The 72089-nt window shown below is 41.2% G+C and overlaps 1 protein-coding gene and 2 long non-coding RNA genes across 18 annotated transcripts in view; 1 reads left to right on the top strand and 2 right to left on the bottom strand.

The window, feature by feature from the left end:
* LOC144586516 (uncharacterized) overlaps window positions 1-4647 on the bottom strand; it is a 28354-nt gene extending 23707 nt beyond the window's left edge. Inside the window, exon 1 of the long non-coding RNA XR_013541381.1 lies at window positions 4591-4647. This is a non-coding gene — a long non-coding RNA (uncharacterized LOC144586516). The remainder of the gene's footprint in view (window positions 1-4590) is intronic.
* The window catches only part of NRG1 (neuregulin 1), a 746295-nt gene extending 737593 nt beyond the window's left edge, over window positions 1-8702 (top strand). For 14 of the 16 annotated variants that reach the window (XM_020801406.3, XM_072991959.2, XM_020801402.3 and 11 more), the window contains one exon: window positions 1073-8702. In XM_020801406.3, coding sequence (XP_020657065.3) covers window positions 1073-1727 — 655 coding nt within the window. In that variant the 3' untranslated portion in view covers window positions 1728-8702. The remainder of the gene's footprint in view (window positions 1-1072) is intronic. The other 2 variants (XM_078384832.1, XM_072991960.2) reach the window with 1 other exon arrangement.
* A 15640-nt stretch (window positions 8703-24342) lies between these two features.
* Window positions 24343-65398, bottom strand: LOC110083172 (uncharacterized). The gene is made up of 2 exons (XR_002301243.3): window positions 63500-65398; window positions 24343-36149 (listed from the first exon to the last, which is right to left on the bottom strand). It is a non-coding gene; the product is annotated as an uncharacterized LOC110083172 (long non-coding RNA).
* Between the last annotated feature and the right edge of the window lie 6691 nt (window positions 65399-72089).

Raw genomic sequence — 72089 nt, 5'->3', positions numbered from 1 at the left:
TTACATTCCTTTTGTCCTGCAGTACTAAAATTCAGCCTTGGATACATTTTAATTCATATGTAAATGAACAATGTTTGGTAATTCCTTTGGCATTGAAAAAACCAATTTGCATTCCCTGGCCTTGAATGCTATCAACAAAGTTTTCACTTTTAAAAGAAAATGGATAGATCACAACTTCAGCAACTTTGATGACTGTATATAGTTCACCATTAGGGAAACGACCCTGCTTTATACAAGTTGTTAAATATATGGAAGCCTTCAAGCAAATTTATGCAGCTGTCAGAGTTGCCCTGTTTGAATGAAGTCCCTGCTACTGAGACGCCAAGGCATGTCTGCTCTTGTACCTTGAAATGCCCTTAGAAAGTGATCTGCCCACCCCATGCTTGTTTTGTGTGTGGGGGGGGTGTTCCTCCACAGCAAAGGAGAAGAGCAGTCCCTATAACACATTGCCTCCAGCTACTCTCTAGAACGTCAGACCATATTCACTGAAAATCTGTGTACTGGTTTAAAAAAATCATTGAGTTAATTGAAGTTACTACTGTTGGCGTTAAACATACACCGGCATTAGAATTAATTCATATTAATTAATGTTTTTGAAAAAGAAATAACCCCAGGTAAATATCCAAGGTCTCATTAATATGCATGCCAAGTTGGAGATTTCATGGTCTGGACCAAGGGCACACATAGACATTCTGTTTTATTAATACTGATAGACTATTGCTAACAATTGTCAAAAATAGAAGACTTGGAATTTAGGGCACTGAAACTATTTAAATATAATTTTAATCAGTTATATCTTTTGGTACCTCAAGCATTGATCTAACAGGTTTAGAGTTCAGAGGTACAAGTTTGTCTTTAAGAAAATGAACAATGGAGAACTGGATAAAAATTCAGCTAAATCACTACATATAGGCTGATACATTTAATTCAACAGTGCTAATAATAATGGTTCATCAAAATCCAAATGGCTTGGGGAATACTGAAGAAAGACATTTTCTGTTACTGTTTTTCAAGTATTGCCAAGTTTTGTTCCTTCATATAATTGGCCTAATTTTTATCTCCACTCCTTTAGGTATGTCTCTGCTATGACCACGCCAGCGCGCATGTCACCGGTCGATTATCACACTCCAAGTTCTCCCAAGTCACCTGCTTTGGAAATGTCACCTCAAGTCTCCAGCCTAACCATGTCTGTCCCTTCTGTGGCAGTCAGCCCGTTTATCGAAGAGGAGAGGCCTCTCCTTCTGGTGACACCGCCCCGATTGCGAGAAAAATACGAACATCACCTGCAACAGTTCAACTCCTCTTACCATCACAATCCTGCCCATGAAAGCAACAGCCTACCACCAAGTCCACTGAGGATAGTGGAGGATGAGGAATATGAAACCACCCAGGAATATGAACCGACCCAAGAGCCCCCAAAGAAACTAGTCAACAGTCGGAGGGCAAAAAGAACAAAGCCCAATGGCCACATTTCCAATAGAATGGAAATGGACACTGACACAAGCTGTGAGAACAGTAGCTCAGAGAGTGAAACAGAAGATGAGAGGATAGGTGAAGATACGCCTTTTTTGAGCATACAAAACCCAATGGCAGCAGACCTAGAATCAGCTTCTGCATATCGACTGGCTGACACTAGGACTAACCAAACTGCCCGGTTCTCAACGCAGGAAGAATTGCAAGCAAGATTGTCTGGTGTAATAGCTAACCAAGATCCCATCGCTGTATAAAGAAAAACTTTTAAAACCCCACATAGATTCACATGTAAAACTTTATTTTATATAACGAAGTACTCCACCTTTAAATTAAAATTATTTTATTTTAGCAGTTCTGCTATTAGGATTAAAAAAAAACCACAGGAAAAAAAACTTTTATAAATTAAATATATAATGTATATACAAAAGTGTTATGTGCCATATGTAGCAATTTTTTACAGTATTTCAAAAATGAGAACGATATCAATGGTGCCTTTATGTTATGTTACGTTGAGAGCAAGTTTTGTAAAAGTTACAAGTGACTGCTGTTCTACAGTATTTCGCCGAAGACTCTTAACATTCTGGGTTATTGCCTCCTAACCCTCTACCACCAGTCCATCTCCCTGTCCCTGGCTCTTCTCTTTTTCGTGCATTGCATTAACAGTGACTGGCTGTACAGTTTGCAAGGATTGCAACAGTCCCTGTGTCTGCTTACTGTGGCCACCAGTCCAAAAAAATTGCTTATCCTGTCTGAGTTGCCCTCTACTCTGACAGAAGTAAGGTTTGCTTTGGAAACTTGGAAGAAACGGTAGATCCCAAAGCATGCTATTATCAACTAGCTGTCTTCAATGTCTTTATGATCAAACGATGGGCTATAAACTAAGTAAATGAAAGAAATTAACAAGGCAATGCATATATAAATTTTTTTAAAAGATGCTGTTAACTATATTAAATATTTGACCATAAAAATAACTGTTATTTTAAATTTAATATAATCAGCTCATGAATCTGCTGGAACATAAATAGAAAACATTATTCTTCTCCCTCCCTCCCTCCCACAGATATGTGGTGTTTAAATGCATGTAATCATGTTTCTTAGAGACACATGGTTATGATTCCTTGAGTGCAGAAAGAAATGTGACACAATCTTGCAGACAGATTGCTTTTGAAATGAATGGGATCTGCACAAGAGGACAAAAGTCCTTTTGTCCAGCTGTCATTTATATTGACACATAGGAAAGTAGCATGTTATTTCAGCATGCAGGAAAGCTTCCTGTTCAGTTATGTTCAGGTTACGTTAGTTCCAAGGTTTTAAAACAGACATGTGTAAGCAACCAAAGTAAAAACAAATAGTTGGGGAAATTAAAATGACATTGATTGAAAACATAGTCATTCTGAATTTCTGTTTTGAAGTGGATACATTGTTCTTATTCAGTCTGGGGGCAGGGGAAGCAAACAAGTCTACATCAGTGGGTTATCTATCCCATTGTGCCAGCCAAGATTATTTGTAAAGTGAAGCCAGGGTTTGCAAAAATGAGATCTAGGGAGAAAGGCTAAATTTTTAGTATGCAACTGTTTTGATTTTTATTTAACTGTCTGTATGACAAGCATGTTATATCTGTTAGGATCCCATTCATGCATGGGTTTTTGCTAGGCATGTGCATGTGACCACTGACTGACAGAATGCCTTTCTTACAAGAAGGCCAAACTTGGTGAGACCATAATAGTTCTATTCGTTTACACTCAGGTCTTCCCCAGTTACATGGAACATAGATTCTTTTAGAGATAGAAGAAGAGTTGAGGTGAATCTTGTCTCCTCTCTACTCTTCCCCCATCCAGAAGTCTCCCTCCGCCATTTTTTCTCCTAGCCAAACTTCTCAGAGCTCATTTGAGGGCAATTAGGGCAGAGGAAGACAAACACAAGACTATGAGAATGTACGCTTTCATTTCTCACTTTGCTTTATGCATATTTGGAGCCAACAAATTTAAACAAATTGATCTGCCCATCTAAGTTTGGTCTTTAGCCACCACCAGCAGGACTATTGCAGCTTCTCATTCACAAGCCAGTAACTTCACTTTTGGACATAATCTGGATCCAATAAAGAAGCTTGGCTTTCATCTATTTATCGTACTGTATGCAGCACAGCCAGGGGACTGGAGATGATATATCATACTGACAGACTTTTTATGAATGAAAAATATAAGGTTATTTGTACTGCTATTGCTGATTCTCAGGAGAATCTGTTGGGAAACCTATCTGTTTTTAGTTCATGGCTAAATACTTTGAGCTGAGTTGACAATGATGCATAGTACATCAAGGCTCAGATTCACAAGACTCCCAGAGGGCCTAATCTGGAGAATGTAATCTGAGCACTGTGGGTGCAGTCCTAATCCTTTTGTATCAAGAAAAAGTACTCAGTAGGATTTACTTTGGCATAACCTGCTCAGGATCATGGTATAGGTGTTGATGAAATTGCATTACAGAATCACCATTGAAACTACTCTCCTATTCACATGTACACAAGCTTCAAGTTTCCATTTCATCATACGAACTTCCTGAGCATGTTTAACTTATTTGAATATTGGCTACTCATTCAAAGCCAAATACTGAATATGTTGCAGCATTAGGTTCCTGGCATCCTGAGAGTCAAAGCTATGTTCTTCCTTTACTAGTGAAAATCTGTTTTGCAAAGGCAAGAAGGTATTCCTGCATTTCTCTGTAAATCCAGAAACCCTCCCATGGCTTTTGCTCCTTAACTTGCTTTAAATATTCTACATGGCTTTGGAAGTTCTGTTTTATAACAAATGTTTTATTTGTGCAGCAAGAGGAAAAAGCAGAGAACATTTTTTTCTGCATAAGCTGCATAAGTCAGAGCAGAATACTACTCACACTGCATATCAGGTGGAAGTGAACCAAACAAACATAAACTTCAGAGGAGGTGGGCCTAAGGGATTGCTATAGAGACAACTAGTAGTTCAGCATCAGAAGATCAGATCAGGCTTTAAGATGGCTGTTCATAGTTGATGCACCAAAATACTATGGATGTCTTGCGGTTAAAAAGTATATGAAAAAATGCAAACTAAAGAATGCAAACTAAAATATTTTTAGTAATATTACCATTACTCCCCATACTCTTCTCGACATATTCCTTCATTTTACATCTCCTTGTTTTCTGTAGAGAGCAGAAAGGGAAATTAATCAATGACTGAAATCCTGTAGCTCAGCACAGTAAGTTGCATTAGAGGAGGCCCACTGAATTGGTGATGCTTTGGTGAGTAAACCCCTCCGTAAGTTCCACTGATTCAAATTATTCCTCTAGTTGCAACTTTTAACACCAAAGCAAGCTGCAAATAGACAAAGTCTATCTGAATGAGTAGAACATACTGTGGAGTTGACTCACCCAATCCCCACTGATTTAGTGGACCTTTCTAATGGTATACATCCTCCCCAAGTTCCCCAATCTATGCTGTAATGTTCTACTAGAAGTTTAGAAAATGACAGCAATATACAAGTATTACCTCCCCTGTCCCAGAAGAGATACACTTTCATTCATGTTAAACCTCATAATTCTCCAGGCCTGCTCTATGGGCTACTGCAGGATGCTGAGTGAATATGCTAAATTGGTCTCTCCAGGAACCAATGTTAGGGAAACATGCATTTAGCTGCATTTCTGCTGTATACTGCTAAATATTCCACAGCTCTGTTGATCTCCAGGCAAGAAACTTACTCTCTCTTTTTATTTTTTTATTTCTTATTTTTGCTTTTATCACATTTCCATGACAGATGAGTCACCACTAGAAAGTTTCTGTTAAAAAGATAACACGGGGATATATTAAATACTTAATTTTTGTACTGTAATTATATCTCAGTGGTTCAAACTATCTGAATATCCACAATATTTAACATATTTTTGGCCATTCTTAATTACAGATAGCATGAAACGTTTTAGTTAAGTGCTAGCTGTGACTCCTCCCCTGACAAGGGGTTAAGTACAAAAGTGCTGACTAAAATTGACAACTATTCAGAAAAGTAATTAAATTTCTTAAGCTGACATTGATGTGAAAAGAGGAGTAGTTTCTTAACAGGAATTACATTTCTCGTGTCAGTTTTAATGTAGTATGTGCTATAGTGGATCAGAGCAACCATCATAATACAGTAGAGGAATTTACAGTCATATGAATATAAAATGTCAGTACAAATGCTTTGATTTATGTACTTAACATGCTCTTTATATCTGTATTTATAGTACAGGAAAGGGTCTGTGTAAATCCCCATGTTTACGTGCCACTGCTGTTATCTTTTCGGTGTTAACCCTATTTCCTCAAAACTTGCTCGAGGCTCTGCCACTATAATAGCTGCTGTGCAATACTCTCATGAATGAAAGTGACTAAAGGATTACTGGATATACAAATTCCAAAATGAACAAATTATTGAGGGAAACGAACTAAAGACACGGGGAAAAGCAGTACCTAAAGTTATGCACATTTAGGTGGCCTTTTCCACTGATTCTGATGTTACCTTGGGGACTGATCAGAGTTAGCTAATGAGAGATCAAACACATTAGAATGAATAAAATGTTTGTGAAGTGCATCAAATGGTTGTAAAGAGTTTGCAGGTGTTGAGATGGCTTTTCGTACATCTCTTAAAGCCCTGCTGGAAATTGCCTTGAGTGCTGTACCTGAGTCAAGGAGAAAGACAGCAGTGAGTGGTATGTCAGTATTTCTGTGAAAATGGTTTGCCTAGTCATCCCTTCATTTTGTTGCTTACAAAATGGCAGGTATTTGCTGTGCCTCCGCCACAGTGTTCTAAATGGCATTTGTCTAATAGACAGCTCTGTTCTTTGAAGTAAATATGGTCATGAAAGAGAAACAGACATTTCTAACATAAGTGGTTGGTGAGAGTCTGATGCAAATCTGTTTTATCCCTGTATTTCTGCTTACATTCTCATCTAGGACAACTCCAAAATGCCACAACTACTGATCTCTCAACAGAATATAGGGATGGGGAACACTCCATGTTGAACCTTGGAAGGCTTAACTTGTTTAAATTATCTAGGATTTTGAGCTAGATTTTTTGCAAGAGCTCAAGTTCAGTGAGAAACTGCTGTCCAATTAAATGCAATTTAACATTCCCCACCCCACCCCCCCAAAAAAGCCCTCACAACCCCAAACAGATAAATACCAAGAAAATATATAGTTCACTTTGAATCAATGTAACCAAAAGTGAATTCTAGTCTTCATGGAGTTAGAGTCTGCCTTTAGAATAAAAATCCTATTAAATTTTATGTTGGCAACAGATAGCATACATCCACATTATAAACCATGTTTATTGCTAAAACCATGCAGCTTAATATTTTCTTCCTCGCAATAGCCCTATCTAGCTGTATGAGCAAGCCTTTAAGAATACAGGGCATAAACAAGAATAACAAAGCATTCTCATTATAGTTAGTTATTATATGCGTGAGTATTGCTTGATCTCTCATGGCTAGCTGGCTCACAGTGAGTGTGAGCCACTGTGTGAATTTTAGATGACAGAAACATTCTGTTTGGACTATAAAGCTAGAGTGGTTCATTTACTAATATAAACCAGTGCTATGTTGAGTTATATCAGCAAATGCATTAATAAACTAACTGATACAACTCTGCAAAGGACAGCCATGGTTACGAGCAAGGCCACTGGAGCCATATCTCAGAGTAGAGTCCTCCTCCACTCCTCACCTACTAAAAAAAAGTTGTAGAGAACATAGTTCATATTATTAAGAAAAATGAACAAAGAGCAGCACAGCTCTCAGGACAGTCTTACTTTATGCATTCAGACATATACTAAGTTTACTAAATGTAGCCTCCATTCTTTTTTCAATTCAATATTTGCTAAAAAGGTATCCTAAGTGAAATAGCAGTCAGAATAAAGAACTGTTATTTTGACTATAGTCTGTGCTCTCCTGTGGCAATGTACCAGTGATGGTACCATATCTCATATTAAATGATTTGGCAGTGAAAAGAAATCCATACTACCAAAAACTCCAAAGGGAGGCTGTGTGCGTATAATGTTTCATTACAATGGGTCAGCGTTCCCTAAACAAGTAAATATCCAACAGGTAACTATGTTCTGCATTTTTATCCTTGTGTATCTCATCACTCTCTTCACCCAGTATTAACTGTTGCCGGACACCCAATACCACGTTCTTCTTTTTATTTTGTGATCCCAAAGCACCATGCCCATATTTTCTTCCAATTTTTTTCATCTTAATGTGAACATTCAGCAGGCCCAATTGATGCCTTGTGAAAAGTCTACATCTTTTTAATGGGAAATCCAAGCAACATCTGCTCTCACACTGGCTGAATTTCTCCCAGCCTTGGTAATTGACATCCAACATATAGACCACAGATGAAATGCTGCATAGAAATGCAGATAATGACATGGCCACATCTCATTTTAAGTATATACTCCTTTTGTAAATACATCTTGTACATACTTGGATGTTTCCCCACAATCATTTACTGTCTTTATGAGTTACATATCAGTTATAACACTGTAAATAACATAATGTTCTTTATTATTTATATTCAGACGTTTAAGAGAGAGCAAGAGAAAGTCCTCATCTGATTTTAAAATATATGTCAAAAATGTTTGATTATACCGTCCTCGTCCCCCTTCAAAATTGTAATGTACCCCCTTTTCCCTCCTTTTTAAAATTATAATTTATTGGTCTAGAGAGAATGTATCTATAATGGAAAATGTATGAAGAACGCACATTGGAAGGCCATAAGGTACTGACAAACTAAAGAATCTATAATCCTAAATATTAAGCAATAAGCAATTGTTGATTTATTTAAGGTTTTGTTGTTCATTTTCAGTAAAAGAGGTGCTGGAATAAATTGCTACTGTGTAGTATCAGCACAGTTGCCCCACAGACTGTTTCAGTCGATTAGATTCTCTCCCTGCCATCTACCTCCCCCCTCAACCTTGTTCCTGGTGTCCATGTCCGAAGACTCAGTTCTCATGTCATCTATGTTCAGACTTCTGTTGGATCACCCAGCTGATTCTCTGTTATCAACTCCCCACTTCCTTCCAGGTTTATCTGTTCATATTTCTGAAGTTGGCCATCCAGTCTGCTATCTGTTGCTTGTGTTTGTAGAAGTCACATGTCTAATTGCTGCTAAGCAGTTTGACACTAACCAGAGTTAAATGATAATCTTAATAATAATAAATCATCCAGTGACATGTTACATGTCCCAAATGTTGCTAATGGAAACGTAGTATTGAAACAGTACACATATGAACTATAGTGATGGTGTGAATTTGGAAGTCCAAACAGGTTCATCATACATTCCTCAATAAGCACTATGCCTGCCCATCAAATGAATGAAGAGAAACAAAATTAACATAAACTCCAGCATTCCTATACTTCCCACATTTACCATTTCCTCCATCACACAGCAAGAAATAGAAATGGGTTTACTGTTGAGTGTAGAGTCAGCAGGAAGGTGTAACTCCTGTCTTTAAAATAAGTATGTACTATGAGAATTTCCAAATATTTGCTTGTCACATTTACACACACATGATGCATCAAAAAGTAACTTGTGATGAAACCAACAGGAAAATAATAACAGTCATTGTCAGGAAAATCAACTGGATTTAGAACACACTTGGTAGCAAACCAACAAAGAGTCTTGTGGTACCTCAAAGACAAGGTACATCTGAAGAAGTGAGCTGAAGTCCATGAAAATGCCAATTAAACAATCAAGAACTTGTTCATCTTCAAGATGTCACAAGACATCCTTTATGCCCTGCTGGTTTTTTACCCAGACACACATTTTCTCTCATGACACTTAATCCAGCATAAGTACACCATCTTACCTGCCACTGTTCCTCTGTAAGCCCCACACCCATTACTTTACATCTCATCTGTGATCATCTGTATCTCCATTGCCCCATGATCTTATCCAGAGTGCCTCCCTCTGCCCCACGTAGTGCTTTGCCAGAGAACATGAGTGTCCTAAAATATTCAGTTATTTGCCCTTCTTAGGAAAAATATCTTGAAAGACATACTAAGTGATCCTTCAAAAGGAAGGATCATTTAAAGGAATGAGTTTTTTCACATCCCGTAATTCTGAACACACTTGCTTTGTATTATGAAGGGCTGTTCACCATAAGCAAGTGTGTGCTTTGCAAGTCTGGTTTCTCAGACACAAAAGCCTAGCTCAGTCACATAACCTGAACAGTAACAGGATTTAATCTGTAACAGAGTTAGAGAGTCAAATTGAGTAGGGTCAGGTTGGTTATATATTTTTGCTGAAACAGACAAAGAGAGGAATAGAAGACGCCAAGACAGACTAGACTGAGGGACAGGCAGTTTCTAGTCATGCATTTGTTCTGCTCTTCTTAGCTACAGCAAAGAAATGTGCTGCAGCAGTCTTGACATTTCATGTGTGTCAATGCTGGTTTTCAGATGCTTCCCATTTGACGGCATTTCAAATTAATACAGACAACTTTCAATAAGATTTTTTAAAGTCTCCAAATTTGGAGAACAGTTAATTACATTTTTCCTATTAGGAGCAATCAGGAGGGTTTTCTGCTATGCTTTGGTTGAATATAAATAAGAAAACTCTACTGCTGCACAGGAATCTGTGTGCGCAGCCCATCCTGTGCCTGCAAGGAATGGAACCTGCACTGTTCATCTTGGATCATAGGTTGCCAGAACAGAATACACTAAGCATAACCAGCACTAGATGCAGAATCATGTTGGAAGTGCCTCTTGAAACAGAGTTTTCAGTAAATTATCCATAAACTCCATTAGCCAGATTGTCCAGAGGAAAACACAAAAAAGACAGTTGTTAACTCCCTTGTTTCCTAGAGATAGATGTTGCACACACAAATATACTGTATAAATATTGGTATACAGATGCTTTTATCCTCACTCATTCACTTCAGTATACAGTACACAGCCAGCCATGGATGCCTCTGCACAGATAAACACTAGTACTGCCCCTACAATACTCTACATGCGAGAAAGTATGAACTTGCAGCTCTGAAGGAGTACAGGCAAAATACAGTACAGTTATTGGGCTTCATCTCCCAGCATTTCTCATGACCAGTGATCTTGGTGATGGCTAATGAGATTTGCAGTCAAATAACACCTGGAGGTCCACAGCTGGACACCCCAGCCTAGTGAATGGGCCATCCACCAGCCCTCTGTCAGAAAGCTGACCCTTTCAAAAGGCAGAGGAAGCAATCAAAGATCGAAAGGGGTGGCTGGCAAAAGCAGTGGCACTGTAAGCCTCTTCCTGAAATGGTAGTCTAAGGATGTAAAGGCGCATCCACTACATCAAGAAAGCATGAGAATTACACTTAAGCACTGTGGTTTCTGACATAGGACAACCCAGGTGTTCTTGGACTGTGATTCCCAGAAGCCTTCACCACCAGCTGTGCTGCCTGAGCTTCTGGGAGTTGCAGTCCAAGAACACCGGGGTTACCCACGGTTGGGAACCACTTCTTTAGTAGGATGTAAATCCTTGCTTGTCTCATCCTCACACATGAAGACAAATCCTTTGTCATGATGGCAAGACTGGTTTAAAAACAAATGCTAGTCCTCTTGATAGCACCTCACATCACAAAGGTGATGCTTTGTGGGGGGGGGAATGCCAATTCTTCGCTGCAAAATCATACCTTTTGTACAAAGCTGCATAATTATGTAAATTGCCCAAACTAAGGTAACTACTGTGTTAACTGAAGCACCCAATGGGCTCGTTTTACCTTTTGAAATAATTACCCTGTCCTTCTGTCTCAACACACATCTGCAACAAGTGGTACAACACAAAGAGACCTCTGCAGGCCAGTCCTGAAAACAATATACATCTGCCAAAAAGATACATTTATTTAACCCATGGAAGCAGGATACAGACTGATTTGAAAAATCACCAGATTGATCACTGGTAGAAAACATGTAAGCAATGAGGCCACACACACATGGGCAACAAATATAAAAGCAGCTACCAGAGTTACAGTTACCTGACAAAAGTAGAGAAGTTCTCTCTCACTACATCATGTTGTAAGATAACATAGTTATAAAGAAATGGACTCCATCACAAGTTATTCATTATCTGTAGATTTAGGAAAGGTAGTCATGTTAGTCTGTGCAAGCATAACGGGCAAAACCCAAGGGGGGAACAATTAAAAAGACAAAAAGACAGAAACAGTGGCACTAAAAGGTGTAAAACAAATGCATACATATATTTTTTAAAAAAAATCTGAGAAAGCAAGCATAAAGGGTGAAGCATCCCACTTCACTACTCCACATGTGCTGTAAAGGAACATAAGAGAACCCTATGCATTTGCAAATTGTACATGCCTAGGCTGTTTTACCCAATGTCCAGGAGAAGTAGAGCATGTAGATACAAGCCTCCTGCTGATGTGACTATGCACTCTCTAGATGTTTGGCTGCACAACCCTGCATTCCTCACTATTGACTATGCTGGCTAAGGCTGCAGCATGTCAACAGCTGGAGGGCTGAACTTGCTATGACATGTGTGCCCATCCTTTTCCCACAACACTGTAGGCTACAGGCCACAAGCAGCTCTTCAGGGGTTCCTAATGAGACCCCTGAACACCTTCTGCCCATCCCAAACTCTGGAACTGTGAAAAATGTCCCCCAAACGACATATCACACCACAGAATCTTCAGAGTGGCATTGTTTGCTATTTACACACCTCTCCCAGAGCCTGTTTTGAAACTGACTCTTAAAAAAAAAAAAACTTTTCAAAGCCTCAACGAAGCTCAAGGTGAGAAAGAATTCTGCTTAAATGGCAAACTACACTTCCTCAGAGGCTTCTAGGGAGTGCAGTTTATGATTTTTATGAGCAAAAAAATTGAGGTGGGTGTTGGCCCTTTAAGATGTAAGCGAGGGCAAAAATGGCATCTAGACTCCCAGATGTCATTCAACCTGGCACTCAAAAGTGGCCATGGGTTAACAAGACAACAAGACTGCAATCTGACTGTCAGTAATATGGCGTGATAGTTTGCAAAAACTGAATAGGACTGTTAAGGAAAGTGCTGGAGTTTTTATTTGCAACCTCTCATGCCGTCTGTAGTTTGTGTGACTTGGAGGGATTTTTCTGGGCTGAGGCGATCGTCTATCCAGCACAAACCAATTATTTCTTTCAGTCTCTGCTCAATGTTTCTTTCCCTCTCTTTTTTCAGTTGGTTACATGTTAGTTTGCTGTTTATCTGTTCAGTTGGTTGCAAGTATGTATGCAGTAAAGAAAGCAGCATACACAACCCTGTAATTTTAAGCAACTATAAGTAAAGAACAGGTAGCTGAGGCAGGAGGTGAGCTGTGATTGGGAGGACATTTTATTTGGTGAGGTGTTTTCTTCAAGGCTGACCTTCGTTCTCCCTGACCGCATGGTCTGAGGGGGTGGGGTTTTGGCTTTAAATGTGGGCTGGCGGAAGCTCTAAGCCCCTTTCCTGAAGAGGAAGCTGAGGCAGGAGGTGAGCTGTGTTTGGGAGGACATTTTATTTGGTGAGGTATTTTCTCTAGGATGACCTTTGTTTTCCCTGACCACATTGTCTGAGGGGGTGGGGTTTTGGCTTTAAATGTGGGCTGGCAGAACCGTGCGCCTAAATTATCTGATTCTATTTTTGCCTCTAATTTGGTAAATAAAGCCAAATATCATTGTATACACCAGTGGGGCAGGAAAGTTTTAAAGATAGGATCAGACATCTTCCCTTTTTTAATTCATTGACCAGTCAGTCGAGATGGAGAGTGCAGAATCTGTTGCACTTGGAACACATGTGGTATGTTTGTTTTCTTGCCAATGAGGTGCCTGGGTAGAAATGCTCTAAGTATTAGTTGGTGGTCCTCTTGGAAGACAAGGTCCAGCAGCTGGAGGCCTGTGTTCTAATCTCCACACTCTTAGGGAGCAGGCCGGGTAGGTGGGGCTCGTCAGCCTTGGAAGGCAGCCCATCTAGGAGAAGGAAAACTCCAAATTCAAACCTCCACTGCCTTGTGGCTATATCCACTGATGGAAAAGGCTTCAGGAGTTAACCTCGAGGCAAAATCCAGAGCCAGAGACCCAGAGGCAGTTCGTGTCATTCTGGCAACTCCTGCGACATCGCTGGAACCAGTTGTATTGGCTCTTGCCTTTCCATTGGACTATTTCAGTGATGTGGAGAGGGGGGATTTGCTGCTTGGGTAACAGCCTATCCTCCATATTATTTTACCCAGGCATTGTGCTCTGGAGAGGACACTCCAGCTTCGCATACAGCATTGAAACAACACGGGAATTGGCAGCCACCAGTTATAAGTCTTTGCTCGATTGGAGTAGAGCATGATGCCAGGGGCTACTTCTGACAGCGGGACAGGTCATTGCACCTCACTAGGTAGCTACCGCCCACCTTAAGCTGGGCAGTCCCCAGCCAATAAGGTGCTACCTTGCCACGGTCTGTTAACCTCATGGAGTGCATGGGGTTTAGGGTGAAAGCTGACAAGCAGATCAATAACCCTGCACCATGCAACAATCATAAGAAAACTTCTGCCCTAAAGTTGGGCACCTTGAATGTTCGGACAATGACCCCTGGCTTTTCTGATGACCTGCAGGAAAGAGATAAGGTGCACAAGACAGCTGTCATTGACATGGAACTGAGTAGACTGCAGAAGGACATTGTTGCCCTGCAAGAGACGAGATTGCCAGACATGGGATCTGTCAAAGAAAGAAATTTCTCATTCTTCTGGCAGGGAAAACCACTGAATGAGACCAGGGAACATGGTGTTGGCTTTCTGGTCAGAAATACTCTGCTGAGATCCATTGTTCCACCTACTGTGGGGAGTGAAACAATCCTGTTTCTGTAGCTCCACTCATCAGCAGGACCGATCACTCTCATTAGTGCATATGGGCCAACACTGTCATCTACAACAGAAGTCAAAGACAAATTCTACAACGATCTGGCAGCTACTATCAGCTACTATCAAAAAAATCTCAGAGAGAGCCACTGTTCATTCTCAGAGACTTGAATGCTAGAGTTGGTGCTGATCACAATTCTTGGCTCATTTGTCTAGGTCGTTTGGCATTGGGAAGATGAACAAAAATGGCCAACGCTTGCTGGAGTTTTGCTGTCATTATGGTCTTTGTATCAGCAATACATTCTTTAATATGAAGCTTCAACACAGTGTTTCCAGGAGACATCCAAGATCCAAGCACTGGCATCAGCTCAATCTGATCCTCACTAGATATTTCAGCCGTCCTAATATTGTGATCACACGTAGTTACCAGACTGCTGATTGCAATACTGAACACTCCCTGGTGTGTAGTAGAGTAAAACTGAGAGCAAAGAGATTGTATCACATGAAAAAGGAAGGAAGACCACATATTGACATCAGCAGGAATTGCAATCAAAAAAAGTGGAGGAATTTTCCCAAGCCTTTGAGGAAACCCTTCCAGGCCCGGCTGATCCAAATGCACCTGAACGATGGGAACCTTTTTAAGAACACTGTTTATAACACTGCTTTCTCCACATTTGGTAAGACCAAAAAGATGGCTGACTGGTTCAAAGCCCATTCGGAGGAGTTGATGCCAGCTCTAGCAGCATACAAAGCCTGTCCTAGTGAGTACAACTTGCAGGCTCTTCGACTTGCTCATAGGAAAGTCCAACAGGCTGCCAGGAGATGTTCCAACAATTATTGGCTTCAGCTCTGCTCTCAGATAGAGATAGCAATGGAAACAGGTAACATAAAGGGAATGTATGACAGTATCAATACAGAAGAAATCTGCTCCCTTAAAGTCTGCTACAGGTGTGATCATCCAGGACTGAGCACAGCAGATGGAATGCTGGATGCAGCACTACTCTGAGCTATATTCCAGAGAGAATGTAGTAACTGAAGAGGCATTAAATAACATTGAGTGCCTGCCTGTCTTGGAAGAGTTGGACAGCGAACCAACTTCAGCAGAAATAAAAGCGGCCTTGGATTCCCTCACCTCTCGCAAGGCACCTGGGAAGGATAACATCCCTGCTGAAGTGCTATAAAGAGATTATCACCACCAAGCTGTATGAAGTCTTTTGTCTTTGCTGGAGGGAAGGTGAAGTACCACAGGACATGAAGGATGCAAACATCGTCATATTGTATAGGAACAAAGGAGACAGGGGCAACTGCAATAACTATTGTGGCATCTCTTTTCTCAGTGACGTGTGTCCTCACGCTGACCCTGTTTTGGATCTTTTTGCTGTCATGCTAAAGCATGCCTTTGGAACTGCAACAGAAGGTGTCTATCTCCGGACTAGATCAGATGGAAAGCTCTTCAATCTCTTTGGATTGAGAGTGAAGACAAAAGTCCAACTGAAATGCATGCAGGACTTTCTCCTCGCCAATGATGCAGCTTTTGTTGCCCAGTCTGCTAAAGACCTTCAAGAACTCATGAATCGCTTTAGCAAGGCCTGCCAAGACTTTGGATTAACAATTAAACTGAAGAAAACACAAGTCATGGGCTAGGGCGTGGACTTACCTCCCTTTATTACCATCTCCACACAAGAATTGGAGGTTGTTCATGACTTTGTGTACCTTGGCTCAATGATCTCTTACACTCCCTAGATGTTGAGATGGGTAAACGCATTGGCAAAGCAGCTACCGCATTCTCAAGACTCACAAAGAGAGTATGGCTTAATAAGAAACTGACGGCACACACCAAGATTCAGGTCTATAGAGCCTGTGTCCTGAGCACATTCCTGTATTACAATGAGTCCTGGACCCTTCGTGCATGGCAGGAGAGGAAGCTGAAAATGTTCCATATGCGTTGTCTCCAACGCATTTTTGGTATCACCTGACAGGACAAAGTTCCAAATAGAGTAGTCCTAGAATGAGCTGGAATTTTTAGCATGTATACATTCCTGAAACAGCAACGTCTACATTGACTCGACCATGTCGTGAGAATGGCTGATGGTTGGATTCCAAAATATCTCCTGTAGTGCAGGGAAATCGCCCCCGAGGGAGACCACAGCTGTGATAGAAGGATATCTGCAAGCGGGATCTGAAGGCCTTAAGAATGGACCTCAACAGATGGGAAAACTTAACATCTGAGCATTCAGCCTGGAGGCAGGCGGTGCATCATGGCCTCTCCCATTTTGAAGAGACACTTGTCTAGTAGGCCGAGGCAAAGAGGCAGTCCCGAAACCAGCAAAATCAGAGAGCTGGACAGGGGACAGATTGTATTTGTCTTCAGTGTGGAAAGGATTCTCACCCTTGAATTGGCCTTCACAGCCACACTAGACACTGTTCCAAGTCCTCCATACAGAGCACGTTACCATAGTCTCTTGAAACTGAAGGATGCCTAATCTAATCTAAAGATTTTTTTATTTTTTTCCCCCTAAATATCCCTTGGAGCAGACCTGGGCAAACTGGTGTCCGACCCACCAGTCATCACTCCAGTCGAGTGTTCAAGCACTTGTTCAAGCCCAAGACAGACTGGATTTCTCTCACTGAACAAGTTGAACATCGAAACCATTTATAGCTTTTTGTCTAAAGTTGATCAGTTGCTTCTCTTTTATTATTAAATAATTTCTTTTGGTTTGGCCCCTGAACACAGTTCAGATTTTTCATGTGGCCCCCTATAGAGAGTGATTTACTGAGATATCAAATGCCACTTAATGAGAAAGAGGTGGACTCTGGGAAACTTGTTGGTATTATCTTCTGTAGATCTCTACTTATGCTGTATAACAAAAAGGAATTTTACTAGAAATTCAAAACTGCAACAGAATCCACATTTTGGAGGGCACCCATTCATAGCATTGCCTCAAGTCAGAAGCAACTGATACACATAACAACAACAATGTGGAGTTAGCTCTCTCTTCTTTGGATTACAGACATCTAGTCAAATACAACTAGAGATATGGCATGTGATCAAAAGAAAGGTTGGGACAGTATGGTAAGACTATTGTTTTTCTCATTAAGAGCATTACCAAGTGTCTTTTTTATTATCTCAGCCTAATACTACTAATTGTCATCAACATAAATGGATCTGTAAATGTCATCTGCAGACCTTGCAGCTTGCTTGACTAGAGAAATGCCTCTTATCTTCTTAGAACACAAAATGTTAATCTGCCTAACTAATTGTGTTTACTCAGAGGCCAATTATCACATGCAAATGGAAGATACGCTAATTGTAAAATGTTGGTTGCTGTAGGGCAGATTTGTTTTCTGACCTTTATGAAAGAATGGTGGGTAGGCTTTTAAGACAGACAAGCTGAAAAGTGGAAGCTAAGCTTTGGAGTTGAAGAAGACATCCCATCAAAGGGCTACTGCAGCTCATGGTCTGAGGCTGTCACCCATTTCCTGGCATAGCTACTGTGCCTTTAAACTTTCGGCAGGGAATGCATGTGGAGAGAAGCTTCGTTTGCAGAATATTTGTTGGAAGGCTCACCTCGAAGCAAACATGCTTAAAGGTTGCACTATTTGTCTTGTCAGAAGCATTAAATGGCAGAAGCTGCTCTGACTCTGATAAGATGCTTAGACATAATGCACGAAAATATGGTGTTACTTTTGGGTCAGGAGGACCAAAAACCCCTTGCTTAAAAGTACCTCCAGGAGGAGCCTGGAATCCTCCCATGTCTAGGCCTTTCCTTGTGCTTCTGAGTTTGGTGTTTCACAGAAAGCAGCTGCAGTTTAAAAAAAAAAAAAACCCACTGCCATTTCCCCTCCTTCTCCATCTGTTTAAGGAGGGCAGCTGCCTGGGAAACCATTTCAATTACCAGGCAGAAATAAAGGGAGGCAAGGGTGGGCCAGTGGGGGAACTGCGCTACATCTCTAATTTCCCTCAATCAATAAGGGAACCGAGTGAAGCTGGAAAAAGCCAAACTGTATTTACTCTTCCATTTCAGGCAAATCTGTGGGGCTGCTCGAAATGTACTTATTGAGAAATTAGCCCAGTATGAGATGGATTGAAGGACAAAGCGGCATGAAATAGATGGTGACCTCCAGTGGCACTCAATCCAAGCAAGAGCCTGCTGAATACGAGATGAGATGTCACTGCAATTCTGATGGCACTTCATTAGAACAAGAGGAGGAGGATTATTTTCTTGGTGGCAGTCTCTGGTTTCCCTTCGGCAACAGGGAAATGACTATACAAAGGGCTGTTTAAGAAACGTGCATTCCTTTTACAGAGGTGTGTTGTCTCCTACAGCACTGTGCTCTCCAGAAGGAATAATGGGACAGGCAAGGACAGGACCATAAAGGAACTCGGAAGAATTGTTCCCCACTTCTCCCCCAAACAAAACTGAGTCCTATTGGGGTTCCATCCCTAATCAACCACTGCATATGCACTCTGCATAATTTAGGGTGGGGTTACATTACTGAAGTGAATCCCATGCCAGATTGGGGTATTTGAAGTCAGTTTCAAGTCACGCGGTAGTCATGTGGTCTTTGTGTCGGTGTGTGCATCCCAGTGGAACAGCTTATAATCCCATTTTAAACTGAGGACCTATATGCGATTTCAAATCACTGTGTTGGTGAGGTGGGTATTTTTGATATTTATATTTTCAGCTGACTGTCCCCATCATGTAGAGATTCATCATTTCAAGGGGAGTGGGAACGTTAGGCTGATCTGCTCGCCCACCCTTTGTCAGTGGAATCCCTTCCCTTCTGTTCCCCCCACCCCATCTCCCTTTCCCCGTGGCTATGTGTGTCCACCCTCAGCCTCACCTGCTCTGTACCACGGCCCCTGGCAACCTCCCTTTGTGGAGGGGAAAAAGAGAAGATGGGCCCGGCCACCTGGCTGGCTGAGGAGGGCAAGCAAAGTGGTCACCTTCTGTCCCCCTCCCCCCCACAATACAGAAATTAAGGGTCCTTGGGTGTATGGCATTGCAATGGTGCAAAAACGTGGATCCAAGGTATGAATCATGGATCCAGATTATATGCTGCTGCTACCATCCGGCTTGGTGCTGGCACATGAATCCCTGCTTCTGAGGCCAGCAGCATCCTCAGAATACAGAGGGGCAGAAATTGTTAGAGACCATTACCGGGAGCAGACCAAGGGGGGGGATGAAGAGAAAGGACAGAAGGAAGAATCTGCTTCCCCCGTCTCTCGCTATAGTTCTTCCCCTTGTGCCAAACCAATTCACCTTCCATTCTTTGAAATGGATCTTGGTAAAAGGTGGCTAAAGAATATCTCCAAACCACAGTCAGATCTGTGGGCAGATATGGAGCCTATGACTGGAAAGTGGTTTGGGGATGATCCTACATAAAAATAATCTGGATCCATGATTCATATCTTGGATCCACGTTTTTGCACCATTGCAATGCCATACACCCAAGGATCCTTAATTTCTGTGTTCTATTCTGTGGGTACAAATCAGACCTATGATTTGACAGTGGGTTTGTCATGGATTCCACACAAAAACCACATGAAATCATGGGGATACTTTTTTAATTTCATGGATCCATGTTTTACTTTCTTCAAAAATGCTGCAACTAGCTAAGGCACCAGTTCTTCAATCCTCACTTAGGTTACCGCATCACACCCACTTCTTGTGCCCAATTCTGCACCTCAGGCATTCCCATTGGCCTCCCTCACACTTTGCTAAACCATCTGTTTGTCTATTCTTGTCTTTCAGGCCAGGATATTGCTATGTCAAGTTAACAAATACAAAATAAGGAACTATGTAGCCACTCTCTTATTCTGCTTTTACTAACCAGAGGAGCTGAGGTTTTAATGACAGAAATCCTATCCTGTCTTTCTCTGACTTTTCTGGTTACACCAGGCACTGGCTCTTCTTTTAAGCTTACTTCTTAAGCCATAATGGCTAGAAATCTGATTTTTCTTCTTTTTAATTTTTTTTACAAAGGATGAAGTCCTCAAAATGGCATTTATTACATTTTTATCAGTCATTCTACCTTTTTTATTCTTCTCAGTTCCATTTCTTTTAACCACAAGGCAAGAGCACTGAGGCACTCTCCTCTGTTCACTGGAAATCTTAGCCAGTCACCTTTCTTGCTTTTGGTATTTTCCTAACCCTAACCCCTACCTTTTCAAACAGAACTGATGGTAGCATAGGATTTATCATGACAAATATATACACACCGGGCTCTTAGTATCATGATGCTGTGGTAGAAAATTTCCATGTGTGGGGGTGGTTAAGGGTTTCCTGCACCTTCCCCCATCATGCCCTATGCCCATTCTTTCTCTGCATTTTCTTTCTTATCTGCATCCTGCTTCCCTCTCAATGGGCTCTTTTTGGGGTGCATCTTTCCATTTGCAGCTGGACTGGTAATTTATTTCTTATGGTTGTTGTGGGTTTTTCGGGCTCTTTGGCCATGTTCTGAAGGTTGTTCTTCCTGACATTTTGCCAGTCTCTGTGGCCGGCATCTTCAGAGGACTGGAGTAGGAACGCTGTCCATGCTCTGTTGCTGTTTGTTGAATAGTTGAGTATTTATAGCTGTGAGAACAGCTTTTGTCCTTTTCAGGAGATAGGGTGATCAGCGTGTTTTTTGTTGTGATAAGGGGGAGAGAGATTATCTGTCACTGTGATTGATGGGTGTTGTTAGCTGGTCTTTTTTGTGCAATGATCCCTGGTCCTTGTGGCTGGGTAGATTTCGTTGACCTTTTGCAGGCTGTATTATTTCTTACTTTTCTCTTTTTCCACACATGTGTAGGCTACCTTTTAAATAAGACTCTCTAACAGAATAACATTAAACAGCTTCAGCAGTCTACCATTTCCCTTCTACCATATAAGTAGACATGTGATTCCTTTCCTTTCCCCTTTCCCCTTTCCCCCCTTTTTCCCCTTCCTTCCTTCCTTCCTTCCTTCCTTCCTTCCTTCCTTCCTTCCTTCCTTCCTTCCTTCCTTCCTTCCTTCCTTCCTTCCTTCCTTCCTTCCTTCCTTCCTTCCTTCCCTCCCTCCCTCCCTCCCTCCCTCCCTCCCTCCCTCCCTCCTTTCTTTCTTTCTTTCTTTCTTTCTTTCTTTCTTTCTTTCTTTCTTTAGTCTTATCTTCCTGCATTCTTCTTGGCTACCTTTAAAAGAAATATCTTATCTAGTGCTAAATTAATTTTGCAGCTTGAAGAGAAAGGAGGAGGAGGAGGGTAGGCAAAAGGGAAGGTGTGGGGAAAAGTGTGAAACAAGGACACCACCCCCCACAGCACACATCACTGCCTACTTCCCTGAAGATCAAGCCAGCCGTAACACGCAACCATCTGCAAAGGAACTGCACACCAGCAAAAGGTGGCATGGAATTTATCAGGGCAAAATGGAACCAACCAACCAAAAAATACACAATTATTGAAGGAATAGCAAGGGGTGTAGTGTTGTGAGGAGAGGATCTATACTAAAAATGTATTATGTAGCAAGACAAAAGGAACAACATTTTAATCCTGAGGAAAATTCAGATAAGATCAGTTCACAACCAGAATGTTAACGTGGAAAATGATGTGTCTGGAAGATACATGAGATAAATGTTAAAGATTTTGAACTTCTGAATTCTCAGTTAGGGGCATCTTTTTCGTGGCACTTCTTCCAGCTTTGCATGTTTTGCTGCTTAAAACAATACAAAGAAAGAGCTTTAAAAATGTCTCCAGGGGACTTTTGTAACTCTGAGAGGGTAGCTGGGACATGGGGAACAGAAGTGATGTTCAGTATAGGTGAGCCTCACCTGCTATGGCAAGGAGGCCCTCCTTGCTTAGCCCACAACAAAACAGTCTATCTTGCCGAGGGCAGGAAAAGAACCATTCCCCCCCCTTTTTTTCTTCTTCTTATCCTTGAGAGGCCTGACTTGGCTGTGGTGACCCACATACCTTTGGTACTTCCTGTTTGGATTACTGCAACACACTCTTTGTCGGGCTGCCTCTGAAAACAGTTTGGAAACTTCAACTGGTGCAAATGCTGAAGCAAGATTGTTGACTAGGCCTGGTTACTAGGATTGCATTCCCCCCCCACACACACACACACACACGCACACACACACTTTAACAACAGCTTCACTGGCTGACAGTTCATTTCCAGGCCCTCTTAAAAGTACTGGTGGTCATCATCATGACCTTTAAGGCTCTTTACAGCTGAGGCATCGGCTATCTGAAAGTGCTTCCACATGGATTACAGTTCTCAGGGGAGGGCCTTCTCCTAGTCCCCTCACTTTCACACACACATTTAATGGAAACCTAAGAGAGGACTTTGCCTGTAGACATTCCCTGATTATAGGACTCCCTTCCTCAGGAGAGGTGGTTGGCCTCCTCCCTCCTTTCCTTCTGCTCTCTTTAGAGAGCCTTATGGGATGTCAGCAGGTCTTATAAAATTCAACCTATTGTCCTGAGTTCTCCTTATGGGAGAATTTTGATTATAATATGTATTCTCATAACATCAGCAGAGTAAGGAGATATTGTATTCACGAAGACTTGTATTCCCTGCTGCTCACGCTCTCTCAACTTAAAATACTCAACTCCCAAACAAAGTGCACCACAGCACAGAGTGCTACTCCAGTCCTCTGAAGATGCCGGCCACAGAGACTGGCAAAATGTTAGGAAGAACAACCTTCAGAACATGGCCAAAGAGCCCAAAAAACCCACAACCATAAGGAGATATTGGTTTGCAGAGATACGTATGACACTATGACACTGAGAGAGTAAAACCAACAACTTAGTCTATTTACATATATACATAGAGAACAGACATTCCTCTCGCAGCATGACATGACATGAAGCAACACTCAGCATAGGAAAAAGGGATCTGGCTTACAGCAGATAAAGACGTTCATTTTACACATGACTTATGTACAGTTCTGTGACCAATCAGAAAATACCGTATTTTTCACTCCATAAGACGCACCTTTCCATAAGACGCACCAATTTTTTAGGAGAAGAAAACAGGAAAATATAATCTGTTTTCTTCGCTCCATAAGACGCACAGACTTTCCACTCCCCTGTTTTGTGGGGGGAAAGTGTGTCTTATGGTGCGAAAAATACGGTACATTACTTCATTTTCTGTTACAAAAAGTTTCATCATGTACCACAGCTGTACAACATTATTCCTTGATACCCACACCTGAATACAATCAGTACAGTGACTCAGGTAAAATCAGCCATATTACATTTAACTATACAACATTAATATTTAATACATTTTCATATCAAAATCTCAACAGAAAGATAGCATGAAAATGATGTTTTCAAAATATTTGTAAGAGTTTCAAATTTTATAGTTTCACATTTAATTGGTATGCTTTTAATTATTTACAGAGTATAAATATTTTTGTATACCACATTGGATCCTCACTAGAGTAGAAAGATTGGAATGAAATTAAACAAACAAAATAATAGTCAAACATTACACGTTTATAGCATTTGTCTCTATTCTATGACAATATTTAAATATTAATTGTGTGCCATCAAAACAATTCTGATTGATGGCAGCTTTTTTCGGGGTTTTCAACGTAGGGAGTACTCAGATGTGGTTTCCCATTCCCTTCTTCTGGGGGTGTTCTCAGACTATGCAGCTTGCTCTAGGCTGCAGAGGCTAACTATTCTGGAATGGACAATGGGGATTGAACTCCCAACTCACTGAGCAAGCTATAGCATGATTAGCCTATTTATTTTGAGAGTCCACGTCTTGAAAAAGCCATAAAAGTAAGCCTGAATTTGCTTTCCTTGCCATTTGGCAATACTATATGGATTAAATATTATTTACTTGGGGAACGGATGTTGACATTATAACAATCTTGCATGCACTAACACTGGGTGTCAGTAGACAGGGGCTTCACAACCTAAGGTGATTGTCTTTTACCACTAACCTGTTAGTAATGGTTTTTTTTCCTGCCTCTGGCATTTGAGGTAAGCCCACACACCCTTTCCTGTTCTGTTTGCTTACTTCTATTGATAGATCTCTATTTTTTCCTTTGACCTCCAATGATGCAGCAGACATGGATGGATATCTCAGCCATATGGCAAAGACTCCATATTTTTTCCTTTTTATGTCTATGATTGTAACTGCATGTTGTAACTGTAAGTAAAGATAGATTTTTCTACTTAAAATGCTTCTAAAATGATTTATTATTACATAAACTGCTGGTCACTGTGAAAGGGGGGTGTAGTGCTGAAATCTGGGTTGTCCTCTCACATTTCCCTGCTGCTGCTACTCTCTCTCTCTCTCTTTTAACCTCATACTCTGCTGACTAAATGAGAAATAATCATAATGCTCCAACAAAGGATGGGACAGGAGAATTTGACAGAATTTTCAAGCTCTGTGGATACTGAATATAAAAAAATGGATTGGCTTGCTCATTCTGTTTGTCTCTTTGTTTGTTCTTTGTCTCTCTCACACACACACCTGCAACCTTAGGCCTATATCTAATTGCTGGTCCCACCCTGAGAAGATCCATTAAATCAGTTGGTGGATGGCGAAAAAACCTTTATGTGAAACACATTTGTTCAATGGGCCTATCCTGGTTGGGACTACCAACTGGTTCCAGGCCATAAAATGTATCTGAATTCAATATATTTGCTGCCATGTAATTTCACATAGGTTTGTGGCTGTGAGCGGATGTTTCATACATGTTTATCTGGGCATAGTTCCATTTTGGCTCAGCAAAACTTGCAGCACAATCCTATATACTTTACTCCCAAGTGACTGTCTACTAGACTGCAATCTTACTCAGGTAAACCTACATAAGCTCATAGAACTGAGAATCCTGGTGAGCCGGAACCCAAAAGATGATGTCATTCCTGCATGTCAATCAAGGGATAGAGCAGGAGGGGCGGAGTCAGAATGACAGTTAGACAGCTGGAAGAGACAGTTAGAAGTCAATTGGAGTAAGATAGGGATAGAGAGAAGTAGGGACAAGAAGATGTGGAGAGAGTGCTAGGGTTTAGGAATAGATAAGAAGGGGTTAAGAAAGGGAATTGAAAGATTGAAACATGTGGAACAAGCAGGAATGAATCTATAAACATAATATGAGAAACACCAGTGAATGAATACATGAAAAAGTTATATATTTAATTCTCCTTATGATTTTGTTCATTAATCAAAGAATGTTTGATCAAACCCTTTGATTCCTAAATTATATGATCAGCTCCTATGTGTGTGGGATTTGAATTGGTATTAAGAGAATACCTGGTGGCAGCAAAAAGGGCGTATTTACCTTTGTAGAGCCCACAGATATAAAGGGCACAAGGGGGATCGCCACACCTAGCATTCTTTTCAACTTTTTATAGAAGAGAGCTGCAGAAAGAGGAATCTCTGTGCCATGGTAGAACAACCCTCACTCCACGTGTCTCTTGAATCACACAGCTTGTTCATGTATCCAGCAAAGGCAGCTGAACACCTCACAAGATTCACAAGAGTCTTGTTTGTTTGTTGTCCTGAATACTTTATTAATGAGGGAGTGGAAATGGTTGCATGCATGAACCATGAAAAAAAAAAGCTAATGGCAAAACTATGAAATGAGTTCATAAACAGCGTAATGTAGTTGGAAATCAAGCTGTGCCCTAAAACAGTTGTGTTCCTTCAATCAAACAGAGCAGCAAGAGCCCGGCGAAAACACTCACTCTTTCCCAGCAGTAGCTAATAGTTCCCAAGTAAATCCTATTCATAACATTTAGGGTGGGGACAGTGTAGAAACATATCTGAGAGGACTTTATAAGAAATAGAGGGTAGTCTGGAGAGAAGAGCAGTACGACAGTGGAATCAACTACCCCCAAAGGTGGTGCTCCAACACTGGAGGCATTCAAGAGAAACTTAGACAACCACCTGGCAGGTATCCTTTGATTTGTATTCCTGCATCGAGCAGAGGGTTGGACTTGATGACCTTATAGGCCCCTTCCAACTTCACTATTCTGTGATTCTAAGAAACCATTTTTAAAAATTCTGAACAGCTCCCTATCACATGGATTAAGCCACCACTGCTGCTGGTTTGCAAATGACTGGTATACTGTTAATCTCTTAACTGTGCAGGCCCCAGATCTGACTCTAATAGGCTCAATTTATGATCCCTACATGAGGCTAGCCTTCTCAGTGGCTACATAACCTTTAACAACAAGCAAAAGAGCTTTCTTTTGTTGAACTGAAACAGAACCATTGGAGTGTGATTAGCATATTCAAAAGAAAAAAAATCCTGTGTGACGGATTGAGGTTCTCTTTGTTCTTTTCTTCTACAGAGCTGTTTAAGTTTAACTAGAATGTATTCCAGCATCCACCCTCATGTAATTTTCATGAGGAGCAACATAAGAGAGGGCAGCGTTATATCATTAATAGTGGCACAGGACTGAGCATGTCACAGAGCAGTGGGACTCTGAGAAATGGTGTCTGCCCAAATTGCCTTGTCTGTATTTATTAATGGTACAGAACCTCCTGCCAACAGCTACATCTTCCCACCTGCCTCTTCTGCAGTATTGAAAATGGATCTTGTGCTGGCAGAGCAAATCAACATTCAATAAGTCAACTCTAAAAATGGGGGTAGCCGAAACAAAAAATTATAAATTTTATTTTGGGCTCTGGATCAGCAGTAAATCTGGCAGAGGTGTAGCAGACAGTCTGCTTTTGCTCTGTGCCAAATCTGGGGAAGTTTGAACAATGGGTTTTCATGTGTTGTGTTGTGCTTCAGTGTTTTCAGTAAACATTCTCTAAGATTTTTGAGACTGGGCTCCTGACACAAGTCTTCAAAGGGGAAAATCAATTCTAGGTCTGGGGCAATCTGAACTTTTGAGCCTGTCAATCAGGAACCAGTTGAATTGTTAACTCCTTCCTGGTCAAACAGGGATATGTGCTTGCAGAGGGATTCTGTACCTGGTTGTAAAAATATTTCACAAGATAATTTTGAAATAACGTGTTCTGTGTCGTCAAGTCACAACCAACTTATAATGACCCTAGTAGGACTTTCCAGGTAAATAAGATATAATTAAGGATTTGTTTCATCAGTTCCACTCCCACAGGGAGTTTCCATGGCTGAATAGGAATTCAAACTCTGTTCTCCAGAGTTCTGGTTCATCACTCTACCTGCTACATCACACTAGAAATTGTTAAATAAAGAATAGAGAAGAAATATTCAGAAGCTCACTTATTTAAGCTGTGAACTTCCTGTTATTTGCTTTATGGTTGAGCATGGTCTTACTCAATGTTAGTAGAACTTTGGTGACTATATTCTGTCACAGGGCCTATCCAAGCCAAAAGGAGTTCAGAGACATCCGGAATGGAACAGGCCAGAGATGGCACTTTATTTTAAAAACAAAAGAAAAACAGGGACACAGCAAAAAAGAGGCATAATCAAAACACTGGTAGACCGTGCAAATCGGAACTGTGAAGCTCAGTTTCTCAGCACTGAACTCAACCATCTGAATTGGGCCCTACAGGCAAATGGCTACTCCAAAAATGAAATCACAAGAGCCATCAAACCAAGAAAACAACACCGAACTGAAGAAGAAAAACAGCCACCCACAAATAAAGTATTTCTGCCATACATCAAAGGGGTCACGGACCGCATGGGGAAACTTTTTTAAAAAACACAACCTACAAACAGTATTCAAGCCCACCACAAAAATACAACAAATATTATGGTCAGCAAAGGACAGAAGGGACCCCCTCACCACCGCAGGAGTATACCGGATACCTTGCAGTTGTGGCCTGGTATATATTGGAACCACAAAACGAAGCATCCACACCAGAATCAAAGAACATGAGAGACACTGCAGACTAAAACAACCAGAAAAATCTGCAGTAGCTGAACATGTCCTAAAACAAACTGGACATGAAATTCTATTTCAAAATACTGAAATACTGGACAACACCATCAATCATTATGTCAGACTGCACAGGGAAGCCATTGAAATCCACAAGCACCAGCAGAACCTCAACAAAAAAGAGGAAAGTTTGAAACTCAACAAAACTTGGCTCCCAGCTCTCAAAAATACAGCGTGCAAAAAAGGTCAACGAACTAAGCCACAAGGACCGGGGATCACTACACACAAAAGACCAGCTAATGATGCCCATCAACCACAGTGACAGATAATCTCTCCTTCTTATCACAACAATGCAACCACAACAAGACACACTAATCACCCATCTACAGAAAAAGACAAAAGCCCATCTCACAGCCATAAATACTCCACTCCCAAGCCAACTACACCAGAGCACAGAGTGCTGTCCTCTGAAGATGCCAGCCACAGAGACTGGCGAAATGTTAGGAAGAACAACCTTCAGAACACGGCCAAAGAGCCCTAAAAACCCACAACAACCATATAGATATAATGTCTAATTGTGATGACATCAGCATACAACAGTTTAAAGTAACATATACACATGTAATGCAAACTATCTTACTTTTTTTATAAAGAATGTTCTCTTTTTTGCTGTTCCTTACCCTTTCTTTGGTGAGGGAGCAGGGGCCACTCTGAGACCTAAAGATACAACTGGAGCCTTTCTGCTGCCATCTGCTGATTGGAATCTATTTTAATGCACCCAGTTTGCTGCTCCAGCTTGCTGTTGGTCAGGGACCCACCAAAATGCACACCCTCACAAAATATATTTCCTTCATTTTAAAAAAGATGGAAGTGACACAAAATTCATGTTGATGGCAAAAGCGAGGGTTCATTCCTTCTTTTTGAGGAGGACTATGGTTCAGGGAAGTATCCAATAGACAGGAGTTCCATGATATGGGAGCAGCCACTGAAAAGACCCTGTCTTGAGTCCTCATCAGATGTACCTAGTCTAGTGGGGACAAAGGAAGAGCCTTAGCTGATGATCTTAACAGTCAAGAAGTTGCAGAAACAGGAACACAAATTGCTATAGGCAATATGTTGCTCAGGCCTGTAGTTATAACCCCTGTATTCAGACATTGTCAATTGTCAGCATATTTTTGGATCATGTGAATGTTCAGGGAAGCTGTTCACTGAGAACTTCCTTGAATTAGCTGTAGGGCCAACAGGCATAGATTTGCTTTGGTACATCTAGATCTTCAGAAGGATTGGAGAGCTTTGCCTTTAGCAATGTCTCCATGAAAGAGTGTCAGCTGAAGATCTGAGGTTCACACAGACAGATGTGGTCCTTCAAATACCCTGCACCTAAATTGTAGAGGTTTTTCTAAGTTATAAGCAGTACTTTAAAGTGGACCTAGAAATGGATGGGTAGCCAATAAAGTGATATACCACAAGATTTAAGTTCCTTTACCTGGCCCTACTCAATAGTTTGACCATAGTATTTTGAACTGGCAGAAGTTTCCGAAGAATGTTCAAAAAATCCCCTGTGCATTGCAGTCGTCCAAATGGGGTGAAATTCAGGTATGTGCCACAACGGCCAGATAAGAAATTTCAAGCAATGGTCCCAGCTGGTGCACTAGCGTTAACTGTGCAAATGCCCTTCCGGACACTGCTAAAACCCGGCTGTCCAGACTCAGAGAAGAATCCAGGAGAACACAAACTGTGCAGCTGAGTTGTCAGTGGAAACGGCAAAGAACATTTCTGTCTTTTCTGGATTAAGCTTCAGCTTGTTTGTCCAAGTGTCATCAGCCTTTTGGTGACCCCAAACTTCAAAACTATTGGTATCCCCTCCCAGTAGCGTCTGTATGTGTTAAAGAGACAACCCCAGAGGGACCCCACAGGCCATCAGCCAGGCATCAAACAGCAATATCCAGTACCATATTAAGACGATCCCTCTAGGAAAGACTGGAGCCACTGTAAAACATTGCCCATGAGTTCTATCACAAAAAGGCAACTCAGAAGAATACCATGGTATCAGTGGTATCAAAAGCTGTTGAAAGGTGCAGCAGAACCAACAAGGACACACTTCCTCTGTCTAGTTGGCCAAACAGATCATCCACCCACACCAAAGGGTGTTAACCAGGTCTGAAGCAAAACTGAGATGGATCTAGATTTATTTTATCCAGGAATTCCTAGAGCTGCGAAGATACTATGGAACCTAGCCCAAGAATGGAATATTAGAGACTGGTTGATAAATATACAGTACTGTATAGTATAGTTCAGGGAAGGTTTTTAAAATAAAGACTCTACCATTGCCCTTTTTTACAAATGGTTGTAGCCTGGAAAGATCACCTGTCACACACCCCCAGTTCCTCTGTTTGTTCTCTCTACAACCCTGGTTCCCTTTCGGACATGACATTTAATTTTCACCTTTTTCGCTGTCACCAGTGGATTTCTTTTATCCACAATGTAATTTTATTTCACTCAAACACTGGCTGCCAACCATTGAAAGTTTTTATTAAAGTTACAGATGTTCTTTATTTATTTACTCAGAATCACAATCACTGAAATGTCCTCTTTTGTTTACTTATTTGCCATTTAACCAACTTGTGTATTTACATGTTACTATTCTCACTTCTAACTTTGACTATCTAGCTCTTTCTCCAACTCCTGACTAACTGAAATCCTAACTCTAACTGAAACTCCAACTGAACTTTAACTGTCCTCCATTCTCCTCTTATATTTCCTTGGTCCTGCCCCTTCTGTTCAACCATTGGTTGCTAAATCAGGTTTCCATTGTGATGGACAGGTGTGGTTTCTGGCTTGTCCATCACACCACCTGCTTTCCCAGCTCAGCCATAGCCCTCCCCCTGCTGTTGTCAGGAGCCTGGAAAGGTAAGTATCTATGTGGCAGCTCTCGTGCTCCAAGGATCCCAGCCATGTTTTCAAGTCTGCGCAAGCTGAAGCCTATCTATTATCACGGAACAAGCAGTAGACAAATTCACATCCCCAAAGGCACCTGTCAGTTTATGGCAGGGGGAGGCTTTCGGCAAGCAATGTTCTCTCAGCCTAATCTATTTCACTGAGTTTTTCAGAGGACAAAATAGGAGGGATATCAAGCATGCCAACATGAGCTCTTCAGAGAAGATGAAATGAGTCTGTTATGATTTGAATGATCCAATAAGTATTTGGCCTGCTTATGGTCACTTCAGATCCATCCACAATGCCTTCCAACAGTCATTCCCTAAGAATGCAGATCTTACCATTTTTTGGCATTAGGTTCCACTGAATGGAATTTGTTGCCTAGATAAGACTCTCAAATAACAGAAAGCCCTGACTCCGAGGACATTTCCTCTGATAACAAACAGTCAATGTAGGGGAAAAATATATAAATTATCCACTGATTTGTCTGAGGTCAATGATTTAGAAAAACAATGTTTAGACACTCCAGACAAGCCCCGTGCAAAGAATGGTTTTTCAGCTGATTAAGATTACAGTTGTAAACACACACTTGCTGAGCAGTAAATCCCACTGAACTTGATAGGGTTTCCTTCTCAGTAAACATGCCTAGGCAGTTCCAGTAAGGCTGTTGTTGAAAACATAGGAATTGAAGGGTAAAGTATTCTTTACTCAGTAAAGCTTCTTTAGGTGCATGGGTAGAGTTATTTAATCCAGTCTGGTTAAGTGTAGCCGGGGTTCTTTCTGGTAGCAGAAAGTGACAGAGGGCTCAGGGCACAAAACACTAGAGAACTGTAGCCTACAGTGCTGTGGGACAGGGTGGGGACTTGGCTTTGCCTCACTTTGGAACCAAGAAGCACAGAGAAAGGGCATCCTAGCACTGCAGCCAAGACCAAAAAGAGAGAAAAGAACTCCTGGAAACAGGAGTTTTCTATAGGAAGGTTTCAAACTAAAATTGAAGTGCTAAGCAAAATGCAAAATTTCAAGTAACCATAAATGCAAAGGTGAGGGCAAACAAACTGATATGGGATCTTTTCAGGAAACATAAAATTCTTCTTTGTGGCCTATGTGAAATCACACATGTCGGTTCGTTCTGTGCCTGTGCAAACATCCTCGGAATATTCTAAAGCCTCAAAAAAAGGGCTAAGAGGCCCTGTTCACTATGCATGCTCCCTACCTAAAGGACCGCCCTCTATTCCCTTCCTACCAGTGCTGAGACAACACTTCAGGAGTTTTCTTACAGTCCGATGCTATTTGTCTATAGTAAATATTGTCAGTATAGTTTTCCCCCTTACTTCTCACACCTTCCCTCCATTTGCTATTGTTCTTTTCAAAATGTAGATTAATCGTTTGTGTGCTAGTTCACTGTTTCGTGGTTAATGACCATTCTCATGTTTTTATGTAGTAATAATATTCCTGCCACATGTTAATATTGCCTGGGTGAGAGGCATCTACCACAAAATTGTCAGTGTTGTAAATATATATATATATATTCCTCCACTAAAACCGTTGAGTGGCAGATTATCCAAGTAGACCCCAGCTAGCCTATTTCATCCAAAAATGTCCTGGAAGAGGGTGTCATCACCAGCTTTCAGTCATTCACCCAAGTGGAACCAACTTGCCCAGAAGGATTTGAGCAAGCTTTCACTGCCCTAGCCCAGGTTCTGCTCTGGCACAGGTATTGTTTATATTTCCACAGTGCTTCCACAAGTCCTCCTCAGCATTGGGCTTGACTCTCAAAAACAAGAGGTCTTCAACAAAGCTCTCTCCTGAGTCCATCACTCAATCCACTACACTACACTGGTGATCTTACGGCTATGTTTAAAACCTCAAATGGCCTGGGCCCCAGGGATCTTATATTTTTCCATTTCCCTAAAGACGTGGCCTTGCACTGAACACATTTGTAGAACTAAAATTAATGGGAGTGTATTTCACCACCACCATCACCCTAGTAGTGCCCAATCCTTTTGACAAAGTACTCTGTCTGGGGACATCTGCTAACTCACTTTCTCTCTGTAGATGAACAACAAGTTTCTCTGATCATTGCTTCAGCTGTTTGCCAGTTCCTTAATTTTAATGTTCAAATGTTTTTTAAGTAAAACTATTTTAACACTATGTTGTCTTGTTGTATTATTATAGCATATGCCACTATTTAGGTAGAAAGCCAGTCTAATAAATCTTAATAACAAAGTAAGTATTAAAATTAGTAACTATTAATAAAGAATAATGGTTAATCATCATGGTGTGCCTTTCAGCTGCCAGACGCAGGGTCTATGTGGGCACAATATGGACCGGAAACGAAATCTAAATTGGATTTTGAGTTGATACTTCAGCACTGAAATATGAATGAGCTTCTAGATCTTCTCTGCTCAAATTCTCCATTCTCTAGATATATAGTAAAGAAACTGAAGGAGAGTCACTTAACAGTTTCTTACATATCTGGAAACCCCCTCTCAACTCCACATTTAGAGGGGTTAATCTGATGACAAGCATAGGGGATTATTAATTGCATTGGCTTTAGACAAGCACAGTCCAGGGAGGTGCTCTTTGCCAGTACACCTGCAGCCCTTTCCCCGCCCCCTTAATTGTGCCCCCACACCTGCTATTACTAGACATCCCCCCAAGGAGGGACTTGCAATCCTGCCAAGTCATACAGTTCATTTTGTGAGGGGGATTAATATCCACCAGGGTTTGGAATGAGATCACCACATTCAGTTTCGTCCATGATAGGATTTCAAACCTTTGCTGAGTGAGAGAGAGAGAAAAACCTATTTTTAAAAAAGCTTTAGACTTAACACAGTACTTTTATGTACTCTGCATCTTTCTTAATATATGACATCTAAGGAAAAACATGGCATTAGTATTGCAATAAAGGGCAAAAGCCCAAACCTTCATGAAAAACAGCTCCAATCAGTAAAGCAGAGAGAGAGAGAAAGAGCAATGGAAGAACATTGCCTGAGAGCTTATAATATTGGGAAATGACATATTACCAAATATTGAATTCATTCAGGAGCGCCGAATGCAAGTTCCTTAAACTCCTGCACGGGGTCATGAGGAGGAGGGGAGAACAAGACCTCCTGGCTAAGGAGAAATGTTTCTTCTCCTTTCATAATACTAAAATTTAGGTTCTCTCAGTGAAATTGTTTGTATGTTAGTGGCCAACAAAAAGAAGCACATCTTTTCACAGCTTTGTTCAGAAACTTCTGTTCAAACAGAATGCAGCAATGAGGAGACTTTGAGAGGCTGAGCATCCTGATCGGATCACATCAGTACTGTGAGTCTTGTGCACCGGTTCCCTCTTTGATTCTAAACTCAGACAAAAGTGCTGTTTTTTTGTCCTTCCAGAGCCTCAACCAGTTTGGGACTAGGGCATTTGAAGGACAGCCAACACTGAGAAGCGTTTCAACCCTGAAATTAGCCAGGGAGGCTCTGCTTCGTGGCTTGCCATCAAATGCCATCAGCATGGAAGGGACAGCAGACAGGGCCTTTTCAGTAGTAGTCCCACTCCTGCTGAAGGAAAACATATGCCCTCATCAATATTCACTTTTAGGTAGGGCACACAACCAACAGCTCCCTCAAGTATGCCTCTCAAAGTGTGCCCTGTTCCTCCCACTGCCATCACCAAATCTCCTGCCATCCTCCTGGTTTCACACAAACTGGACATTCCTCACTACCGATAAAAGCAAAGAGATTCTGTAGCAGAATCACTAAGGGACAAGATACAGAGAGGGCTCCCCGTTCAATTCCTTAGAGATCGATACTGTTCTTTCCAGCAATCCCTGACCAGTCCCAATCCCTGGTAGCTCCCAACCTTCAAACAGCCTCTGACACACAAGCCCCACGTGCAGTCCTTTGGGGTGAAGGGCAATGGAGCAGTCCTGTTTCCCTCCCCCCTCCATTCCACTGACCACGCATCTCATTTGTCCCATTTCTCTGTGCACAGTCACAGTAAGTGGAAGTCCACGTAAGCTGCTTTGCTTTGCTACTCGAAGATTATGCATCCATGTGTAACTCCAAATAAAAAAAAAAGAATCTGTTGATCAGCCTATCTCTTCTTGCTGATGGAGAGCAGAATCTACGGATGTATGGGAGCCTTGAGTACTTCACTAAACCCACAGGCAAAAAAAACCAAACAAACCGGAAATGAAGGCTTGGAGAAAAGCCATGGAAAGCCAAGAATTATGGGGTTTTAGAAAGAAAAGTGAGACAGGTGTGAGTTGCAGAATCTCAAGTGTCTGCTCATGGCACCTAATTAACTAGAGCTATTCCTAGATGGAATGTGAACCCTTACAGACAAAAGTTTTGTTTGTTTATTTGGAAATCCCTGCAGTTCTTGTTACGCTTCATCAAGTCAACCCCAATTTATGGCAACCCTGATAGGGTTTGTCCAGGTATCTAAAACATTTGAGGAGCGGTTTACTGCTGCCATCTGTGAGTTTCAATAGCTTAGTGGGGATTTGAACCCAGGCCGCTCAATTCCATGTGTGTTATTCCATTTGCTGCACCACATTGCACCTGACAGTATTATTATTCCTTACCATGCTTGGTCCTCTCTGCTGATCCAGGTATAAAACTAGAGGCACATTTGTCTCTAAAAACAGTTGACAATTGCCTTCCTTGCACTAGCTAGATGAAACCTTGTAGTTGTTGGGTGTTATACAGTATAACATTGAGAGTGAGCATAATTCAGCTGTCATTCTTCCTTGTCCACCATATTGCAAACAGATGGCTATGTGACATTCCCGAGCCAGAACTGGTTGTACACCCGCCTATTGTTTTCCCATCTACATGAGCTAGCCGGCTGGAAGATGCCACTGATGGATGAGAGGGCAGAAATTCCCATCTTCCCTTAACAATAATCAAGCGGAAGAAGCATGCTTACCTTGGCCTCTGCAGGAGAATTTTAACCATGCCTCTGTCAACAGCTGCAGGAGAAAGTTGTTCAAAGTAGGGCAGTTCGGCCTCTTTCTCTGTCCCACACGCCTTTGACATTAAGGTTGATTCATGAGATCCACACTCCTTTTGTAACCTGCCAATGCCTTTTGGGCAGGGCAAGCTATAAACCTAAAACAAACAAATAACAAATGTAATTCCTCCCTGCATTTTTTAAAAGCATATCAGTGCTTAGATTTTCATAAATGTTTCTCCGTGTACATTCCACTTACACATTAATTCTGATGCAAATATACTTCTATGCACACTGTTCTGCACATTAAAGAGTTCCTGCTGCTATTTTTAGCTCAACATGGACTGTTTCAAGAGAAGGACGGAGTTCTTGAATTGGGTGATTACACGGAGTCCTCAATCCATAGAAGTAGTTCTGTTCTTCTCCCCCTGCTTACAAAGAGATTTGTTCTACAGCCACCAAAGCCTGGAAAAGTTACTTTTGGGGGATTGAATGCCAGAATTGCTCAATTACCATGGCCACTGGCCATATTGACTGGGGGATTCTGAGACATATGGTCTAGAACAGTAACATTTCCAAAATTCTGATTACTACACATGATCTGTGTTCACCATGGTTAGAACCATTAGTCACAGCAAACCAGTTTCTCACCGTTCAAAATCCCATGTACCAATTACTGCAACTAATTTCAATCACATACTATCCATCCTCTGTAGTTTCAAACTGGATCCATGAAAACCCTGGGGTTTCTTGGAAGTGTATCAGGATTTAGGGCTTTTCAGGTAGAAGCCGTGTAACAGCAGATTACACCAGAGCACAGAGTGCTGTCCTCTGAAGATGCCGACCACAAAGACTGGCAAAACATTAGGAAAAACAACCTTCAGAACACAGCCAAAGAGCCCGAAAAGCCCACAACAACCAACAACAGATTAGCTTTACTAAGAGCAACCGTCTGCCCACAGTTACCAACCTCCCCATAAAAAACACAGACATAGGGAAATGATGGATATGTTCCAGGTGATGGGTGGTGACTGTGATGCCCAGCCAACCTGGACAGTTTATTGCACAGACTCTATGTATGTTGCAGAATATATCCCAGAATCCTTTGCTGACCACAGGAGTTTCATTGTCATCAGAATGAGATGGAAAGTGGACCTGTTGTGGCTGATGGCAGAAAACTCAGTAGTCAGCCTGAGTCAGAAATTGACTCTTTTAAAATGTGCCTTAACCAAGAATTGCTGTAACATAAAAGTATGTGATCGTATTTCTAAAATAAAGCATATATTTTAGAATATTAAATACAACTTTGACAAATATCTATAAACAAAAGTCTCCTATGAGCATTGCAAACTGTTTGAGAGCTAAATGTGGAGATAGACATGAGGCCTTTGCCATACCCCTGCCTCCATCATCCCCATACATCCTGAGGTTCTGCTCACATTCAGCCAAGTGCAAGTAGGAGACCAGACATTTTGGGCCCCTATAAAACGGGACCCCTGATCATGAAAGTGCGCAGAAAATCCAGATATTGCTCAAAGGGCCAGGACCCCCAGTAGCAACAGCACCAGGGACTTTGCGAAAGGAGCCAGCAAGCCCTGCCCCCTACTTAAGGCTCATATATTCTTTATATTTTCTGAAGAGAGTTAAAGCACAACAGCTTTCTGAATATGTACCAGGCATTTGGTACACTTTCCATCTGGCTCTCAATGCAAAACAGTCTTTTTGGCTTAAGCATTCATGGCTTCTGGATACAGAATCAGTGTCTTGTCTGGTGAAGCCCTCTCCTAGTGCTTGCTTTCTTCTTTTCATTTCTTGGTTTGCTTATACAGTACGTTGCATTCTCAGCCCAGCACAGAAAAAATAAGCTCTGGCAATGACTACACTACAGTGTCTTGATTCTCAGCCTATGTTGTATTTCTTTTCGAATTGGGTGATCACACTGAGTCCATGGGTTATTTTGGCGCCAGTGTGCACACTGGCACCTCAGTCCAATGTGATTTCATCCACTCTGCAGTCCATCGCCCCCTTCTTTTGAGTTTGTTCTCTGGTGATCACTGGCTCTCCTTGTATGGTTTACTGTGAAGCTGGTAGGTTGTTTAAAGTGTTTCACAGTGTTAGGGATAAGGGAGAGTTTCCTAAAGTACAGATACATACACACATGCTGCAGAAACACAGTAGTCTGCTGTAGTTTGTTGGAGTTCTTTCTACTTCATATTTTTATCCCTTTTTTGTACTTTCAGAATCTGTCATTAAAATAATGTATCAATGCAGTGATAAGGTGGTGGTTTAAAAAATTAAAAATAACCTTCAGGACAACAAGAGAGAAAGATTGTAGAGGTGGGTGTTCCCACTGTCCAAAACAACACATCCAGCTTAGTATGTCATCAGAATACCACTCTCACTCGTGTGCCCCCCCCAAAAAAATCCTTTTGGGGAATGAAACAACTGATTAAATGGGGGGAAAACACTGTTTGAATCATTCCGGCTTGAAAAAAGTAGGAACCCTCCACTTGGGAAGCAAAAGGACTGGCTTGATTCACCTCAGTCTTTGTGTTGGGTGATCATCAGTTAAAAATAATAATAACAATAATAATGCATCCATTTTACTTCCACAGCAAATCCCATACTATTTAGCCATGTAGTTGCAGCTCTGTCTTGGAGACTCGAAAGCTTAGATCATAGGCTTCCCTCCTTCCTCTCTTTTCTTTCACTTCCTTTAAGAGTCCTTGGGTAGGACAATAGTTTGTAGTGGTAACCTGGAAGAGAATTTATGGCTGTAGAACACGATCCGTGTTTTTCTTTTAAGTCTGCTGTGATACAAATACGTAGATGAAAAATAAGAGACAATAAACAGAATAGGTTATATTTTGTTGCCCCTGAATTTGTTTTTGTAATGCTTTTACCAAACATTTTAAATATGTTATTAATCCTTCTTTAATATTGCAATAATTTACTATGTTTATCTTTTAATATTGTGTTTTTAATGATGTAACCTGCTTTGGGGCCTTTTATTAGGAGAAAGGCAAGGTAAAATATTTTAAATATACTAAATACAGGAAAGGAGAAAAGGGAAATAGACAAGGATTACAAGGCAGCCTCAAGAGAAAGAGTATGTGCACATAATCTACTGCTCATAAATGCTGCCTATAAACTTTTTACAGACTTTTGCAGCCAGTCTGGATAAGATGCTAACCTGACAAGCCCAGAATTTACAACTTTGTCTTGCTCAGCTTCATCTGAATAGAAGCTTCCTCCAATGACATTTTCATGTTTAAAACCCTGATGTGCAGTGCATGCTCTGGTATCACTATATTTTATGGTCTATCAGTAGACCTGTATGTGGAAATTTGCATGGAGATGTTATATGGGTTTTTCGGCAGGGAATGCTTTCAATAGAGTTGCTATCACACATCCAGCTGTTCTGCTTCAGAATCCACAAGGCGACCTTACAGCCAACTGAACAAGGGCTCTCCTGTCTTGAAAAGCATTTCCATCAAAATACGATGAGCACAGAATGACAAAATTGCCATTGTTTGCACTTCTGATCCACGTATCAAGCTTTCGAGTCTTCTGATGGCAAAGCTATTAAAGGATTGCACATATTCAGAGTTCTGGTTCTTAAATGAGCAAAGCTGCTGCCCTAGAAGTGCAGTGCCATAGCATCCCCCCCCCCGTTCCACCCCACAACAACCTTTAGTCCCTTTTCCACCTTTGTATTACAGAAAGCAAAGAGACACTCTATTCTATATTGCAGGAAGGCACCTTGCCTTCAGTATAGAGAGCTGCTGCACATTGCCACCCAGTGTAAATAGCAACCGCAGCAGCAGTAGCTGCTAGTTTTGCTGGGAGGAAAGATGTCATCCACTATCAGGGCCCTATGTAAAGGTAAAGGTTCCCCTTGACAATTTTTGTCCAGTCGTGTTTGACTCTAGGGGGCGGTGCTCATCCCCGTTTCCAAGCCATAGAGCCAGCGTTTTGTCCAAAGAAAATCTTCCGTGGTCACATGGCCAGTGCAACTTAGACATGGAACGCTGTTACCTTCCCACCGAGGTGGTCCCTATTAATCTACTCGCATTTGCATGCTTTCGAACCGCTAGGTTGGCGGGAGCTGGGACAAGTGACGGGCGCTCACTCCGTCACGTGGATTCGATCTTACGACTGCTTGGTCTTCTGACCCTGCAGCACAGGCTTCTGCGGTTTAGCCCACAGCGCCACCACGTCCCTAGGGCCCTATGTGCCTAGCCATAAAACTGAGCAGGGACAATGATGTCTGACTTTCATGGTCTACTACCTATGGGCTACTTTTAGACGTGTTACTCTATCTCAAGAGTACACAAGGTGCTTTGAGTTTTGCTGGATTGCAACTCTCAGCATCCCACACCATTCCCTAGACTGGTTAGGGGTGGGTAAATGTTAGACTTCCCAATGTATACCAACATTGGGAAGTCTAACCTTTACTCACTCTTGAGATACAGCAACAAATCTGAAAGGGTACATAGGCAGTAGACCATGGCTTTCAAGAGATCAAAGCACAATCTTTAGTATCTGAAGCCCAGACACTCAAAATTCTAGGAAAACAGGACACTTGAACATGAGACTCTCAACACAGAGAGTAACTGCGCTGAGGTGAAGACTGATGCCACCTTTTTAAAATAGTGGAGCCACCTTGGATTCACAGTTGCTTTACTAAATCCAAACATGTTTTTCTTCTCCAGGTCAAATTTTTGGGTTAGATGGAAAGGAAGGATTCTGAAAGTCTGTTGAAAACACCCAGCTGTTATAAGACTGATAGACTGGCACCTCTTCGATATCATTGACCACAGTATCCTTCTAAGTCAGCTGTCACATTTAGGACATGGGGGCTCCATTTTTCAATGGTTCCAGTCCTTCCTTGAGGGCCAGTCCCAGATGATACAGCCTGAAGAGGCAATGTCCATTCCTTAGAACTTCTGTTATGGGGTCCTTCAGGGATCAGCCATCTCCATAATACTTTTTTAATATCAATATGAAGCTGCTGGAAGAAGTCATACAGAGATTTGGAGCTTGTTGTCATCAATCTGAGGATGGCACACAGCTGAATCTCTCCTTTTCTTCATCTGCAGGTAATGATGTACAGGTCCTTGAGCGCTGCTCGGAGTCGATAATGGACTGGATAAGGATCGATAAAGTAAAACTGAATCCAGATAAGACAGAGATTCTACTGTTGGGACCGGTTAGAGGGATTTTTATCTGCATTCAATAGGCTTTCATTCCCCCTGAAGGATTGGGTTCACAACTTGGTCTCAGCTCTCTCTATGGAGGCACAAATATTTCCTATGGCTAAGAGTACCTTTTATCAACTTCTGCTGATTAACCAGCTGCAACCCTACCTGGGGTTAAGAAATGCCTAAGGACTGTGGTTCATGCATTGGTAATTTCTAAAATAGACTGTGGTGACACTCTCCACAGGGCTGCCCTTAATGTCAGTATGGAAACTTCAGCAGATCCAAAATGCAGCTACCAGCAGATCTAAACGCATATCCCAGTCTTGGCATAAAATAATATTTGATGGCTCCCTGTTAGTTTCCCATGCTCTATTCAAGGTGCTGGTCATGACCTATAAAGCCCATAACAGTTTAGGACCTCAATAGCTAGTGGAACGCCTCTCCCACAAAATAGCTACCCATCCCATCCGCTTCTCACAGTCCTTGATGCTAAAACTTGGGATACCCAAGGAGGCCAAAAGAGCTGGCACCAGGAACCGAGCTTTCTTTATTGTAGCTCCTCCTGTCTGGAATAAGCTTCCTAAGAGGTTCACTAGGTACCATCTCTGTTTCCAGGAAGCTAGCTGCCTAGTGTTGAACTATTGACCTAAGATGTTTAAATGTGTTTTGATTTTTGTAATTCTGTTTAAAGATAGGTTCACTGGTTTAGGTAGCAACCCGGCTTCTACTCTATTTTTAATGTATTTATTGTACAGTGTGTGGGGGGTTGGTTGGTATGATTTTACTGTATGTGTGAATCACCCAGAGAGCATTTGCACTAATGGGGCAGTATGGAAATGGAAATGACAGACAGAGAGCTGTCCTGGGGCTAGCAGACTACAGATTTCATAAATGCAAAGCCATCAGCTTGTGATACTGGTTGCTGTGGGCTGTAGGTAACACCGGCAAGTTCATAAGTCTTTGATCACCGAAAGGAAAGGAAATACAATGTTCTCTTGCTCCTGGCCCTTTGCAAAAACAAATAAAGGCCAACAACCCATTTACGCCTCTACATACAGCACCAAGAGACATCTAGTGGATGAGTAATTTATAGCAAGTAGTTGTGCTTCCCCTTAGTAGGCTGTTGCCAATACAGTATATGTTTAATTGGAAGTTAGAATGTTCCAGTAGTCTTGTTTTTTTAACATGTGTGTGGCTTTTTGGTTAGAATTTTTTTTTAGCCAGTAGTAAAAATCTGAAAAGGAACTGAAATAAATAACTTTTTCTCTCCAAGTTAATTTAAAAATCCACTCCAAAGCAGTCTAACCTCCCCTTTTGCAGGACAATATATGCTTTCTTCTTTAGCATTAATAGATATGTTATCTCTGGCCCATCATTTTTGCCATCCACTCAGATCACTCCTTTTGAAGAAAACACTTTAATACATTCTTGCCATCAAGCGCAGCTCTATTTCCATGCTACTAAAGCTGTGACACCTGCTTTGATGCCATTAGGATATATCTGAGCCATTTATAGTGATTGAGAAGCTCAACATTCAGCTTATAGGTGGTAAATCTTTGGGCTACAAATGATTTAGACTACAACTCCCAGAAGCCCCAAGCAACATGGGCAATATAAAGAATTATGGATCTATAGCCCAAAATAGCTGAAGAGGCAAAGGTTTCCCATCCCTTTATTAGTTTGAAAGTAAGCAAAACAACTTCCCCTCCTCATGGAGAAACAGCTTGGCTTATTTTCTCCATAAAGACTTCCACTTTTTAACCCCCACAATCCACTGATTTTCACTGTCTCACTTTCTTTACTGCTTCATGGTCTGCTATAGCGGGATCTGTCCAATACCTGCAAGCAAGCTACGGAAAGAGAATGACATTGGTCTTTTTCCCTTCTCCTCTGGCTGTTGAAATTGTAGTCATTGTGGGCAACTTCCCGTTCCACAGGGCCTCCTTGTAACTGAATATGTAGGAAATTTGGAACTTGAATGGTGCTGGCTGAAATGGAATCGTACATAAGCAAAGAATTTCCCTCTATGAATAACCAGCATTCGTAAACTTTTGTTTTAGTGGGAAAAGGTTTAAAAGAATTCCAGATGAGCAAGACAAGCTGAACTAGTGGCTTTTCTAAAGATACAAAAATAGATGGGTTCTTTTTCCCTTTATGTGATTACAACAGTCTTTCTGGCAGTCCAGAGTATATACAAATTTCTCTTCTAGTAGCATTTGTTGTTTAGTCATTAAGTTGTGTCTGACTCTCCGTGATCCCATGGACCAGAGCACGCCCGGCCCTCCTGTCTTCCACGGCCTCCCAATTCATGTTGGAAGCTTCAATGACACTGTCCATCCATCTCATTCTCTGTCATCCCCTTCTCCTCTTGCCTTCAGTCTTTCCCAACATCAGGGTCTTTTCCAGGGAGTCTTCTCTTCTCATGAGATGGCCAAACTATTGGAGCCTCAGCTTCAGGATTTTTCCTTCCAGTCAGCACTCAGGGTTGATTTCCTTCAGAATGGATAGGTTTGTTCTCTTTGCAAGAGTCTCCTCCAGTGCCACAATTCAAAAGCATCAATTCTTTGGCGGTCAGCTTTCTTAATGGTCCAACTCTCACTTCACTCCCATACATCACTACAGGAAAAACCATAGCTTTGACTATGTAGACTTTTGTCAGCAAGATGATATCGCTGCTTTTTAAGATGCTGTCAAGGTTTGTCATCGTTTTCCTCACAAGAAGTAGGCGTCTTTTAATTTCATGGCTGCTGTCACCATCTGCAGTGATCATGGAGCCCAAGAAAGTAAAAACTGTCACTCCCTCCATATCTTCCCCTTCTATTTGCCAGGAGGAGTGGCCATGATCTTAGTTTTTTTGATGTTGAGCTACAGACCATTTTTTGCACTCTCCTCTTTCATCTTCATTAAGAGGTTCTTTAATTCCTCCTCACTTTCTGCTATCAGAGTGGTATCATCTGCATATCTGAGGTTGTTATTTCTTCCGGCAATCTTAATTCCAGCTTGGGATTCATCCAGTCCAGCCTTTCGCATGACGTATTCTGCATATAAGTTAAATAAGCAGGGAGACAATATACAGCCTTGTTGTGCTCCTTTCCCAATTTTGAACCTATCAGTTGTTCCATATCCAGTTTTAACTGTTGCTTCCTGTCCCACATAGAGATTTCTCAGGAGATAGATAAGGTGCCCAGGCACTCCCATTTCTTTAAGAACTTGCCATAGTTTGCTGTGGTGCACACAGTCAAAGGCTTTTGCATAGTCAATGAAGCAGAAGTAGACGTTTTTCTGGAACTCTATGGCTTTCTGCATAATCCAGCGCATATTAGCAATTTGGTCTCTAATTCCTCCTCCCCTTCGAAATCCAGCTTGTACTTCTGGGAGTTCTCGGTCCACATACTGCTGAAGCCTACCTTGTAGGATTTTGAGCATAACCTTGCTAGAATGTGAAATGAGTGCAATTGTACAGTAGTTGGACCATTCTTTGGCACTGTTCTTTGGGATTGGGATGTAGACTGATCTTTTCCAATCTTCTGGTCACTGCTGAGTTTTCCAAACTTGCTGGCATATTGAATGTAGCACCTTAACAGTATCATCTTTTAAGATTTTAAATAGTTCAACTGGAATGCCATCACCTCCACTGGCCTTGTTGTTAGCCATGCTTTCTCAGGCCCACTTGACTTCACTCTCCAGGATGTCTGTCCGAGACATCCAGATCTTTCTGATATAATTCTTCTGTGTATTCGTGCCACCTCTCTTGATGTCTTCTGCTTCTGTTAGGCCCATACCATTTTTGTCCTTTATCATGCCCATCTTCGCACAAAATGTTCCTTTATTAACTCAAATTTTCTTGAACAGATCTCTGGTTTTTCCCCTTCTATTATTTTCCTCTATATCTTTGCATTGTTCACTTAAGAAGGCCCTCTTGTCTCTCCTTGCTATTCTTTGGAAGTCTGCTTTCAATTTTCTGTAACTTTCCCTATCTTCCTTGCATTTTGTTTCCCTTCTCTTCTCTGCTATTTGTAAGGCCTCGTTGGACAGCTACTTTGCTTTCTTGCATTTCCTTTTCTTTGGGATGATTTTCGTTGCTGCTTTCTGTACAATGTTACGAGCCTCCATCCATAGTTCTTCAGGCACTCTATCCACCAAATCTAGTTCCATAAATCTGTTCTTCACTTCCACTGTGTATTCATAAGGGACTTGGTTTAGATACCTAGCACTATAGGTAAAGGTTCCCCTTGACATTTAGTCCAGTCATGTCCCACTCTGGGTGAAGTGCTCATCCCCATCTCCAAGCCGTAGAGGCAGTGTTTGTCCATAGACAGTTTCCGTGGTCATGTGGCCAGTGTGACTAGACACAGAATGCTGTTACCTTCTCACCGAGGTGGTATCTATTTATCTATTCACATATTTACATGCTTTCGAACCGTTAGGTTGGCAGGAGCTGGGACAAGCGATGGGAACTTACTCCATTGTGTGGATTCCATCTTACAATTGTTGGTCTTCTGACCTTGCAGCACAGAGGCTTCTGCAGTTTAACCAGCAACGTCACCACATCTAGCACCATATTTCAAGAGTATTGATAGTTTTCCTAGTTGATTTTTACAGTGTCCAGGTTTCACATACATAAATAGTAATTAGGAATGCTTTGATGAACTTGACCTTTTTTAAGTTCCTTAATAGTTGCCCTTCTGAGTATTCTTGCCCAGCTTCTGGGTAGCTCATTAATTTAAAACTGATTACAATAAAACAACTCAGAATAAATATATTTTTAAAACACTTAAGATGTATGTAGATTAGCAAGGAAGAAGTTGCATATTCTGGCGGCACCATAAAAAAGGATTGCTCTCCTGTGTACAAAAACCAAAAGATCTTACCAACATCCTATGATATACCTTAATGAACAGGTAGGTTCATTTGACCAGGGGTGGTCCCTCTGGTACTGGACCCAAGCTATATAGGGTTTTATAGGACAAAGCTAGTCAATCATAGGCATCCTTCAGTCTTGAGAGACTATGGTAACGTGCTCTGTATGGAGGACTTGGAACAGCGTCTATTCGACGCTGTATGCGAAGCTAGAGTGTCCCCTCCAAAGCATGAAGCCTGGGTAAAATAATATGGAGGACAGGCTGTTACCCAAGCAGCAAATACCCCCTCTCCACATCACTGAAATAGCCCAATGGAGAGGCAAGAGCCAATACAACTGGTTCCAGCAACATCGCAGGAGTTGCCAGAACAACACGAACTGCCTCTGGGACTCTGGCTCTGGATTTTGCCTCGAGGTTAACTCCTTGAAGCCTTTTCCATCAGTGGATATAGCCACAAGGCAGTGGAGGTTTGAAATCAGGGTTTTCCTTCTCCTGCAAAGCTAGTACTGTACTTTAAATTATATCCAGAAATAAACTAGCAAGAAATACAGCCAATGCAAGACTGTAGATGAGCTTTCACCAACATGAAGGAGCCCCATTTTATACCGCTGGAGGTTTCTAGAAAGTCTAAAGTGGAAACCCAATACAGAGTGAATTGTATTGACCAAAACTCTTTGGGGTAAGTTCCAACCATGGAACAGGAATGATGCTACTGTCAATGGCAGACTGCCACTGATTAATGACTTCCTTTTTCAATTTCAGGGTGGGCACCACTTTATCTCATTGTGTGACTTCTATATGCATAAAAAAGGGAAGTCACAGGTACAGTTGTGCAACAGTTGTGCAACAGAATTTGAGCTAATATTCTCTAACCTGGTTATGACCAATACAAAGGCAACACATGCAAACTTGGGTCTCTCTAGATAGGTTGGTATGACAGCTGTGATCTTAAGCTGGCACAAATGTAGTTCTAGACACAAATTCTAATTGAACTTCTACATAAAGGCCACATTCAGGTGAACTCTAAAGTTCTGGGCTTGATCCTTCAGGCGAATGGAGCTCCATCTAAGACTAGTGGAATTCCTCTGTCCAGATCACTTGAATTCCCAACCTTAAGCACCTCCTTTTTTATTCGTTCCAAAACTGTCTCTAGAGAGATATGAGACTTCCATAGCCACTCTTGGACTTGCAAATAGAAATGAAAGGTGGGTATTATTTTTATATGAGTGATACAGTACCACAAATCTCCATAAAGATGCATTAAGCATTTTCATGTAGACATTAAATAGCCGATGTGGGCCAAGGTAGAAAGCCCCTGGTTGTAAGAGAAATCCATCACTTTCTGAGAACCAATGACTATGAAGAACCAGAAACACTACATTATAATACATCTGAAGGTCATCAGCAAGATAGCTCAGTGGTTTAGATTTCTGGCTGTGGAGCCAGGGGTTAGGAGTTCAATTCCCCACTGTGACTCCTTGAGAGGAGCTGGACTCAATGATCCATAGGATCCCTTTCGCCTCTGCAGTTCTAAGGTCCTAAGATTATAAGACAGTACAGAAGAATACCATGATTAATGGGGTGAAAGGCACTAAAAATTCAAAAAAACACTAACAAGCTCTTGCCCTACCCAGTTCCTGACCTAAATCTTGGATCATGGCAACTAAAATGTCATTTTAGCCTCAAAGCAATTTCTGTTTCAAGGCTTGGATTTGAATTCCAGTGGATCCAAATAATCAATATCCTCAAAGACTGCTTAAACTTGAGAGGCTACTACCTTCTCCGATATTTTGCTTACAAAACAGCGATCAAACATCAGCACATGAAAGTTATGTATTACAAATAACATATTACCAGGGACAGATTGTTAATGAAAGGGCTCTAGTGTTATTCAGAAAATATTGTAATAACTATTAACATTGTTAGCTCTGTGGGGCATAAAAAGCAAGGTGTCCATCGCATGTTATGAATGAAACTAATATTGTAAACATGAGCAACATATTTGTTTTGTATGAAGTAGTTATTAACAGACTACAATTCTTGCTTGAATTGCATACATTTAAGGTGCATGGTTTTGATTATACATGAATTTATTTCAACAAAGTAGTTCGTGTCATTCTGTCAACTCCTGCGACGTCGCTGAAACCAGTTATATTGGCTCTTGCCTTTCCATTGGACTATTTCAGTGATGTGGAGAGGGGGGATTTGTTGGTTAGGTAACAGCCTATCCTCCATATTATTTTACCCAGGCTTTGTGCCCTGGAGAGGACACTCCAGCTTCGCGTACAGCGTCAATTCCAAGTCCTCCATACAGAGCACGTTACCACAGTCTCTCAAGACTGAAGGATGCCTATGAAATAAACACACAAAAAAGCAAGCAAGTAAGCAAATAAATAATGTGCTGCTATTCCTCTCCAGGAAATGGCCTGAGAAAAGTGGGTCTCAGACTTACTGAGGCCCCTCTTGTTGGAAGTGTGGCAGCCCCTGATCTGATGGCAGTAGCCCATCTAGCCCCCTCTCCTAGCCTGACAGCTCCATATGGTGGCTGGGGCATGCTGTACAGTAAATACAGTAAACTCATCTGGAGTATAAACAGCGACAAGACAACCACCTCTACCAGGCATTGCAGCAGGAAATAAAGGCTTAAAAGAGTCTAAAGAAGGGGAGGAAAAGGAAAAAGAAGGGCAGAAACCTCAACCCCTAGGAAGGTGACACAAAGACAAATGCCCCCCCCACTTCTACAATGACTGCATGGAAAGCTTTGTTCCAGCTTCAGAGGGGGATTCTGTGTGTGTGAAGGTTTTGCCCCCTCCCTGGGTATTACAATGTCCTTCTGACTCCAGTCCCATCTTTCAAGTCCTTTGCCTTATCTTCTCCCTACTTTTAACCACTCCCAACCTGTTCTGTCCCCAGTTTTAAAGTGGTGATGGCAGAGTTGGTGGCAGGAGCAGTAGGAGATGAGCAGCAGTAGCAGCACTGACGGTCCCAACATGTCGGGCAATCACGATGACAACCTATTTATATAAATATGACGGGGGTTGATGGTTACTTCGCTGTTATAAACGAAGATCGTGGCTCAAAAAAAGTTTGGAAACCATCACATTTGAGGAAGACCAACACTTCCCTCTCTTGAAGTCAATGAAATCCCTGAAAAGAAACGTGATCCCTTCTTCCCCTATGCAGTGACATTTGCTCTGTATATGGTTAGTTTGAAGGGTTATTTCCTTATGATTTTCCTGAAATGATTGATGATGGAAGTCAGTGGTTTTATAGAAGAGCCTTATTGTTCGTTTAACAGCTAATGGTGTTCCTGAGTGGGCAATCTGTAGCAGGCATGAGGCTTCAGCCCCACTGGAGGAGTGGAGGAAATGAAAAGGAAAGCTGAAGGCCTGGCTGGAGTTAGCTCATGGGGGAGCTGCTTTGGAGCTACGTGCCAAAACTATTCTCTGGGAATCTGATGTAGACAAGGCCGATTGCTTACAGGAAAAGGCCTAGTTTGACTTCCATGCCCTCAGCACATTTGTAAGTAAATCACTTATTGCAAAGACACCAGAGGGTGCTTCCTGACAAGACTTCCATAGTGCAATAAGCCTGCCTCATTCATTAAATTTTACAGGGAGATCCAGATGGTGAGGTCTCTTGCTTGTAATTCCCCATATTCTTCCAGTACTTCTATCTTCTATGTGTATGTGAGTTGAGTGCATTCATGCAACACACACACACACACACATAGTGCGTTAAGGAGGCCAAGACATAATACAGTCATGGTCAGAAATATTGGCACCCTTGCGATTCTGTCAGAAAATGCAACCCTTCTCTCAGAAAATTGCTGCAGTTGCAAATGTTTTGGAACTCACATGTTCATTTCTTTGGTTTGCATTGGAAAAACAGGGGAAAAAAACCAGAGAAGAAAAGTCAAATCTGATACAATCCCACACAGACACCCAAAAATGCACTGGCCGAAATTATTGGCACCCTGTCTAAATTGTAGGAAATAATTGCTTTTCAAGCATGTGATGCTCCTTTAATTTGTATTTAGACACATCTGTCGCATGTCAGAGGTGTGGGCAACATAGTAATCACACTTGCAGCCAGTTAAGATGGAGAAAAGTTGACCTAACCTTTGTGTTGTGTGTGACACTGAGCGTGGAGAAAAGAATGAAGTGTGAAGGCTTGTCTGTGGACTTGAGAGAAAAAAATTGTGGAAGAACATTGACAATCTCAAGGCTACAAGTCCATCTCCAGAGATCATAATGTTCCTGTGTCCACTGTGCGCAATATCATCAAGAGGTTTACAGCCCATGGCACTATAGATAACCTCCCCAGAGGTGGATGGAAGAGCAAAATTACTGAAAAATTACAATGAAGGGTTGTTCAAATGGTAGATACAGAACCCAGATTAACGTCCAAACAAATTCAAGCTGATCTACAGACACAGAGTACAACAGTATCCACTCCCGCTATCCATCGCCATCTGAATGAAAAGGGACACTATGGAAAGAGATCCATCTGACCATAAATAGGTACAGCCTCTGAGAACAATATTGTTCAGAATGATTCTGTAACATATGCATTTGTCTTATTCATTAAAAGCATGCTGAAAGGAATATTGTCATCAAAGACTGTACATCTTTAACACTGCCATTGGAAATTTACAATAGGGCATCCATTGCCTCATCACTGTCCAAGTCCAGATGGCACAGCTTCCTGGAGGGGAATGAGACTCTGCAGGTACAGTTCAAGAGTAGCACTGAGTTTCAATTTCACTTCCAGCCTACTGCTAATTTTATTTAGCTGATGATGCAGGCTATTGATTTCAAGGCAGATTTAACAGTCTTACTAAGCCACAGGGGAATGGTGGCATGTATTTAAATTCCATATGTTGATTAAAGTTGTCAAGGGTCACAGATGCAATTATGCATGCAAAGCTGAATGCATTTCCTATTCCAGGATCCTGAAAGGCAGTGATTAGAAAGTGCAGGAAAGCTAAATTCAGAAGGTAAAAAGATGATGGGGAAAATTGGCTCCTCCTGATTTGACACATTTAGTTACCTGAGTTTACATTACTGATGCCTTTTGACTATGCTAAATGGCATAATGAATGAAGTTGGAATCCAACGGGTAAACACTGATAGATGTATCTTAATCAAAACACAGGAAAAGCACATAGCCATCACTTTGATATGAGGGCTTCCATACTGTGCAGAGTAACATGGCCATCCTCCCCAGACGTCTTTTACTGGAGATCAGATCAGAAGTGATATCTCTTTCCCAGTTCTATCCTAACATTGTCCTGAGATGAGCATTTAACTTTTATCTCTTATGGATAATTTACCTATGTAGGAGAAGGAGAGGCAGGTGATAGTTTCTATTACAGCCACGTGTTATTTATTTATTTGAAACATTTTTACCCCACCTATCTCCTTGAAAAGGACCCAAGGCAGCAGTGACGGCTGTGATGACGTCACCTGCCTATCAATGTTATGCTGGAGCTCATCTGCCTATAGCAGGGCAGGAGGTGGGACTCCAGGAGGTGGAGCTATGTATATAAGGGGGGAGTGAATGATGTGTGTAGGGAGAGCTAGGATGAGAGGATAAAGTTTGAGTTAGGGCATGTATGTTATGAAGTACTGTGTTAGATAAGGTCTGAGTGATAGAGCGATTGAAGGGATTCTTTATTTTAATGATTGACTTATTCAGTTTATATATTGATTTACTACTGTATATATTAAGTTGTACCAATAAACAATAATTTTTATTTTTAAAATCCATACCTTTGTCTGAGGAGTCAGATATATGTGTGTGGTTGGTGGCAGCGTGTTAAGAGAAAGAAAGTGTGAAGTGGCGTCCCCTCTGTGATGTATGAGGAGGCAGCCACAGCAGCTTACAACAATGAAAGGCTAAAATTGAAAACAATGAGTATACAATGGTGGTTGACATCATTAAAAGACAATAGTTAAAACTACGAACAATAAATAAGGAGGCATTTTAGATCCTTAACAGGCCATATTAAGGCAAAGATCATAAGTATACAAAAATTTTAAAATGTCACTAGGAGAAATGGAAAACACAAGTAGTACAAGCTTACATTCCTTAGGATGGACACTCATGCCAGCCCTTTTCCCCAGCTCCACCCCTAGGCCAATGGTTCCCAACCATTGTACCCATATGTTCTTGGGCTAAATCTCCCAGAAGCCCTCTCCACTAGCTGTGCTGGCCAGGATTTATGGGAATTGTAGTCCAAGAACATCTGGGTGCCTGAGTTAAAAAAACACTACAGCTATCTCACTGCCATCAAACACGCACACATTGTTTTTAATCCATGTAATTTTATAGACCAATGCAGATTGGTAGGAATAAAAGCTGTTTTCAGCAGGCGTTCCAGAAGAAAAAGAGAGAGCAAGGAAAGGAGAAAGCGCCAATTTTCCTGAAGCCTCTTCACTGCTCTACAAGTACTGTACATCCTCATCCATGTGCACATTTTAAAACAGACATTTACTGTAAATTTCTTTTTTAAAAAAAATCACAGTGCATATGTTTTTATATAGAATGAAAACTATTATTTCACAAAACTGAGCACTATTTTTAAAACATCCATAATTCTAAAACTATTTTTATCACAAAATTCAATAAAACTTTCTCAGGCATATAAACAGGAAAATCCAAGATAGCTTACGTATCTAAAGTACCTTCGAAGGCCTGTAAATTTAGCAACAGAAATCTCTCTCTCTCTCATTCTTAATGGAATCGATGTGTTTGCTTGCTTTTACCCTCTCCTGCAGCAAACCAACCTCCTCATGGCCTTCTTAAAGTACACTGAAAACGTCAGCTAAAGAACTCTGGGCTACCTATGTTTTAAGAGTCCAGGCCTCACAGAAAGGCATACAACTCTTCACATTTCAAAGAAGAGAATCCTGCATTTTCAGAAACTGAAGTCTATCATTAATAAAATGGTAACAGAAGCAAGGAGCCAGAGAGGAACAGGATTTGGCATTATCAGCTGGGAACTGACATACCGTAATTTTATGTTGACATCAAACCACTCTGTAGGAATTCTGAATACTTTGCAATAGTGAATGTCTTATACTGTAACAGGTTTTTTATCATTCAGTTTTCTTCAATTTAAGTACCGCTTTTGTTCTGGAGATACCGTGACTTAGCCTTCCCAGTTCATGCAGAATTTGATGATCCATGGGCTTTATCTAAATCAACCCTGTGTTTCTTACATTTCTTCCTACGGTATAAAAAAATTCAGTATCATGTAACATTTTAGGAAGGGGCTCTCAGATTTGAATGTGGTACATTAAAAAAAACTTATAACCATTCACTCCCATATAAAAAAGTAAAATATCAAGGAGAGGCATAGAGATTTTTTAATGCTGTAAAGCATTATCAGTAGTTATGCTTGATCAGTTATTTCATCATAGTTTGTCTTGTGTAACTTTGGTCTAGTTCTTGCAGAACTAGCAGATATTTGCTAGCATTGCAAGAACAAGGCAAAAAAACAACAACCACACAACAATGTGACAGCGTGTTTCAAACTGACTGTTAATATAAATATGGATAGACAGGCACTTAGCAAAATACCTACCTGCAGCCAGAAAAGAAAAATAAGTGGATAATGGAGAAGAGAATATATGGATGACCTATAGATGGAATATCATTCTACAGAAACATTGCAAAGTAGGGAGCCCTTGTACTTGCTGCTCAGTCAGATAGATTTCAGATAGTAGAATATCTAGTCACAGATGCTTAGCGTATAATGCGATAGGGATCAACGTACACCCAACACTACCAAGAGTCAAATATGAGCTTTTCATATGAGAAACAAGCAGGCATATCAGAAGCCTCAGGCTATTCCAGTCTCACTTTGGATGATATGATGAGCTATATGAAAAACTGCCAAAAGACAAAGCAAAAGGGATCTGCAAGGAACAATATTCTTCAAAAAGTTATCTTTTGAGGATTAAACAGAAGAAAGTTTTTAAAAAACAAAACAAAATGGTTGCTGTTAAAGCAAGAAAGAATTTCCTAGGATACAAATTAGAGAGACTTTTGATACATGATTTTGCACATTTTCATTTAAGAAATATTCTTCTTGTAAAAATGGGTGGTTATGACTTATTTGGTCCCAGATTTACTACAGCAATGTTCATAACCTGTTGGCTGGGGATGTAGAGTTGGAACCAAACACATCTGGATGTGCCATAGTCTCCAGTTATCATCAGAATGATTCTAACATGTTTTGACAAGTAAAAAAAGATACTCAGTCTTTTAAATAGCTTATTTATATCTCTCCCTTCCTCCCAAATATTCAGGGAGACAAACATGCTCCCCCCCATCACTCAACAATCCTACGAGGTAAGTTAGATTGTGCTGTAACCAAGGTCACCAAGCAAGCACCATAGCTAAACAGTGATTTGATCACAGGACATGGCAGTCTATGTTCAGTTTTCAAATCACTACATCATAATAGGTCTCTGTCCATAATTTCAACCAATTAATATCTCAGAAGCACATGAATTGCATACTACTTTGTTTAAGATGTGGGTCTCCTGTTCATTAAATATCGATAAAAGGGGAAGAAAACAATTATCTAATTTGCTTCTTAAACAAATTAGCAGAGGATGTTCTTGGGTTTACTTTTTATCCAGGATGGTCGCCAGACATGAAGAATGTCACTGCTACTCATTTTTACGCTTTTGATTGTATTGCACTCTCCTGGATCAACAGTGCAAAGTGGCAGAGAAGAAAGTAATCCTATATTTACACTTAAGCACAACTTCCACTTGAAACACGGACAAGTCTAAGATATTTCACTGCTGCATATCACAACTGCCCTGAATTGAAGGTGGCAAGGGTATGGTAATTTCACAAGTCACAGAACTGTACTGATAATTATATAATGTCATCTAACACATCACACTTAGTAAAAAATCTGAATATGGAACATTTTAACTGACTCTGTGCCATGTATGTTGAAAAGAGAAAGGTTCATATGTCCCGTTTTTTTTACCATTTTAGAGACTCATTCCAACAATAGCATAGAACATGAAGCAGATCAGAAAATTATGATCAACTCTTTTTGTTCCACCCTCACCTGAAAGCTCAAATATCCAGAACTAAAATATGTAACATAAGAATTCCCCCACTTCTGACTGCACATGCAAAGTTGGATACTGTTCAAAAACTTGCAAAAGGAAGAACAGAACAAAGCTTTCTCAGAAACATTCAGTATGTTTACTGTGGTATGATTGCTTGACTTTTTGAGATGTGCAGAGGTAGTGAGGTAACCAGGTGAAAAAGAGGATGGGGTCTCACTATCTTGATAGTTGCGTGGAAGAAGAAATTTTATCAGTTACAGCTCACACTAAAAACTGCACCTGTTGAAATTTCCTTTTAACCCGCTGTAAAGGTCTAGTAGCCCTGTTCTTCATCTGGTTTTGCTACATAGAGGTTATGCGTTATTGGTGCCCGGGAGGACACCAATATACACTGATCAGCCACAACATTAAAATCACTGACAGGTAAAGTGAATAGCATTGATTATATCATTATAATAGCACCTGACAGGGGCGGGATATATTAAGCAGCAAAGGAACAGTCAGTACTTGTATTTCTTCTGTTGGACTCAGGAAATATGGGCAGGCAAAAAGAACTGAGTGACCTTGACAAGGGCCAAATAGGGATAGCCAGATGACTGGGTCAGATCATCTCCAAAACAGCAAGTTTTGTGAGGTGTTCCCAGTATGCAGTGGTTAGTACCTACCAAAAATGGTGCAAAGTAGACAACCAGTGAATCGGTGCCAGGGTCATGGGCACTCAAAGCTCATTGAGGCACATGAGGAGCGAAGGCTAGCCCGTCTGCTCCAATCACACAGAAGAGCTACTGTAGCTCCAATTGCTGAAAAACTTAACGCTGCCCATGCTAGAAAGGTGTCAGAACAGCCAGTGCATCGCATTTGCTGCGTTTGGAGCTTCGAAGCCACAGACCAGTCAGAGTGCCCATGATGACCCCTATGCACCACCAAAAGTGCCAACAATGGGAACATGAATGACAAAATTGGACCATGGAGCAATGGAAGAAGGTTGCCTGGTCTGATGAACCATGTTTTCTTTGAGATTCAGGTGGATCAAATACATTGATAAGACCAAATTTGTATGTTTGGGGGGAAATTGTCAGTCCCAGCCACTATTTTCATTTTGAAGGTATTCAAGCATTCATGGCTCTAATTCACACTTTGAAAGTAGTGATCTAAAGCAAAATAAACTATGAGTTTCTCTTATAAGATGCCCTCATATTAAATGGACTGAACTTTTGACCCTGCCAATCAGAACCCCATTCAATGACTGTAAAAGAAAGCCTTTAGCTCCTTTCTGGACAAACATTTATAACTCCTTCCTGTGAAAACATTTTAAAAGATATTTTAAAAAAACAAAGAATAATACTCATCCATTTAAGCTGTGAAATCTCTCCCCTCTTCCTACCAATATAGTCTACTCATTTGATACTTCTGGTATTGTATAATCATTGTTGTTAGCTTAAATACTGTATTTTAATTGTAAGCCACCTTGGATCCATAAAGAAATCCCAAACAGGAATTATATTTGAAAAATATCTCTGAATAGGTCTTTCATACCAAGAGTCAAAACAAACGTAACAGGTGGATGGATACAATGATGGATAGATGGATGGCTAAACAGACTGACATATATAGGAAATTTGTAAAGATGGCTTCCCCATCAGAAAGATGAATGGACCCATGTCCTTCATCTCTTCCTTAGCTCTTCCTGGTTGCCCTGCTTTATCTTGGGCAATGACATCATCTTACATCATCATATTCTATGGCAGTTATGCTCCTTGCCCCTGCCCCACCAACCAACAGGTTACCATAAGAACAGGCATAAACACTTTTGTATCCTCCCCATTCCACTGCCCACTCCCTACCAGATTCTTGTTCAGTTGGGAATGGTGGAAGTGCTCTCTCCAGTGACTGGGGGAAAACACTTCCTTATTTGCCATGGAAAGTAAGACGTTTTGCCATTTGGATATTCAAATGGATCCTTTATTTTCTTTCTTTTTCCAAGAGGGTTACAGGGAAGTGAACTGTGAAGCTATGGATGCAGAGCTGGGATATCCATAAGGTCATTGGCTAGGTTAGCTCAAGCAAAACACATGTAAGTAGATGAAGGAATAAAAATTGAGAAACTGAGGGGGAGGATCAAGGTGTTTACTGCTCAGTAGCTGCAGGACATAATCCAGAAATTTCATTTAAACACTGTATCCATGTCGACATTAGATCAGATGATTCTATGAGTCTTTGGTTTTTATCATTCTTGTATTTACGGTACTGGTATTTACCAGTAAATGAGCAGTTCACTGTGGGGGTGAATAAAGGGAATGGGAGGGGCTTAAGTTGAGAGCAGGTTATTGACTGTGACACAACGTGAAATAAGTGGTGAGGAGCTGGTTGTGTGATGAAGGATTGGCTGAGGGGAGGTTGTTAATAGGGTGAGTAGTAGGCATTGTGTGAGGGACATGGGGAGGTAGGCTGGGAGAATAAGGAGGTGGCTAAGAGGGTAAGGAAGGACCGTGTAAAGGAGAGGGGGCTAAGAGGGTGAAGGGGCTACAGGGGCTAACTTAAAATACCAATATGGCTGATCATGTGTTCGATTCAAACTTTAAGGGGGGAAAAGGCTTAAAATACACTTAATAAACAAACAATAGGGAAGTTGCCAGAAAATGAGAAAACTGCAGATGAGAAAAATGTACATAGATGGAAGCTGATGCAGAAGAAACTAGAAAACTCAGCTTCTACAAGAAAATCATTCAGAGGGCCTAAGAAAGGCAGGTATTGTGAACTTGATGCAGCAGTGCTTCCCTTCATTCAAGAGCAAATTAAAAATGGAATGCCTGTCACCCGAAAAATCATACAATTGAAGGCACTGGAAATTGCCAGTGGATTAAAAAATTCCTAGGCATGAATTTAAAGCAAGCTTTGGATGGTGGCGTAGATTTATTCTCAGAAATGGCCTCTCTCTAAAATACGGGTACATGTCTTCCTATTCATCAAATAAAATACTGTTAGTAAAATACTGTTCTACTAATGTGTATATTTTCTTTAAGTTAAAAAAAGTTTAAAAATATTATTTTTTTAAAAAATAGCACCAAACTTTAAGGGTGTGGCTTATAATCAGGAGCGGCCTATACTCGGAACAATACAGTATATAGTCTCCCATTTTTATGCAGTATATCTTATACCAATGTATGCCTGCAACTCTGGGGTTTTATATACATATTTGCTCGCTAAATAAATTTTAGAAAAGAAGATTCCTTTTTTAAACTTTTACATCAAAAATTTCAAAGGGCTATCCAGAGGGAAAAGTTAAGAGTAATACAAGAGAGGGTGCAAAATCTTCTGAGAGTACAAATAAATTCCTTGCCAGTTGTGTGTAAAACAAAACTCTGCAAGTGTCTCATAGGGAGTCTGTATAAGTCAGGAGCCCTGTGAAAACATTCAGATATTCCTTTGTGGAATCTGACAAGCACTAGGAGAATGGGACCAAGGCTTCAACCCCTGGGAAGACAGGTCTGGATTTGCAGAAAAGAACAATGCCCACAGGAACACTTCCCTTTTATTTCAGAGAGAGGAACAGATTATTATTAAATGTTAGACAGATGGGTCCTGGGGAATAGTATTGAAATGGAGAGACTAAAATAAAATAAATCTTTTAAAATACTCACAGAATTTAGAAGCTGCTCTGATAGGAGCCAAAGAAAGGGCAGAGGGCTCACTTGGTGTTCTTGAGAGGTTGAAGAATAAGTGGAAAAACAAGACGGTAGCAGGAAGGAGCAAAGGATGCAAGAGAGAGAGAAAAAACACAGCTATGCTTCCTGCTTCATAGTAAAACTGTACATTTTATAATATCCCTTGGTTAAGGGACATCCATAATAGAGCAGTGTGTCCCTGGTAAAGCTGAGCAGTGTTTTAAGGCCCTCAGCCCTTCCACAGGACAGCCTCTCATCAGGGGAGGCCACTGTGACACCAGGAGGAAGCCCTTGGAGCATCAAAAGAAGCTCTCCATCTCAGGCCTCAGACCTGTTGCGGCCTCCAAACGCCAGTCTCTCCACTCAGCCAGGAGACTCATCACCTCTCTGACCCCAGCAACGACAGACCCACATGGAGTCTGCAGGAATCATCGGCAATGCCATCATCCACCTCTGCCATTCCCTCTTCCATCCATAGAGATGGAACTAGACATCAGTCTCAAGTACCTTTACCTGTACCAATGGTCTTCCCCTAAAGAAGGCTTCCTCCAACTGCCATGGGACAAGTGTATGGGTAACCCCCTCTCCCATTCACAGTCTGTGCCCAGCTTATAGCTGGGACCCTGCTGTGCTGCTGTTCAAGGCCAGAACACCACAAAGACACCTCTGTCCTAAGGCCATTGCAGGAGAAACTGTCAAGGGCACACACTGAGCCTACCAAAGCGAAGAGAAGAGAATGCCCACCACATGAAAGGAAACCATGCATGAACTTTCTCAAGGCGGAATCTGGAGGCTGAAATTTTTCTCACCACAAGCGAGGTGGCAAAAAAAGTGACTCATAAGAAATGGATGAAGGTCTCAGTGTCAGCTGTGGTGGGGCCAAAGAAAGTGGCCCACAAGCCCCAGCAGTTCAAAACCAAAAGCTCTGTGGGCAAACCTGAAGAACCAAATCCTATGAAAAAGAGGCCATAATCACAAAGCCAAGGGAAAGTAAAAGTGAGTGCCCCTATACCTGGCGCCAGAGGGAAACAGAAAGAGATCAAGGTGGCAGCTGAGGAGCCCCATAAACCAATCCTTACGATGAGTCATCTGCAGTGGAACATGATGGAATCTACCCACTGGGGAAGAGCAAGCTCCCACCAGCACCACCCAAGGAACAGCTCCCTCTCGCTACCCCCATTCCAGCAAAGCCACTGCTGGTGATGGGAACATGGGGAAGACCCTCGGGTTCCCTGCCAAGAATCCCAAAGATATCTGCCTCCACATCAGATCCTTAGAAACCCTCAGTACCTGGCATCCTCAGTGTCTGTTCCAGTCCAAAGACCAGCAGTCAACCAGCTAGTCTTATCCTACAGTTATCAAGGAAACAACTATTCTTCCTTGCTGTACGAGGCAAGTGAGTGGAGAACACAGCAGGGCACCTGAGTTTTGATCCCAAGAGAGGCCCGGAAAACAGTTACCAGAAATTGGGCCTTCTTGGTGATAACCCCACAACTATAGAATACTCACCCACCCAAAGTTTACCTGGCCCCTTCACGGGGCACTTTTAAAAAGCTATTTAAAACCCAGCTATTTAGACAAATCTTTTCTGAACAAATAACAGCCTGATGCAACAGTGCCCCGATAATATAACATTCAACATACTGTCATGTTTTTATGCTTTTAATTGTATTGTATTATATTCCTGTTTCCACTGTATTTTATGGTATTTTGTTTTGTGCTTTTAATTTATTGATGTCATTCTATTTTGTTATTTTATTGTTTTGTCTAGTTGTAAACCACCCAGAGTGGCTTTGGCTGCCAGATGGGCATTATATAAATCAAACAAACATGGACCAGCATTTCCAGGAACAACACTGTTCCTCTTTCTCAACCACCATGTTTGGCCCAAACCTGTGGAGGCCCATGAACAACACCCAGTCATCCATGGTACTTGTAGGCCATGCTGTGGATCACCCTGCTTTCCACAATACAAACGGGACACCTTCATTGCATTGATAACACCATCTGACAAGCTGCAAGTCTCAGAGCCAATAACGGAGGAAAAACACCCCATCTGGGAGACAGTGAAATCTCAGGCTCAGAGAGAGAGGGAGGAGGCAGCCCATTGGATCTCAGTGGGGCAAATGAAGTACATTGTGGGCATTTCCATCACCTGTGCCTATCCTTGGCAATATTAGGAAGCCAGGGACTTTGTTCTGGGGACCAAGGACAGCAATCTCAGGGAATTCAGAGTCGTATGAATTTTTGTTTTATACGTTGTAGGTAGTTCCAGTAGATACAGATATAGGTATGGGTGTAAATATTTAAATATATGTGCAAATTTAATATCATATATAGCTGTGTTAAACCAGTCAGGTTATGGGAACAATTATATGCAAATATATTTTTATAGGATAGGTATCAATGAATAACATTAAATAGTTCAGTAACAGATTTTTAAGTATGTTACATCACTCTTTTAATAAAGGAGGGTCTCAGGTAATTTGAAAGTTAATTTTAGACTATTTTTACGTGGTACTTATACATAAATACATGGATGTCTGTATTTGATTTTTTTTTATGAGATTTCCCCTTGCATGGTGTCACTTTGTGAATAGTAGTAAGCAGACGAAAGCATCTTGTAGACCTTCTTGACAGCTGCCATTGTTGTTGTCAATATTCAGGCTGTCCTTTGCTATATACGTAAAGCTCAGCATCCTTTTTTGGCTGGCAACGTGGGCCCAATCTTGTGCAGCAAGATTGGGCCATTTCTGGCTTTTTGAATCATAGGTATAGAAGCACAACATCCCACATTCACAAATCAAGAGGTGTTTTAAAAGAATTGAATATTATCTAAATTAGGTATTGGCAGCTCACGGCTTTCTATATGTTGTTGGACCAACCCTAACTCATGGGTTCCCAAACGGATGTGTGAAGAAATTTGTGGAAGAGCAAGTCTCAAGACTCAGATTTTCAGAAAGAAAATATATTTGTTGCCAGTTTTTAAAAAATTCTATGACATATGCATATCATTACTAGAGTTCAGAATTCTTTAAAATTGTCATTTTATTAAGTTTTTGTGTTTATAATTTCTATTAAAAATAGAACGATATCAAAAGGGGGTTGGATGATAATAAAAGATGGGAGGGCAACGTGGCTTTTTCAAACTACAAAAAGGGGTGTGGTGTCAAAAAGTTTCAGTTCTGCTGCCATATCCCTAGTCCTGTAACTTGTTTTGGCTGGGGCTGGTAAGATCTGCAGTTATGGTGTAAAAATCTCAGTTTCAAATTCATTATGTTTCCCCAAATTCCACTAGCATTTCCCCCAAACACTTTTTGTTCATCAGCTTGACACTTGTTTTTTTCCTGCACTGACATTAGTGAGCATTTCTCTTCTGAGTTTCTCCTTCTGCATGCATTTATTTCCATATTTTGCCTAGCTTGAACAACGTTTTCCCATTGATTAAAGCATCAGCAGTTCACATTTTAAAAGATGGATAATTTAAGGGTATGCTTCATTTCTCAAAAGTACCTTTGCTGGCCTCATAAAAGAGTGAAATCTAAAGCAGCCATTCTCAATGGTGGCCCTCGAACATTTGAAGGGGTCACAGACAGGAAACAATTCTTCACACAGACCACCTTATAAGGTTTGATATTTGACTTATACAATTCTGATTTGGCCTATATTTCTTTCATATTATGCCTGTAGCCCCCAAAAAGTTGAAAATGGCTCACACGGTGTTTAGGTGTGCTTTTCTCATAATATATCTCAAAGACAAAAAAAGACTAATTTAATTGAGACTCTCAAGTCTAAATAATTTTTTTTCCATCTTCAGCTGTTTCACTTCTTGCTCACTTCTGACAGAGAAACTACTTTATTATGAGCCATGCCCGTAACTATGGTCACAATCCTAACCAGCCAAGATGGTTGAGGTGAGACATACGCCTGTTGAGGCTGTCATGAATCCAAACTCCTGCAAACCTAAGAATTTTAGAAAGTACTTTGGCTTAATTTTGTGCTGGCACAGTGGCTGTAAATCTGGGAGGAGTCTGGACCTGCCATAATCCAGTTCTTCCTCTTCCCTGTCCTCCCTTTTTTGGCTCTTCTGTTGGCTGATCTCAGTCAGGATAGCAGTTGTGCCAGCAAATCTGAGATCAGTCAGTGCAAGGTGTAGTCACTGATACAAAAGGTTTATGCCCATTCCAAACCAACTGCAGCCAGTATTTCTTTAGGTTAAATTGCACTTCCTTCCTTGATGTACAAACACAGCAAAACAAGGTGATGGAAACTTAAAATGGCAGAATAGATAGTGCCACTTCAGACTTCAAAGGGATACTGTTTTAGAGCTACACCTGGTGTTTATTTATTCCTTAAATGTTTCTAGCCCATCTTTTCCAATAGACATTCTCTCAAAATGGTTTCCATATAACATTAGAATATAGTTATACATCAATAAAGTTATATTGAAATACTAAAATATTCAGTCAATAACAGCAGCGGGGGGGGGGGGGGAAGGAGACACAATATTAGACCAGCAGAGCACATTTAAAATCAACCAAGCCATAAAACCTATTTATATGTAAGTTAAGGCTGGTAGGATTGCAGTGTCCTTGAAATGAGAGAAACCTAAATGAGTCTTTAATGCCTACCTGAAAGTCAGTAAAGAAAAAGCTATAGATCACGTACAGTACCTGGAAGAGATGTCCACAGTCTTGAAACTATAATGAAAAACTATTTCTCTCTCCTGTTCACCAGTCTCACTGATCTCAGTTTTTGGCCTCTCAGACTGATACTAAAGCATGCACAGGTGAAGGCTGTTGTTTGGGTAAGAATTCATGTTGAAATCACCTGGCAAGTTAAAAAAAATCCTAATGTATTAAAAAAAAAACTGTAATCCAACCAGGAAGGACTAATGATTAAATGCTTGACAAATTACCCCTTTGCTTGGACTGCTTGTGTCTAGCATACTCAGACTCTGCGAGACTAATTTTTAACCTGGAGATTTTATTTTTAAAAAAAAAAAAAGAAGAAGAACCTTCAGCCTGAAGATACTGCTTGTGCAAACACCCCTCAACTCCATCATCTTGTTCTGCTACCCATATAATCTTGGTTTATCTCTCATTCAGTTGCCTTCAGCAAATTTTAGGTTATGGCCTAACTTTAACTGGGGTACGCCTTCTAGTCTTTTTGCTACAAAGTGCTGCCACTTAGTCTTCCATTCATCTGAAAGAACTATTTGGAAAATTTACTAATCTTCATGTTAATAAAGTCATAATCTTTCTATTCCAGTCTCAGATTAAACCCCCTAGTCTCTTTAAGGAGTTTTAGTCAGCTCACCTGTGGCAGTGTGTGAATAAACGTTATTTTTTATATATTTTTCTTTATGTTTTGTTATGTTTCCTATGTTTGTTCACACATTGTTATGCTGAGAGAAGTCATACTTTGGTTGTCTCTTGAATGAAATCATAACGTGACTGGAAACGCCCAAAGCCTAGCTTTCTCACTCACAGTCTGGGCCTAAAAACCTGGCCCAGTTTTCATGGCCTCAGCTGCCTGTGTTGAGGAGAGAGATTTCCAGATAAGCTTGAGAGTGAGGGAGCTACCATTGTTTTGCTGGTTCGGCAGCATCAGCAAATGAGATCGGCTGTTAGAAGTTCCACAATAAATATTATTGATTAGAGTTTCTGCCTGACTATATAAAGAAAGTCTGTAAGATAAAGAAAGGGGAGAGGGAGCAGAGCTGGGGAAGTTATCAGCCTCTGAGTCTGTCTCAAAATCAAAATGCATCCCATATTATATATGCAGCTTTGTGGCAGTCCTTGCATACTCGAGAGTAAGCATGTGCAGCGCCAATTCAAGCCTCAACCCAAACCTTTCCCCCCATCTGTTTTTCATTTTAAAAATCCAAGTCTTAACCAGGGGTTAAAGAAGAAATTGGTTTTGTTTAACCCCTGTGGTTTGAATTTTTAAATAAAAAACAAACGGGGGAAGGTTTAAACATCCTGCACCTGCTGGTCCCAATCCATATTGGCCTTGCTCATGCTTACATTGAGTAAAAAGAAAAACCTGACAGAAATCAAGAAGTGTTTAACAGAGGCTGTAGTTCGACTCTGAAAGAGTTAGGAAAAGAGTACAGTATGAAGTCAGGGGAGCGGTTGCTTAGGCAAACAAGAACTGAAATGTGAAGGCCGGATTTAAAAGGGGGAGATACATTGTTCCCTCCCTTCTATGTTGGGAGGAAGGGTTCTTTAATTTCCTCTTTGTATTTCTGATCCTCAAAGGAGATTGTGCTGAAGATTGGCTGGTGAAGATACTCTCTCTTACTAGCAATGGTAACTAAGGTGATTTAAATACATATCAACAATTCCATCCTACAGCTTGAAAATCAACATTTTATCCCCTTATACAAATAACTCTCCTACGAATCATCTTGTTGCTGTTCAGCTTGTCCCTAGTGGTGGTGTTGATATCAGCTGTACAACATGGGAAGCAGGCAACTGACAGCTAAGGACTTTCTGTGTGTGAGAACAGTTAAAAGCTTGTGGAGCAGGAAATTCTGTTAGGTTACAATTCACATATTGCCCAAAGACAAAAAATAACACAAATTTTCATGGGCATATATATATAAGAAATTTAAGAAATAAGTATTATAATTTAAAGAGGCAAACAGCATCTCTCTCTAGATTAGGAAAAGACAATGACAAGCTTATATATGCTTTCCCCCCCTTCATCCCAAACTCAGTTGTTGACGGCCAAAGCTAGTGGTCTCCTGTCTTAAGTTTTCTTTTTCAAATCAACCTCTCACATGAAGGACACGCCAAAATAGAGAACTGTTTACTGTATAATGTAGGACACAGGGCTACACTCTTCATATGCCTGTTTTATTTATTTGTGTCAGAGCTTTACAATGTGTAACACACTGACCACAAATTAATAAATATATACAAGTAATTAAATAAAGATTTTACTAAGGAAAATATATATATGAAAACCTATGTGATTTTCTTCTACTGCAAACTTTATTTCCCAAGAGAGGGGTGCAATCAGATGGGCATTTGTCTGGCTGTTTGGTATGCTGCAGGGACAGGCTGGTTCACTCCTTTTTCCAGAAATCAGACAATGTAATTGCTGGAGAGAACCAGCCCATCCCCAGTGCATGCTCACTGCAGCTTTCTAGGTCCCTGTCAGAGGTTTCTGTCTGGTTTTTTGTTTGTATGTGTGTGGGTCAATTGCTTTGTTTTGGTTTTTTCCAGTGCATTTGATCCCTGGGATCAAACCAAAGCGAGCTCCTTTTTTAAAATTTCCCAGCTAATTTAAATATATCTATGATATTAGTGAATTAAACGTACATCTTAACTACTTAACAATATGAGTAAATTCAGAAATTAAATATGGAAATTCAAATATTTCTTTGTCTGCTTCTCCGCTGAGCAGAGGGAAGAAGCAAAAGTATTGTTTTTATAAAACTAATTGGGGCAGTGCTGCACCACTTAGAGATAATTTATAAAAATTAAAATCATCCTTACGGAAGTGGTTGGTGGGGCAACAGAGATTCCCCCCCCTTTTCCTTTTGCCCTCTTAAGGGAGCTGAACCAAATAGGATTGCCTGAAGTGCATATGCCATTTGGATGCAAGGATCTCACCAAATGGCATTCCAGACCTCTACCTGATTTTAAGTGACCCCATTTAGCCTGTTCCAGTTGAGCTCATGTAGACAAGTCCAGGCGCACAGATGAACATGAGACCTGCAGCAGCTGACCGATACATTTTGCTAATCAATAGCTGGATTGCCCTTTTGTTTACTTTGGTAAAAATGGCTCCTTTTTCCCAGATTCTGCCTTTCTGCTACACCAGCACAAATGACAAAACACCACACTGCAATGGTTTCCCCCTTATTCTGTGTTCTCTGCTTTGCCAAACAGTCCTCCCAACAAAGTTAAACCAGGACAATTAAATTGGAATCACTCGTTCCTGATTTGCTCAGCTGAGAATGGCCTAAGTCAGCTGAAATGATTCAATGAATCTCACCAATCATTTTTGTAATAATATTTTTAATTGAATCTGTAATTTCAACAAAATTGTGACCAGGAGAACGTAATATTTCTCATTTTATAAGCTCACTTACCCATGGTTTATAGCGTGTACATTAAAACTTCATTGATCCAGATCTCTTCATCTGAATCTTTTTGTACGTTAAGGATGTTTTATGTCCACCCTTACAGTTATTTATCATTGCTTGACTTTTTCTATCTGATTCAGAACCATGTCACATATCCTGAAAACCAGGTCTTGCAAACCAGAGCCTACAGTTCAGAAAACAAACGCTAAATGTACAAAAATGTTCTATCCCTATAGCTATAAGACTTAGCACAGTACTGTAGTTTTAAAAAAATATTAATATGCATGAAAGTACAACTAAACTAATCCATAGTTTTACCTTGAGGCTGAAATCCTTACTTGGAAGGAGCTGCCACTTGACTCTGTAGAACTTATTTATACAAGTGTTTTGTGATTTTCCTCTTTTTTTTTTACTTATGCACCCTTATCTTCCTCCAATGAGATGAAATTTTAATGTCAGTGTACTGATATAATGCCCGCAGTACAATCTAGTGACAGAGCCACTATACTCCGAACTCACAGATAATGTTGGTCGTAGTGGGTTTGAAATGGGCAAAGGCCTGTTGTGTTAGCACAACTACCCTTGTGATGGCACGTGTGTCCTTGGATCTACTGTGCTGGCTGGCAGAAGAATCAAAGAGGAGTGGGGAGAGATAAAAGAAGGAACTGAATTACACCAGTTCCAAACTCTCTAAGTCCAAAGTCATAGCCCCTATGCTGCAAGACATTGGGCCAGGAGCATGGGAGTCCTAAGTAATCCACAATATCCTCATGCTGGGAGAGTGTTGGATTCAGCACAGCCTAAGCTGTCTTAGATGTAGCTCAGCTGGCCCTCTGTCATCTTGGCTAGTTTGGGTTGTGCCCAAAATCAGTGTGGTTACAGACGAAGCATGTTCATTTTTGCCATGCACTTTTTCATTTATAGAATTAAGTTGTTCATATTTTGTTGTAGTCTATTTTGCTTCTAAACCAGTATTTCCCAACCTTGGGTCTTCAGATGTTCTTGGACTGCAGCTCCCAGAAATCCTAGTCAGCACAGCTACTGGTGAAGGCTTCAGGAAGCTTTAGTCCAGTGGTCCCCAACCTTGGGCCTCCAGAAGCCTTCACCACCACCTCTGCTGGCCAGGATTTCTGGGAGTTGAAGTCCAAGAACATCTGGAGGCCCAAGGTTGGGGACCACTGCTTTAGTCCATGAACATCTGGGAACCCAGGGTTGGGAACCTGTGTTCTAAACAGAATCTCCCCAACCAAGCCCCAAACATGCTCCATTTCAGTCCAGACACTAGGATCATCAAAACACCTCTGCAGGAGTGAGGATTATACTGGATGTTGAATCATAACATATAAGAGGCATTATGGACTGGGCTAGTTAGCCTTGCCCCTTTACATGAGGCAAGTCCTGCCATGAGACATGGACACTGGTGCCACGGCGGCCCAGTTCCCTCCCCAGATCCAGCCAGGTTCACTCACTGGGCTCCACATGGCACAGTACTCCTCTGTCATCATAGTCGCACCAATCACAGAAGGAGCCTGGTTGGCACTTCCCTGTGATGCGGAGTTTGGATGGGGAGTGTCCCCTCTCAATCAGTGGTTAGCTGCACAGAGAAGTAGGGAAGTGCCAGCTGGGCTCCCTCCATGATTGGCACAACAGAGACAATGGAGGAGCGCCGCACCACGCAGAGTCCAGTGAGTAGACCTGGCTAGTTAGGTGGGAGGCTAAGTGTCCATGTCTACCTGCCACCTAGGCTACATACATGAATGCTCCCAGCTGAGGAAACATGAAGACTAGTTTTGTGTATCCCAGCTTCCTGCTGCTACTGTTCATGCTACTGTGTGGACACTGAAGATGTGTAAACTAAGCTGCAAGCTCATAAGAAGAAATGTTTCTGCTCCTCAGATTTCTGAGATGCAATTTGAGACCCAAATACATTTCAGTTTACCAGCTATTATAATCTGGTTTCAATCCACAGTTCATACGGTTCATTGAAGCTTTTCAGCAACTAACACATAGAAATTTTACAATAACCAGTGCAAAGAAATAAGGACAACAAAAGGAAAAAAACAAGAGATCCCTTCCAGAAGATCTGAGAGATTTAAGCCTAAATTAGGAATGCTGAATGACCAACATTCAGAGAGGGTAGTAATATTATTCTGAAGACCTACACAGAACAAATAAAAGGAGGACAGACTCTTTGAAGAGGAATTCTGTGACAAAGAACCTGTAGTTCTAGAAAGTGAAGTGAAAGCTGATCAGAAGGCACTAGGAAGAAATAAATCACCAGAGACAGATAGAATACCAATAGAACAATACTCCCCAACCTTTTTCAAGTTGCAACCCCTTTTATTAATAGGCAGGTAACCTTTGAACTAACCACCATGTTTGCAGAAATAGACCATCATTGTTTCCCAACATGTTGGTACTATCATTGCTACTGTTGCATGCCCTCCTACTGCTCCTGTCACTGACTCTGCTGTCACCACTTCAAAACTGTGGACGGAACAGGCTGGGGGAGGTTAAATGTAGGGAGAAGAGAAGGCAAAAGACTTAAAAATGGGCACACACACACACACACACAAACTTTAATATCCCACTCTGAAAAGTTAAGGAAGACATTATACAACAAGGGCTGCAATACATATAAGGCACCCCGCAACCCTCCATAAAACACTTAGCAACCCCCCAGGTTGGGAAACACTACAACAGAACTATTTCAAGGCACAGAGACTGAATCTGTTAATGAATCTGTTAATGAATCTGTAAATGAAGACTGCAGCCAAAAAATCAGAAGACTCAGCAAGGGAGCAATGAAGGAACTAGAAAAGATCATCAAGTGTAAGGATATGTCACTGGAGACAATTTTTTCAAATGTTTTCAAGCATTTAAAAGTCCTTTTAAAAGAGAAAGGTGGGGTAAAAATATTTTAAATAAATAAGGCCAATATCATCCATACTTTTGTATTTTTGATTACCATGTATGGTTTACCTGCTAAAATGGGGTTCGAGGATTCAGTTGTAATTGTTAAAAACCTGCCTGAAGGCAGGCTTAATTGTGTGATTTTAATGCTGTGAGCCGCCTCAGGTCCCTTGTTGGGAGAAATGCGGCATATAAATAAAACTAATAATATAATGTATGACTGTGAGAACTAGATAGTAAGGAAACCTGAGGGAGGGGGGAAATGATTTATTTGAAACATGGTGTGGGAGGAGAGCTTTGCAGATATGCAGGACTGCCAGAAAAGTGAACAACCATGTCTTGGATTAAATCAAACCTGAACTATCTCTGGAAGCAAAATTTATGAAACTGAGGGTGGCCTAATTTGGACACAAAGTGAGAAGGCAAGATTCTCTGGAAAAGACAATAATAATGATAAAGGTTGAAGGCAGCAGGAAAAGAGGGAGATCATAGATGGCTTGACTCTATAAAGGAACCTTGAGTTTTCAATTGTTAAGCAGGAATGTTGAAGACACATCATGTTGGAAAGAGTTCATCCATAGGGTTGCCATAAGTTAGAAGCATTCTGAGGGCATATAACGACAATAACAGCTGTTTATACAGTGGCTGCTATGATTCAGGTAACCATTCTGGCAAACATCTGCATCTTCTATGTTGTAAGAGTAGAGCTTGGAAAAGTTACTTTCTAATATATATAAAAAAAGTAGCCATAATGGTGAAGGAATTTTGAAAACAGGACTTCAAAAAGCAGCTTTGCAGACCCCCGGGTAGGATCATTCTAACCACTTATCAAATGATGAAGCTAGGATAATTGCAGTCATTGTAAGGGAGTTTGGCTCTTGGTAACAAGAAGCCATTTGGTTCAGCCAGTCTTCTGCACATGACCAGGAAAAGCCACAGAAGTGCACACAGGCTAAAGGCAATCGCAAGTGCAAAGAATCTGCAGAGGTTCATTTCTGCAATGGGGAGTTTCCTGCTCCTTCCAAAATGCAGCAGAAATGTAGTTTAGCTGCTGCAAAAAGATGGACGATGTTTCTTTTGCCAACCACTAAAAGCTTTTCTCCAGCAGTAGCAGACTGCCAAGCACAGGCCTTCTGGGATATGACGAAGTCATGCTGGGGTCAACTACTCTGACATATTACTGGAATTCTGACAAGGTGCGGAAGCTCTGTAGACCCCCTTCTCCTCCCCCAGCCCCGCTTGTGTTCTCTGAGAATCTTCAGACTGAACAATGGCAGTGTGCTAGATGAATGGATGGGTGGGTGGGTGGACATGGAAGATCATAGCAGTCATATGAACATACAGTACGTACTGCCCTCAGTGGCTCTGGATTATACGGCCTAATTTGTTTACTAGAAATGAGAAGAAAACTTTGCCATGTAAATCATTTGACGCGCACACAGAAGAATCCCAAGCTTGTTAACGCAGAGGCAAATCCTATGCCTAAGTTGTAGCTTTGCTTTGTTTGCTTTCACAGCTGCTTTTCTGCAACTGTAGAGAAAACAGGGAACATGTAGGAAAATACAGACGGACAATAACTCATGGCCTATGGAGAGATGTTTGCTGTATTTTTATGAATCCCACCTACGTTTTCTTCCCAACCTTGTTTCATATGGGGTTCTAAGACTCTATTTTTAATTCCCCTACTTAAATGCATGTGCACTTTTAACCCATTTTTCCCTGATGTGTGCATTCATTTGTGCATTTTAACCAGTGCATCCATCTTCCCCTGCTGACATTTCTATATGTATTTTTTTCAAACATACATTTCTTAGCTGTTCACATTTTAAAATGTACTTGTTGGTTTCTGCATACTTTCTATCTCTGAAAGCCCATATAAGCCTTGCAAAGCCTTGGATTGATTGGTGCCACCACTATGCAACTCGACCCTTGCCGATCATGGCTAATAAAGGAATCTGCCAGGGAGGTTCGCACCTGGATCCAGATATTCATCAACTCCTCGTTAAGAGAGGGGTTGGTCCCCGCCCCATTAAAGGAAGCAGTGATTTGCCCTCTCCTAAAAAAAGCCTAATCTGGACCCTGGTTTAGTGATCAGCTACCAACCAGTGGCGAACCTCTCTTTTCTGGGCAAGGTGTTAGAACATGTGGTGGCTGAGCAGCTCCAGGCTCTCCTGGATGAAACGGATTATCTAGATTCATTTCAATCAGGTTTCAGGCCGGGTTATGGGACAGAGACTGCCTTTGTCACC

This window comes from Pogona vitticeps, chromosome 2 (assembly GCF_051106095.1).
Source record: "Pogona vitticeps strain Pit_001003342236 chromosome 2, PviZW2.1, whole genome shotgun sequence".
NCBI classification, from domain to species: Eukaryota; Metazoa; Chordata; class Lepidosauria; order Squamata; family Agamidae; genus Pogona; species Pogona vitticeps.
Note: the sequence above shows the minus strand (reverse complement) of the source record. Positions and strands in the feature narration are given on the sequence as shown.